Source organism: Physella acuta, unplaced genomic scaffold (assembly GCF_028476545.2).
Source record: "Physella acuta isolate Inbredline_101_S28 unplaced genomic scaffold, ASM2847654v3 ptg000416l, whole genome shotgun sequence".
Taxonomy (NCBI): Eukaryota; Metazoa; Mollusca; class Gastropoda; family Physidae; genus Physella; species Physella acuta.
Window position 1 is genome coordinate 209,265 of NW_026731935.1, and position 66,197 is coordinate 275,461.

Sequence of the window (66,197 nt, forward strand, 5' to 3'; positions counted from 1 at the left end):
CGAGCTATGTTTCCGCATGACTTACATACATGCGCACTGGCCTGCTATGGTGTTACTAGGTTATACAGACGATGACGTAATATAACTGTAACAATCCATTACTTTCACGTACTGTCTGCTGAAGTCACTTGCTTAACACTAATCTACCATTTATTACATGTGTGCTTAAATTCTTTCTTTTAAAACTTGTTAGAATTAGTTGACTGACTTTGTAAGAGTACTGTGATAAAGAAGCGTTTTATTTTTTCAAAACTTGTTTCATGCAAGCCAAACTCCATACAGACTAGCGACTCAGAGCCAGGTATCCCTAGATGGATTCAACGACCATCTCATAAACCTGCAGGGTAAATCTGGATCTAGATCAAACTGTCAGTTGAGAACAAAACACTTCTGTACGTCCGCTCAACGAGCTAGACCAAAATTCAAAAAATTCTCTCCGTTTAAACGCTTGCCTTACATTCCAAATAATTTTATTTGATTTAATTAAATACAAAAAAAGAATTGTAAGATATCTGTATCAGAAATATCGGAGTTTAAATTTAAAACGTGTGCTTTGTGATACAATACTTTCCAAAAACACTTGAAACATGCCATAGATAAACTATTAAACACAAAATACTTAACCTGCAAAACCGAAATAAAACTAACAGCAGGCCATAAAAATAGCATAATAAAAAAACATAATAAAATTATCACTTATGGACGTAAACATAAATAAACCGGGAGTGATCTCCCCTAAACTTTCTCGAATATTCTTATATAAAACAACAGGGTATGGGTACTCGGGATATAGTTATGATTTTTAATCCATTTTAAATACTTAAACTTTTAAAAATAGAATAGAATCTCATAGAAAAAAGAATTGCACACCAAGCGAACGCCAAATAAAGATGTTCATAATAGTGCGCAATATTATTGGTACTTTATAAATTTACATGCGTTTTTTGAGCAATCGGAAATAGCGTAAATTAGTACTTCCGGTCAACGGAAATTACTCAAACTTTGACAGAAGGTAGAGAACTAGATTTTTTACTTACATGTGAAATTTCATTTATCTATCTGAAATAGTACTCAAGTTATAGGCTTTTGAAAAATTCAAAGTAGAAAAAGTACCACTTCCGGTTATCGGAAATCGCTCAAAAGTTGAAACGGATCTACGATTTTGATAAAATACTTATATATGAAATTTCATCAACCTAGCTGTAACGGTACTCAAGTTATCGTGTTTACACACAGAAAAACAGACAGACAGACAGACACACGGACACACAGACATGCGGACAAGATTGAAAAATTATGTTTTTCCGTATCAGTGAGGTGTAAAACGTCGAGATTTGTAAAAATCTCGATTTTTTTTTTTGCACGATTACAAGACTTTCTCTATACTTCGTATATACGAGAAAGTAAAAAGAAATTCACGAACATATTTCCACAAGTATTAAATCTATAGAAATATGTAAATTGGTTAAGTTTTTAACATTTGATATTATATTAACTGGATTAGCTAAATGTGAAATTAATGAGCATTTAAAAATAAAATTTACAATAAACATATTTCTTTAATAGTTCTTAAAAACTATGTACTAGTTGAACATGTATACATTTATAATATTGTGAGACACGCTTTTAGCTCCTCTGGGATTATGGGTTACAATTAGCTATAAGTCTTCAATGCAACACTTGATTTTTCTGTCGCGGGGTAAGTGTGTGTTGACATAAGCTGAGAACTCAGTAACCCTAAAGTATAAATTCTAGCATACGTCATAACATAAACAAATCATTTGGGATTGACGTCACTTTTGTATTTTATCAAACGCAGTAGTACGACTAGTTAATTTCGAGACCAAATTTACGCGAGTAAGTTGAAAGTCGTAGACCAAGCGAGCGATTGCTAGAATTTATGTGATGTCTCCCTTTTGATCATTTTTTATTAATTTAGTAATCTTTGGAATAGAGTTTAACAACCGAAGCTAATTTTTAATCAGATTTAATTCTTGAATCGTCATCATAGAGGAAGGTATCTGGAAAATTAGAACGAAATCGTTGCATTAGAAATGGGATAAAATTGAGTTACACAATTTGCCACATCCCACAAACAAACAAACATACTTTGTAAACTAAATAAAAGCTTTTAAGAAAAAAAAAGTTAAAAATGTAAATCTTTTATATATGAACTGAAAAGAATAAAATAAAATGTTTAAACATAAAAATATACCATTACTTGTCTAACTCTAAATGTAGACGAGAGTTCCTCATAAAATGTTTAAAAAGCTACACCTATTTAGTTGCAAATAAATATTAGTACTCTTCACTTTGAGCAGTATTAGGGGATTATATGTATTTTATTATATTAAAAGATGAGCCAACACAATTAGCGATATATATTTTTATAGGTATGTAAAAAGTGTTGCAGTATTATGTTTAAAGATAATCATTTCATTTTCTTCTTGTTAATACATAGATCTATATGAAAACTTGTTTATATACAAGTTTTTAAATATTTTTATTTATTTATGGACCACACCTTAATTATGTGCATATTAATAGACTACATATTTCTCGATAGTATTTTTTTTTCTCAAAGTTGAATAAAAATAATCAACGGGATTTCCCAATATGACCTGATAAAAATGTCCTACTTAAGCCTTTCACGACATGACGTGTATAGTTAGGGATAAAATAAGATTCTTACATAAGCCTTCAAAAAACGTTTTAAGTAGAGAGTGTTTACGTTCTTAACAGATACAGAACTACCTGTACAGTGTAAATTTCAAAAAGTTCGTTTTTAACAAGTGGTAAGAAAATATTATTATTACTTACCTTTTTGTTCTACTTGGTTTCAATCAATACAAATAGGCAAGATAATTACATGTCTTTTATTCACTTCCATTAGAAACTTCAGTTTGTCAACTTTACATTCCAATGGACACACACGAGTTGGACGAGATAGGTTCGATCGTTATTGTTGACATTTGGCCGTCATAATGGCAGGACATTTTTTTTTAAATTTTTGTTAAGTTACCTAAAATAAATAAAACATCAAATACATCCAGTATTTAGTAAAGTTAAACAAAAAAAAAATATCTAGTTGTTGTAATAACCACGTTTAATTTAATAACATCGCACCCGATTTAAAAAATGTCAAGAACCTTTAGAGACTATTCAGTATGTGTCCATTCTGTCCATAAAAAAGATATTTTGTTTACTCTTTATTAATTATAATCTATAATGAGGTTTTCTGTCACACATTTAATGATCCTTTAATAAAGTGTTAATAACATTTAAAGCGTATATTTAAAAACGTGTAGGCCCAAAAACTAGAAGTAGAACACCGAAAAACATACAAATATTGAAATATTTCTTAATTAAAAAGAGTTACCGTTATATATAACTCTAAACAATGTGTAAACCTTTGTATCGGTCGTTCTAGTTTAGTTTTCCTATGACGTCATCACGTCTTGGATGAAAAAAGTTATTTTGTGTAAATGTCAGCCGGGCGCAAAGTTCTATACAAACAACTGTTCTAAATACAATGATGCCTGTGGTATCAGAACATATTAAAAAAAATTAGCCTAACATCGTTTGTATTTTTACCTTAACGGGCGAAATATTAGTATTTAATCATATATTATAACGGAATTTCCCGATCTTTAAAAAGTTCTATTTTTAGTAAAATTCAAAGACATAAACGATGTTACCCGTTATTGATGATGTAAGATTGTACACATTCGATTTACTGTAAAATCTTAAACTGTAAATTTTTATGGGATTAAAGGTCGACACGAATCGTAGAAACGATACAAATAATAATATTTTTGCTGTGTAAAAAGTAAAATACACAATCCGCGAGCATAGTTTATCTAACTTGTTGTAATCTTCAGTGAGTATCGACATGAGAGAAACATGTTTTATATTTGGGTCTACGCCTTCCTGATGTTATGCACAGAGAAATGTACGTCCTTCACATTATCAGGTGAGTTTGTTAACGTCTGATGTACGTTCCTCACATTATCAGGTGAGTTTGTTAACGTCTGATGTACGTCCCTCACATTATCAGGTGAGTTTGTTAACGACTGATGTACGTCCTTCACATTATCAGGTGAGTTTGTTAACGTCTGATGTACGTCCCTCACATTATCAGGTGAGTTTGTTAACGTCTGATGTACGTCCCACACATTATCAGGCGAGTTTATTAACGTCTGATGTACGTCCCTCACATTATCAGGCGAGTTTGTTAACGTCTGATGTACGTCCCTCACATTATCAGGTGAGTTTTTTAACGTCTGATGTACGTCCTTCACATTATCAGGTGAGTTTGTTAACGTCTGATGTATGTCCCTCACATTATCAGGTGAGTTTGTTAACGTCTGATGTACGTCTCTCACATTATCAGGTGAGTTTGTTAACGTCTGATGTATGTCCCTCACATTATCAGGTGAGTTTGTTAACGTCTGATGTACGTCCCTAACATTATCAGGTGAGTTTGTTAACGTCTGATGTACGTCCCTCACATTATCAGGTGAGTTTGTTAACGTCTGATGTACGTCCCTCACATTATCAGGTGAGTTTGTTAACGTCTGATGTACGTCCCTCACATTATCAGGTGAGTTTGTTAACGTCTGATGTACGTCTCTCACATTATCAGGTGAGTTTGTTAACGTCTGATGTACGTCCCTCACATTATCAGGTGAGTTTGTTAACGTCTGATGTACGTCTCTCACATTATCAGGTGAGTTTGTTAACATCTGATGTACGTCCCTCACATTATCAGGTGAGTTTGTTAACGTCTGATGTACGTCTCTCACATTATCAGGTGAGTTTGTTAACGTCTGATGTACGTCCCTCACATTATCAGGTGAGTTTGTTAACGTCTGATGTACGTCTCTCACATTATCAGGTGAGTTTGTTAACGTCTGATGTACGTCCCTCACATTATCAGGTGAGTTTGTTAACGTCTGATGTACGTCCCTCACATTATCAGGTGAGTTTGTTAACGTCTGATGTACGTCTCTCACATTATCAGGTGAGTTTGTTAACGTCTGATGTACGTCCCTCACATTATCAGGTGAGTTTGTTAACGTCTGATGTACGTCTCTCACATTATCAGGTGAGTTTGTTAACATCTGATGTACGTCCCTCACATTATCAGGTGAGTTTGTTAACGTCTGATGTACGTCTCTCACATTATCAGGTGAGTTTGTTAACGTCTGATGTACGTCCCTCACATTATCAGGTGAGTTTGTTAACGTCTGATGTACGGGGTTTCTAGAGACTGGTTGTTACAAAAATGTATGAACATACCTGACGTTGTCCATCTCAGCCTGTATTTTAGAGAGCAATTCATGAGGCAAATTTCAAAACTAACATTGGGGAGGGGGTGGCGGGTGGAGAGGTGAATGTAATGGAGATGGATGTGGAGGGGGGGGGTCATTGATGGGGTGTTAGGTCATTGATGGAAGACCCCTTATTTTTAAAAATGTATTGAACACTGATGTGATGAACACTGATGTGATGAACACTGATTTAAATCGTTAATTCAAAATTTTTGAAATTCTAAGAGAAGGTTTTTGTTAATAAATATGACGTGTTTTAGCCTGACCGTCGTTAGCTGACCTGACTAAATCAGCAGGACCGTCATTAGATGACCTGACTAAATCAGCAGGACCATCATTAGCTGACCTGACTAAATCAGCAGGACCGTCATTAGATGACCTGACTAAATCAGCAGGACCGTCGTTAGCTGACCTGACTAAAATCAAAAGTCATGTTGTGTCTCAGCAGGACCGTCGTTAGCTGACCTGACTAAATCAGCAGGACCGTCGTTAGCTGACCTGACTAAAATCAAATGTCATGTTGTGTCTCAGCAGGACCGTCGTTAGCTGACCTGACTAAATCAGCAGGGCCGTCATTAGCTGACCTGACTAAATCAGCAGGACCGTCATTAGCTGACCTGACTAAATCAGCAGGGCCGTCATTAGCTGACCTGACTAAATCAGCAGGACCGTCGTTAGCTGACCTGACTAAATCAGCAGGGCCGTCATTAGCTGACCTGACTAAATCAGCAGGGCCGTCATTAGCTGACCTGACTAAATCAGCAGGACCGTCGTTAGCTGACCTGACTAAAATCAAATGTCATGTTATGTCTCAGCAGGACCGTCGTTAGATGACTGACCTGACCAAAATCAAATGTCCAGGTGACCGGCCTGTCTTGTGTCTGCCCTATGGGCGATGCTGCAGCGGCTCTGAGTTCTGCCACCAAGGCAGCTGCGAGCCCTGAAGATGTTCTGCTGGACGGGTGCCGGAACTTGCTGGAGAACGGAACAAATCCGGTGTTCCACATGAGAGCTGAGCAGTGCGGGGTTGTAGCGTGCTTGACCCACTTCTCCCCGTGCCGTCTGTGTACTCACGGTTCCAGTAAGTCCATGGGCTTGTCGTCTCTCTATGAACTTGTTTAACACATCAGCCAGCCATAACTTAATTCTGAAAAATAAGTTTCTTTTTGGCATAGCAGTAAGGGTGTGTGTGTGGGGGGGGGGGGGGGGGGGTGGGGGGGTGGAGGGGGCAATTTATCAAAACGTCGCCATAATGAATAAGCGAATAAGCACTTGATGTGTTCTTGTAAAATTTAAACTAAATTATATTTTAATTATTACATCGCTTAATGAATAGAAACATTTTAATATATTCGATTTCTGCAGATTGTCGAGCTAACAAAAGTCTAGAATGGCCCTCTAATGCTGAACAAAACAATCACACAATGAACGTGGTGACTACCACTGATGGTAAGTGACGTTTAATTTCCTTTATCAACTCAATGTTGCTTCCTAAACCCCTGATCATCCATTTCAATACTTGGGTTGTTTTCTTTACATGAGCTTTAAATAACTAGATAGCCGAGGTTAACATGGGATTTAAATAACTAGAGGACCGATGTTAACATGAGATTTATATTGTAATTTTTGGGGTCTAAAAATTTCATAGAACTGCGATTTTCTCGGCAATATGTTTTTAACTGCAATTTAAAACTCGAAACGTGATTAGACTAAACAACGACACGACAACACTGCCAGTGAAGTCAGCTGATAGCTGTCTATTTTACAGGTTCCCTCCGTGAGAACACAGGGTGCGCAAGATTTGATGCATCCATCGAGTGTCCTAGCAACAACCGTGAGTCATTTTAACTATAATATCGATAGCAGATGATTACACCTACCTACAACCTACTAGTTTATGATATTAAACATACATATTTATTAACTGAATGAACATTTTAAAATAAAATATGTAAGCCTTTACGTTTGATCTCAACATTAAATTCTTATTTCGCCAAGTCTTAGTGAGAAAATAATTGATTTAATTTGAATATTTAAATGAAATATTAATTGTTTACAGATGGCACATTGTTGATAGTCATCGTCACTCTGATAATCCTTTTGATTGTTGGAATTACATGCATCCATCCTGGGCTTCGAAAATATTGGAATGTGACTAAAACTAAAATACAACAAAGATTTGGCCGAGCGAACAATGGTAAAAATACGACTTTATATTTTCATGCATTCGATTTTGTGATTCGTTAGATGCGACGCAACGTCTTTCGAGACATTTTAAAAGAAATTTTAGAAAATTTTATGTATCAGCAGGAGAGAATGCAAATGGCGCAGCCAACCATCCAGAAGAACAACCTTTTATTGAAGGTCAGCATGCCAACCATGGAGTTCAAGATAATGAAATAAATCAAGGTAAAATTACCAGGGGTGTAGCATCAGGTTATTATCAGGGGTGTATATATGAGATCATAAATGGATTGTAATTTCATACTGTGTTGATCAAACGTAAAGATTTAAAATTAAGATGACGTAACCGGGGACATTTATAGAAGACCAGAATTCTGTTGCATCATGCACTTTGTACTATATAGCGTCCAGGGGTGGGTAAGATGACACCCAACGCTATAACTCACTACTGAATTACACACACACACACACACACATATATATATATATATATATATATATATATATATATATATATATATATATATATATATATATATATATATATCATCTTAAATTGTATCATGTCTGTCCCACCCCCACCCCTTCCCTCTTGATTTTAGTAATCCAACTAAAAAATAACATTACTTATCATAGATTTGCTGAATGACATTGTTTATCACAGATTTGCTAAATGCCTTACAAACTGAAAGGGATGGCTTAAAACGTGAAGTGGATGACAGTCGTCAACAGATAATCGATTATCGTGAACAAATAAACCGTTTGCAACAAGAAAAAGATGACGGTAATAAACAAATTGAGGATTTACAACACGAAGCGGAAAATCGTCATCGAGAAATACTAGCATTAAAGTTAGAAGTGCGAAATCTAAATGTAGAAAACGACAGACTGAAACGTCAACTGACCAAAAGTAGGCAAGAAGACGACCAGCAGGTTGACCAGACACAAGAACATCGTCACAGTTGGCGCTATGGTAGGTCACCAATTAGGAAGTCTTGTTACAGTGTGTTCGGTTAATTTTTCTTATTATTTTAATGGGAAATTATGGTTGTCATAACACATTTCTTTCAGGCATCTCCCCCCCCCACCCCACCCCAGGAATATTTTTGTGAGAATAATGACAAACGCTGAACGTTAATGGTCTAGACATCAAATGATAAGTTTTAAAATTTCATCTCCAGAACCACTGGCTATGGAGCCCAAACAACCGACCAGCCACGTAAACAGATCTGATGTAAAGCACGACCTCTCTCTCACAAGTAAGTTGCTGAGGATCTTGACGGATAGTCTCTGCCTCATTCACTAATATTGTTTCCTGTACAATATTTGGATTAATAGTTATCGTTTATCTGTGATAGAATTTTTTTGAATACGTTGAGACAATATCCGACTTGACTTCAATCCTTGAGGAAGCTAACAGTCGAAAGTTGCCCTTTACGTTCAACTTGTATTTACACTTCATATTTGTGTCTGACATGATTTCCGTTAGAGAAGAACAAGCACGTATTTTATACTTGACGCTGCAACAACAGGTTTATTTTAAATTGAATATCTTTGACTATCTACAGTTTCACCAGAAATAGAAAGGTATAACGGTTCTACGACTTTAAAGCATCAGAAAACCCGATCTGAACCGACTGAAGAGAATGATCTGTCTGATGGTAAGCACAAATACTTAACTGTGGCATGTGATCTAACAAACTTTTACTGTGTGATATGTGATCTAACAAACTTTTACTGTGGCATGTGATCTAACAAACTTTTACTGTGTGATATGTGATCTAACAAACTTTTACTGTGGCATGTGATCTAACAAACTTTTACTGTGTGATATGTGATCTAACAAACTTTTACTGTGGCATGTGATCTAACAAACTTTTACTGTGTGATATGTGATCTAACAAACTTTTACTGTGGCATGTGATCTAACAAACTTTTACTGTGTGATATGTGATCTAACAAACTTTTACTGTGTGATATGTGATCTAACAAACTTTTACTGTGGCATGTGATCTAACAAACTTTTACTGTGGCATGTGATCTAACAAACTTTTACTGTGTGATATGTGATCTAACAAACTTTTACTGTGGCATGTGATCTAACAAACTTTTACTGTGTGATATGTGATCTAACAAACTTTTACTGTGTGATATGTGATCTAACAAACTTTTACTGTGGCATGTGATCTAACAAACTTTTACTGTGTGATATGTGATCTAACAAACTTTTACTGTGGCATGTGATCTAACAAACTTTTACTGTGGCATGTGATCTAACAAACTTTTACTGTGGCATGTGATCTAACAAACTTTTACTGTGGCATGTGATCTAACAAACTTTTACTGTGTGATATGTGATCTAACAAACTTTTACTGTGTGATATGTGATCTAACAAACTTTTACTGTGGCATGTGATCTAACAAACTTTTACTGTGGCATGTGATCTAACAAACTTTTACTGTGGCATGTGATCTAACAAACTTTTACTGTGTGATATGTGATCTAACAAACTTTTACTGTGGCATGTGATCTAACAAACTTTTACTGTGGCATGTGATCTAACAAACTTTTACTGTGTGATATGTGATCTAACAAACTTTTACTGTGGCATGTGATCTAACAAACTTTTACTGTGTGATATGTGATCTAACAAACTTTTACTGTGTGATATGTGATCTAACAAACTTTTACTGTGGCATGTGATCTAACAAACTTTTACTGTGTGATATGTGATCTAACAAACTTTTACTGTGGCATGTGATCTAACAAACTTTTACTGTGGCATGTGATCTAACAAACTTTTACTGTGGCATGTGATCTAACAAACTTTTACTGTGGCATGTGATCTAACAAACTTTTACTGTGTGATATGTGATCTAACAAACTTTTACTGTGTGATATGTGATCTAACAAACTTTTACTGTGGCATGTGATCTAACAAACTTTTACTGTGGCATGTGATCTAACAAACTTTTACTGTGGCATGTGATCTAACAAACTTTTACTGTGTGATATGTGATCTAACAAACTTTTACTGTGGCATGTGATCTAACAAACTTTTACTGTGGCATGTGATCTAACAAACTTTTACTGTGTGATATGTGATCTAACAAACTTTTACTGTGGCATGTGATCTAACAAACTTTTACTGTGTGATATGTGATCTAACAAACTTTTACTGTGGCATGTGATCTAACAAACTTTTACTGTGTGATATGTGATCTAACAAACTTTTACTGTGTGATATGTGATCTAACAAACTTTTACTGTGGCATGTGATCTAACAAACTTTTACTGTGTGATATGTGATCTAACAAACTTTTACTGTGTGGCATGTGATCTAACAAACTTTTACTGTGTTTTATTCAAAACTTTTTTTATACAAAGCTGTTTACCATTGAAAGCGAGTTCTGTTTGCAGATCACCACTCATTATTTAAAATGTCAATTTTTACAAAGCGCTAAATGTTCAATCTTTTCCAGACAACATCGGTGTCATCCTGATACAGTTAACCCGGGAGTCAATGGACATAAGTAATCTTTACGCTGGTCTACAATCTAAATGGGGAACAACTGCAGGTAATTATAGCAGCATATCTCTCTACTACAACAAAAGGCTTATTTCGGCTTACGGTTAGGAAACAAGCAACGTGATGATTTCCTATAGTACAAGTGATGACATAAGCATATTTCCTCGACAACCCGTAGAGGAAATAAGCTCATTTCCTATTTTTAACAAAATGAGCACATAGTTCCAACAAAAGATGGCAAGGAAAGATAACCACACAGATCTCTCTCCAACAAAATGATGGGTATAATCAAACTTAGTATGTCCGTGGGGCACCGTAACTATATATGTACAATTTATTATACAGTTTCAAGCCAAATTTCTTCAAAGTACTAAATAAAAGTTGTTAGTACGAAGTTGTTCTTTAAGTTATTTATTTATCCATGTTTTGACAACAGATCGAGATTTAGAACTAGCCATGGAAAGCTTGCAAGACCGTATTTACAACTGGGAGAAAAAAGAAACGGATATTTTTGAGAAACTTAAACACAATGGCAGCCAGGGTAATTGTATATAATTATTTGAAACATTTTATAGTTACCTGCTTAAAATTCCCAATTTAAAACACTTTTATTTAAATCACTTTAATGTAACGATTTTTAAACACGTTAATTGTAATCAGTTGAGTACAACTAATTAGAACACCTGTAGTAATATCGCTTGAATATAACTTTTGTTAAATACTTTTAGCTTAGTGGGTAACTCACGGATTCTATTTACATTAAAGCATAAATCCCCACCTAGAGTGTTTCTCTATATCGATATGCCTAAATCATTTTCTTTTCTTTCAGGGAAACGCAACAGTGAATTCGATAAACTTTGGAATGGGTTTAATCAAACTGTTGGGAAGTTTAAGCAGTTGAAAAAAGAAATCAAGGAAACAAGACCGGACCTAGGTAGGAACTCTATAACCATCACTTCCAACATCTGTTGGCACAGCAGTGCTAACCTCTAGTAGAATAATATTGAAGAGTTACACATTTATTCTGTTGTCTCTAGCTGGACTCAAGTCGTCCAACAACTCCATACCCAGACTGGGTCAGAAGACCAGCCAAACGACCAAACCAGACCAGCAGACAGCAGAAGACTCCGGTCTGCTGCTACACGAGCTGCGAGCAGACGATGTTGCTATTGGGGAAACAAACGAACAAACCTAAAGTGTTGTTTGAAGACACCACTGTGATCGTTCATTTTATCAAGTTCAAGTTTGTTTTTTTACAGCAGACACTCGGGACTGTTAGTTGATACACGATTTGTATATACTGATAACGAAAAATTGTACATTTATTACATATTGATTTCTCATTGATTACTTCAGTTGTTATATGTAAATACGTAATTAAATTGTCATTTAGTAAAATTAGTGTTTATATCTCATGCAGAAGCGTAGCCTGGGTCGTCTTTGAGGGGGGGGGGTTCACATTTTTTCCTTTTTACCCACAGCTTATCGCACCTTTCAAAAACGAAATTATGCACCATAGCGCTCACAGGATAGCCCAGAGCATCAAATCGAACCCTGCCAGGGGGCCGGCGGTCGCGCCTGATTCAATTTAGTGAACGACTATATAATACCCCAAGCTTACCCGCAAACGGAAAGATACAAATAAACGTAGTGGATATTTAAGAGTGAATCCAAACAGTTATTGATTACACATAATATTTAGTAAACAGTACGTTCAGTGTATAAAATAAAAAAGCAGCATTTAAAATATCCCTGTTTTACATACCACATTACACTTTTATCAATCCATGCTAATTATGTAATTATTTTTTCCCAACAAAACCAAAACAAAATAACAAAAGGAATTATTTCCCGCGATGTAATGTTTTTAAAGGGAATTGATTGTTTTTGTAATTTATCAAGGGAAGTAATTATTGCTAAACGGCTAAAGAATGTAATTTTCAGACAGAATTATAATTTTTGCGAAGGTTGATACATTTACTTTATTTTTTTAATCCACGTGCCGTCAATTAACACTTTAAGTTTGGAAAATGAAATTTGTTTTATAAAACCTACGACGTTAACTTTTTAAATAATTAATTAAGATAATGAGCCCTTTAGATTTATTACATTATAGCGATCAAGTCGAGTTTTTTTGCTACATTCCTTTGTTACCACATGTCCGTCCGCCCCTCCGTCCATCTGCCAAATACAGCATTGAACTTTATATATTAGATCTAGCTGAAAATGGTTGTACTCAGAACAATATTCTAATCACTTAACATGGTTACAACGTATCTGCTTACTGTACGATTAACCGGGTCACTAAGACAAGCTATACCTCCAGGAGAGCTTGAATTGTACAGCTGTTGATGTAGAGTACAAAGTACAAAGGAAAGTACACATTCAAACACGATGGTGGCAGGTGAAGTAGAGTTCACCTATTTCAGTGACCGCGGCAAAAGGGTAAAGCAGAGACCATTATTTTAAATGTACCAAACAGAGCGAGGTTGTGACACACTTTCAGTTCGACTGTTTATCTTGTTCCAGGTAAAGACAAATATTTATTTTTTTAAAACATATTATTTCAATATTTTTTACGTATAACATGTTATTTATATACAATCGTGGAAAAATGTATGCACAATAAATATTTGATAAATAACTTCGTTTGTAATCATGCTTACAAAAAAAAAATTCTTATTTTCAATCAAAGCATTGCAGAGAGTAATAAATGTCCTAGAATCATAGGCTGTCGAAAACACAATTTTACTTTAGACTATGTGTATGTGACAAGGAGCAATGAAGCGACTACAACCACAAAGGACCAGATTGTCAATTAGCCCTTCAAGAGCAGGACATTAGCACCTTCCAATTAGCCCTTTACACTTAGTTTAGGCCCTTAATCTCCCATTTGTCACACTTAGTTTAGGCCCTTAATCTCCCATTTGTCACACTTAGTGCAGGCCCTTAATCTCCCATTTGTCACACTTAGTTTAGGCCCTTAATCTCCCATTTGTCACACTTAGTGCAGGCCCTTAATCTCCCATTTGTCACACTTAGTTTAGGCCCTTAATCTCCCATTTGTCACACTTAGTGCAGGCCCTTAATCTCCCATTTGTCACACTTAGTGCAGGCCCTTAATCTCCCATTTGTCACACTTAGTGCAGGCCCTTGATCTCACATTTGTCACACTTAGTTTAGGCCCTTAATCTCCCATTTGTCACACTTAGTGCAGGCCCTTAATCTCCCATTTGTCACACTTAGTTTAGGCCCTTAATCTCCCATTTGTCACACTTATTTTAGGCCTTTGATCTCCCATTTGTCACACTTAGTTTAGGCCCTTAATCTCCCATTTGTCACACTTAGTGCAGGCCCTTGATCTCACATTTGTCACACTTAGTTTAGGCCCTTGATCTCCCATTTGTCACACTTAGTTTAGGCCCTTAATCTCCCATTTGTCACACTTAGTTTAGGCCCTTAATCTCCCATTTGTCACACTTAGTGCAGGCCCTTAATCTCCCATTTGTCACACTTAGTGTTATCCAATCAGCTAACCAGTTGATGTAAAACTTGAGAGAGATGTCCACGGGATACGTTGCTCTTCAAATGGTTTCTAGACACGGAACCAGAATACGACACCGGTGCCACCAGACAGTTCCTTCTAATGTTCCTACAGGCCCACACCAGACAGTTCCTTCTAATGTTCCTACAGGCCCACATCAGACAGTTCCTTCTAATGTTCCTACAGGCCCACGTCAGACAGTTCCTTCTAATGTTCCTACAGGCCCACATCAGACAGTTCCTTCTAATGTTCCTACAGGCCCACGTCAGACAGTTCCTTCTAATGTTCCTACAGGCCCACATCAGACAGTTCCTTCTAATGTTCCTACAGGCCCACATCAGACAGTTCCTTCTAATGTTCCTACAGGCCCACGTCAGACAGTTCCTTCTAATGTTCCTACAGGCCCACATCAGACAGTTCCTTCTAATGTTCCTACAGGCCCACGTCAGACAGTTCCTTCTAATGTTCCTACAGGCCCACATCAGACAGTTCCTTCTAATGTTCCTACAGGCCCACATCAGACAGTTCCTTCTAATGTTCCTACAGGCCCACATCAGACAGTTCCTTCTAATGTTCCTACAGGCCCACATCAGACAGTTCCTTCTAATGTTCCTACAGGCCCACATCAGACAGTTCCTTCTAATGTTCCTACAGGCCCACATCAGACAGTTCCTTCTAATGTTCCTACAGGCCCACACCAGACAGTTCCTTCTAATGTTCCTACAGGCCCACTTCAGACAGTTCCTTCTAATGTTCCTACAGGCCCACATCAGACAGTTCCTTCTAATGTTCCTACACGCCCACACCAGACAGTTCCTTCTAATGTTCCTACAGGCCCACTTCAGACAGTTCCTTCTAATGTTCCTACAGGCCCACATCAGACAGTTCCAATGTTCCTACAGGCCCACACCAGACAGTTCCTTCTAATGTTCCTACAGGCCCACATCAGACAGTTCCAATGTTCCTACAGGCCCACATCAGACAGTTCCTTCTAATGTTCCTACAGGCCCACTTCAGACAGTTCCTTCTAATGTTCCTACAGGCCCACATCAGACAGTTCCTTCTAATGTTCCTACAGGCCCACATCAGACAGTTCCTTCTAATGTTCCTACAGGCCCACATCAGACAGTTCCTTCTAATGTTCCTACAGGCCCACATCAGACAGTTCCTTCTAATGTTCCTACAGGCCCACACCAGACAGTTCCTTCTAATGTTCCTACAGGCCCACATCAGACAGTTCCAATGTTCCTACAGGCCCACACCAGACAGTTCCTTCTAATGTTCCTACAGGCCCACATCAGACAGTTCCTTCTAATGTTCCTACAGGCCCACTTCAGACAGTTCCTTCTAATGTTCCTACAGGCCCACATCAGACAGTTCCTTCTAATGTTCCTACAGGCCCACATCAGACAGTTCCTTCTAATGTTCCTACAGGCCCACATCAGACAGTTCCTTCTAATGTTCCTACAGGCCCACTTCAGACAGTTCCAATGTTCCTACAGGCCCACACCAGACAGTTCCTTCTAATGTTCCTACAGGCCCACATCAGACAGTTCCTTCTAATGTTCCTACAGGCCCACATCAGACAGTTCCTTCTAATGTTCCTACAGGCCCACATCAGACAGTTCCTTCTAATGTTCCTACAGGCCCACATCAGACAGTTCCTTCTAATGTTCCTACAGGCCCACATCAGACAGTTCCTTCTAATGTTCCTACAGGCCAACATCAGACAGTTCCTTCTAATGTTCCTACAGGCCCACATCAGACAGTTCCTTCTAATGTTCCTACAGGCCCACATCAGACAGTTCCTTCTAATGTTCCTACAGGCCCACATCAGACAGTTCCTTCTAATGTTCCTACAGGCCCACATCAGACAGTTCCTTCTAATGTTCCTACAGGCCCACTTCAGACAGTTCCTTCTAATGTTCCTACAGGCCCACATCAGACAGTTCCTTCTAATGTTCCTACAGGCCCACATCAGACAGTTCCTTCTAATGTTCCTACAGGCCCACATCAGACAGTTCCTTCTAATGTTCCTACAGGCCCACATCAGACAGTTCCTTCTAATGTTCCTACAGGCCCACATCAGACAGTTCCTTCTAATGTTCCTACAGGCCCACATCAGACAGTTCCTTCTAATGTTCCTACAGGCCCACATCAGACAGTTCCTTCTAATGTTCCTACAGGCCCACATCAGACAGTTCCTTCTAATGTTCCTACAGGCCCACATCAGACAGTTCCTTCTAATGTTCCTACAGGCCCACTTCAGACAGTTCCAATGTTCCTACAGGCCCACACCAGACAGTTCCTTCTAATGTTCCTACAGGCCCACATCAGACAGTTCCTTCTAATGTTCCTACAGGCCCACATCAGACAGTTCCTTCTAATGTTCCTACAGGCCCACATCAGACAGTTCCTTCTAATGTTCCTACAGGCCCACTTCAGACAGTTCCAATGTTCCTACAGGCCCACACCAGACAGTTCCTTCTAATGTTCCTACAGGCCCACATCAGACAGTTCCTTCTAATGTTCCTACAGGCCCACGTCAGACAGTTCCTTCTAATGTTCCTACAGGCCCACATCAGACAGTTCCTTCTAATGTTCCTACACGCCCACACCAGACAGTTCCTTCTAATGTTCCTACAGGCCCACACCAGACAGTTCCAATGTTCATACAGGCCCACATCAGACAGTTCCTTCTAATGTTCCTACAGGCCCACATCAGACAGTTCCTTCTAATGTTCCTACAGGCCCACATCAGACAGTTCCTTCCAATGTTCATACAGGCCCACACCAGACAGTTCCTTCTAATGTTCCTACAGGCCCACATCAGACAGTTCCTTCTAATGTTCCTACAGGCCCACATCAGACAGTTCCTTCTAATGTTCCTACAGGCCCACATCAGACAGTTCCTTCCAATGTTCATACAGGCCCACACCAGACAGTTCCTTCTAATGTTCCTACAGGCCCACATCAGACAGTTCCTTCTAATGTTCCTACAGGCCCACATCAGACAGTTCCTTCTAATGTTCCTACAGGCCCACGTCAGACAGTTCCTTCTAATGTTCCTACAGGCCCACATCAGACAGTTCCTTCTAATGTTCCTACAGGCCCACATCAGACAGTTCCTTCTAATGTTCCTACAGGCCCACATCAGACAGTTCCTTCTAATGTTCCTACAGGCCCACATCAGACAGTTCCTTCTAATGTTCCTACAGGCCCACATCAGACAGTTCCTTCTAATGTTCCTACAGGCCCACATCAGACAGTTCCTTCTAATGTTCCTACAGGCCCACACCAGACAGTTCCTTCTAATGTTCCTACAGGCCCACTTCAGACAGTTCCTTCTAATGTTCCTACAGGCCCACATCAGACAGTTCCTTCTAATGTTCCTACACGCCCACACCAGACAGTTCCTTCTAATGTTCCTACAGGCCCACTTCAGACAGTTCCTTCTAATGTTCCTACAGGCCCACATCAGACAGTTCCAATGTTCCTACAGGCCCACACCAGACAGTTCCTTCTAATGTTCCTACAGGCCCACATCAGACAGTTCCAATGTTCCTACAGGCCCACTTCAGACAGTTCCTTCTAATGTTCCTACAGGCCCACATCAGACAGTTCCTTCTAATGTTCCTACAGGCCCACATCAGACAGTTCCTTCTAATGTTCCTACAGGCCCACATCAGACAGTTCCTTCTAATGTTCCTACAGGCCCACATCAGACAGTTCCTTCTAATGTTCCTACAGGCCCACACCAGACAGTTCCTTCTAATGTTCCTACAGGCCCACATCAGACAGTTCCAATGTTCCTACAGGCCCACACCAGACAGTTCCTTCTAATGTTCCTACAGGCCCACATCAGACAGTTCCTTCTAATGTTCCTACAGGCCCACTTCAGACAGTTCCTTCTAATGTTCCTACAGGCCCACATCAGACAGTTCCTTCTAATGTTCCTACAGGCCCACATCAGACAGTTCCTTCTAATGTTCCTACAGGCCCACATCAGACAGTTCCTTCTAATGTTCCTACAGGCCCACTTCAGACAGTTCCAATGTTCCTACAGGCCCACACCAGACAGTTCCTTCTAATGTTCCTACAGGCCCACATCAGACAGTTCCTTCTAATGTTCCTACAGGCCCACATCAGACAGTTCCTTCTAATGTTCCTACAGGCCCACATCAGACAGTTCCTTCTAATGTTCCTACAGGCCCACATCAGACAGTTCCTTCTAATGTTCCTACAGGCCCACATCAGACAGTTCCTTCTAATGTTCCTACAGGCCAACATCAGACAGTTCCTTCTAATGTTCCTACAGGCCCACATCAGACAGTTCCTTCTAATGTTCCTACAGGCCCACATCAGACAGTTCCTTCTAATGTTCCTACAGGCCCACATCAGACAGTTCCTTCTAATGTTCCTACAGGCCCACATCAGACAGTTCCTTCTAATGTTCCTACAGGCCCACTTCAGACAGTTCCTTCTAATGTTCCTACAGGCCCACATCAGACAGTTCCTTCTAATGTTCCTACAGGCCCACATCAGACAGTTCCTTCTAATGTTCCTACAGGCCCACATCAGACAGTTCCTTCTAATGTTCCTACAGGCCCACATCAGACAGTTCCTTCTAATGTTCCTACAGGCCCACATCAGACAGTTCCTTCTAATGTTCCTACAGGCCCACATCAGACAGTTCCTTCTAATGTTCCTACAGGCCCACATCAGACAGTTCCTTCTAATGTTCCTACAGGCCCACATCAGACAGTTCCTTCTAATGTTCCTACAGGCCCACATCAGACAGTTCCTTCTAATGTTCCTACAGGCCCACTTCAGACAGTTCCAATGTTCCTACAGGCCCACACCAGACAGTTCCTTCTAATGTTCCTACAGGCCCACATCAGACAGTTCCTTCTAATGTTCCTACAGGCCCACATCAGACAGTTCCTTCTAATGTTCCTACAGGCCCACATCAGACAGTTCCTTCTAATGTTCCTACAGGCCCACTTCAGACAGTTCCAATGTTCCTACAGGCCCACACCAGACAGTTCCTTCTAATGTTCCTACAGGCCCACATCAGACAGTTCCTTCTAATGTTCCTACAGGCCCACGTCAGACAGTTCCTTCTAATGTTCCTACAGGCCCACATCAGACAGTTCCTTCTAATGTTCCTACACGCCCACACCAGACAGTTCCTTCTAATGTTCATACAGGCCCACACCAGACAGTTCCAATGTTCATACAGGCCCACATCAGACAGTTCCTTCTAATGTTCCTACAGGCCCACATCAGACAGTTCCTTCCAATGTTCATACAGGCCCACACCAGACAGTTCCTTCTAATGTTCCTACAGGCCCACATCAGACAGTTCCTTCTAATGTTCCTACAGGCCCACATCAGACAGTTCCTTCTAATGTTCCTACAGGCCCACATCAGACAGTTCCTTCCAATGTTCATACAGGCCCACACCAGACAGTTCCTTCTAATGTTCCTACAGGCCCACATCAGACAGTTCCTTCTAATGTTCCTACAGGCCCACATCAGACAATTCCTTCTAATGTTCCTACAGGCCCACTTCAGACAGTTCCTTCTAATGTTCCTACAGGCCCACATCAGACAGTTCCTTCTAATGTTCCTACAGGCCCACATCAGACAGTTCCTTCTAATGTTCCTACAGGCCCACTTCAGACAGTTCCTTCTAATGTTCCTACAGGCCCACTTCAGACAGTTCCTTCTAATGTTCCTACAGGCCCACATCAGACAGTTCCTTCTAATGTTCCTACAGGCCCACATCAGACAGTTCCAATGTTCCTACAGGCCCACACCAGACAGTTCCTTCTAATGTTCCTACAGGCCCACATCAGACAGTTCCTTCTAATGTTCCTACAGGCCCACATCAGACAGTTCCTTCTAATGTTCCTACAGGCCCACATCAGACAGTTCCTTCTAATGTTCCTACAGGCCCACTTCAGACAGTTCCTTCTAATGTTCCTACAGGCCCACTTCAGACAGTTCCTTCTAATGTTCCTACAGGCCCACTTCAGACAGTTCCTTCTAATGTTCCTACAGGCCCACATCAGACAGTTCCTTCTAATGTTCCTACAGGCCCACATCAGACAGTTCCTTCTAATGTTCCTACAGGCCCACATCAGACAGTTCCTTCTAATGTTCCTACAGGCCCACATCAGACAGTTCCTTCTAATGTTCCTACAGGCCCACGTCAGACAGTTCCTTCTAATGTTCCTACAGGACCACATCAGACAGTTCCTTCTAATGTTCCTACAGGCCCACACCAGACAGTTCCAATGTTCATACAGGCCCACACCAGACAGTTCCAATGTTCCTACAGGCCCACACCAGACAGTTCCAATGTTCATACAGGCCCACACCAGACAGTTCCAATGTTCCTACAGGCCCACACCAGACAGTTCCAATGTTCATACAGGCCCACACCAGACAGTTCCAATGTTCCTACAGGCCCACATCAGACAGTTCCTTCTAATGTTCCTACAGGCCCACACCAGACAGTTCCAATGTTCCTACAGGCCCACACCAGACAGTTCCTTCTAATGTTCCTACAGGCCCACACCAGACAGTTCCAATGTTCCTACAGGCCCACATCAGACAGTTCCTTCTAATGTTCCTACAGGCCCACATCAGACAGTTCCTTCTAATGTTCCTACAGGCCCACACCAGACAGTTCCTTCTAATGTTCCTACAGGCCCACGTCAGACAGTTCCTTCTAATGTTCCTACAGGCCCACTTCAGACAGTTCCTTCTAATGTTCCTACAGGCCCACACCAGACAGTTCCTTCTAATGTTCCTACAGGCCCACACCAGACAGTTCCTTCTAATGTTCCTACAGGCCCACATCAGACAGTTCCTTCTAATGTTCCTACAGGCCCACATCAGACAGTTCCTTCTAATGTTCCTACAGGCCCACATCAGACAGTTCCTTCTAATGTTCCTACAGGCCCACACCAGACAGTTCCTTCTAATGTTCCTACAGGCCCACGTCAGACAGTTCCTTCCAATGTTCCTACAGGCCCACATCAGACAGTTCCTTCTAATGTTCCTACAGGCCCACTTCAGACAACACTATGAGAACCGCTAGTCGCCCCAGACAATTGGAGTAGAGGCTGGCGTTCGGTCTCGTCTCTTGTCTCACTTCTCGCTAGTGTCTCGCTAAAGCTATTTATAGAACTAAGCCCAGTGGATGAAAAACTAGAATTAGCAAGATCGCCGGGTCCAAATGATAGACTGGAATCTGAAAATTAAAAAAAAAAGCTTTTTTTTATTCTAAGCGTTGGCTTTGCTATAAAATACAAACATTGCAAAATATATCAGTATTTACTAGTTTAACAAGCTTTGTAATGGAAAAAATTGGAACAAGTAACATAGCTAGACTCACCAAAGAACATATTCACTAGATTTACCAAAAAACATATTCACTAGATTCACTAAAGAACACATTCAATAGATTCACAAAAGAACGCATTAAAACATTCAGTAGACTCACAAAAGAACACATTCACTAGACTCACTAAAAAACATAGTCACTAGACTCACTAAACACATTCACTAGACTCACTAAAAAACACATTCACTAGACTCACTAAAGAACTCATTCACTAGACTCACTAAAGAACACATTCACTAGACACACTAAAGAACACATTCACTAGACTCACTAAAGAACACATTCACTAGACTCACTTAAGAACATAGTCACTAGACTCACTAAAGAACACATTCACTAGACTCACTAAAAAACACATTCACTAGACTCACTAAAAAACACATTCACTAGACTCACTAAAAATACATTCACTAGACTCACTAAAGAATACTCTCACTAGACTCACTAAAGAACACATTCACTAGACTCACTAAAGAACACATTCACTAGACTCACCAAAAAACACATTCACTAGACTCACTAAAAACACATTCACTAGACTCACTAAAGAACACATTCACTAGACTCACTAAACACATTCACTAGACTCACTAAATACATTCACTAGACTCACTAAAGAACACATTCACTAGACTCACTAAACACATTCACTAGACTCACTAAAGAACACATTCACTAGACTCACTAAAGAACACATTCACTAGACTCACTAAACACAATCACTAGACTCACTAAAGAACACATTCACTAGACTCACTAAAGAACAAATTCACTAGACTCACTAAAGAACACATTCACTAGACTCACTTAAGAACATAGTCACTAGACTCACTAAAGAACACATTCACTAGACTCACTAAAGAACATAGTCACTAGACTCACTAAAGAACACATTCACTAGACTCACTAAAGAACACATTCACTAGACTCACTAAAGAACACATTCACTAGATTCACTAAAGAACACATTCACTAGACTCACTAAAGAACACATTCACTAGACTCACTAAAGAACACATTCACTAGACTCACTAAAAAACACATTCACTAGACTCACTAAAGAACACATTCACTAGACTCACTAAACACATTCACTAGACTCACTAAATACATTCACTAGACTCACTAAAGAACACATTCACTAGACTCATTAAACACATTCACTAGACTCACTAAAGAACACATTCACTAGACTCACTAAAGAACACATTCACTAGACTCACTAAACACAATCACTAGACTCACTAAAGAACACATTCACTAGACTCACTAAAGAACATAGTCACTAGACTCACTAAAGAACACATTCACTAGACTCACTAAAGAACATAGTCACTAGACTCACTAAAGAACACATTCACTAGACTCACTAAAGAACACATTCACTAGACTCACTAAAGAACACATTCACTAGATTCACTAAAGAACACATTCACTAGACTCACTAAAGAACACATTCACTAGACTCACTAAATACATTCACTAGACTCACTAAAAAACACATTCACTAGACTCACTAAAGAACACATTCACTAGACTCACTAAAGAACACATTCACTAGACTCACTAAAGAACACATTCACTAGACTCACTAAAGAACACATTCACTAGACTCACTAAAGAACACATTCAATAGACTCACCAAAAACACATTCACTAGACTCACCAAAAACACATTCACTAGACTCACTAAAGAACACAGTCACTAGACTCACCAAAAACTGAGTTTTGAGACGTTTGTTCTCTGCTCTCTGTGACGGGAATTTCTTCATGAACTGCTACACCATTGTCTTCTCTCAACATTTGATGAAGCTGTTGCTCTAATTTCTCAACCTTTGACCTCAATTCTGGCAGTTGCAAATGTATTGTACAGTGTTACTAATTCCTTCAGATTAACATATATTTTGCTTTTTTTAACTATCCGTTGAGCAGATATAAAAATAATACAGTATAAAAGTGCAGGCCTACAATCTGAAAAGAGTAATCTTTTAAAATACCTTTTTCATTTTTCTCTAACGTGACGATCCTTGATCTATAATTTCTAATTTCTTCAAGAAACTTAGCGTTGGCCAAAGGGTTGGGTTTAGCAGCACTCGATGTGGCTGGTGAGTTGCCTGTACACAAAACATGCGAGATCTTACACACTTACACACAATCAATTATACCAAGAATGTACACACAAAACATGAGATGTCTTACTGTAACTAGCCTGTCTTATAAATGAGATGTCTTACTGTAACTGGCCTGTCTTATAAATGAGATGTCTTACTGTAACTGGCCTGTCTTATAAATGAGATGTCTTACTGTGACTGGCCTGTCTTTTCTCTTTAGCAAGTCTCTCCTCTACAGCACTGAGCTGGGCCCTCAGGTTGACAACGTCTTGTGTACAGCCAACGCTGGCTGCCCTCGTCTCACTTAGTCTCGTCCCCATGTCGTCAAGCTGGATCTGAAGCTCAGCCGTCTTTCTCTGTAGGACTGGTGACACATGGTAGGAGTGGTGAGACATTGTAGGAGTGGTTACACACTGTAAGAGTGGTGAGATATGGTGAGTTTGGTGAGACATGATTAGATTGGTGACACATGGTAGGAGTGGTAAGACATGGTGAGACATTGTAGGCGTGGTTACACACTTGAAGAGTGGTGAGATATGGTGAGATTGGTGAGACATGGTAAGATTGGTGACACATGGTAGGAGTGGTGAGACATGGTGAGACATTGTAGGAGTGGTTACACACTTGAAGAGTGGTGAGATATGGTGAGATTGGTGAGACATGGTAAGATTGGTGACACATGGTAGGATCTGTAAGATGTAACAGGTGATATACAGGTGCTCTAATACAGCTCTCACCTGTTATAAGTTTCCCTTTGTCCAGACAGCAAGTTTTGTTCTCGTTGATTTGAGCCATCAACTCTTGTAGGTCAACCTCAGGCCTAGCTGCTTCTTCTGTAAGATGTTTCAACGTTAGACATTTGATGTTAGATGTTTCAATGATAGAGATTTTGATGTTAGATGTTTCAATGTTAGAGATTTTGATGTTAGATGTTTCAATGTTAGAGATTTGATGTTGGAAGTTTCAATATTAGACAGTTGCTGTTAGATGTTTAAATTTTAGAGATTTGATGTTAGATATTTCAATGTTAGAGATTTGATGTTAGATGTTTCAATGTTAGAGATTTGATGTTAGATGTTTCAATGATAGAGATTTGATGTTAGATATTTCAATGTTAGAGATTTGATGTTAGATGTTTAAATTTTAGAGATTTGATGTTAGATGTTTCAATGTTAGAGATTTGATGTTAGATGTTTCAATGATAGAGATTTGATGTTAGATGTTTAAATTTTAGAAATTTGATGTTAGATGTTTCAATGTTAGATATTTGATGTTAGATGTTTTGTTTGGAATTTTTACTTTATTTTCTATAGAATTAAAATGATGGGATCTATTTTTAAAACATTTTCTCTGTTATAAGATGAAGATTTACCGATGAGTATTTAGTTAGAGATGTTATGTAGATTAATGATATAGCCAAGTACAAGAATTTCTCTACAGATTGTTTTCGTATAAGCCTGCAGGTTTCCACAAAAGTAGAATTTAAAAACAGTGGCGGGGGCACTACCATTGTGAAGACCCATTCAGAAAAATCAATGCTTACTTTTAGTTTTAGCATCACCATAGTGATCTGTTTGGTCACGTGGCTCTAGGTGTGATTTCACCTGTCGTCTGTGGTGCCAGAACAGGTAGATTAGAACAGCCAGGGTCAGGAGACAGCAGACGGACAGGGCGAGGGCGGCAGGTGCTGGAATATGGTACATACGTCATGGCTGACTGGTCAATGGGTCATGGCTGACTGGTCAATGGGTCATGGGTGACTGGTTAACACGTCATGGGTGACTGGTCAATGGGTCATGGGTGACTGGTTAATGGGTCATGGGTGACTGGTCAATACGTCATGGGTGACTGGTCAATGGGTCATGGGTGACTGGTTAACACGTCATGGGTGACTGGTCAACATTGCCTATTATATCTAATGAAGACGCATTGACTGTTTTTCTCTGAACAATTTAAAACAATCTTAACAATCCTTAAATGTGTGTGGTATAACAATAAATAACGAACTAAATCCATGGCATCATGACATTTGCATAACGAACTTTTAGTTACGTCACAATATATATATATATATATATATATATATATATATATATATATATATATATATATAAAAGTTTTCGCTTTGTAATCTACATCTGATAGGATCAGACCCCAGTGACTCACCAATAGGATCAGACCCCAGTGACTCACCAATAGGATCAGACCCCAGTGACACCAATAGGATCAGACCCCAGTGACTCACCAATAGGATCAGACCCCAGTGACTCACCAATAGGATCAGACCCCAGTGACTCACCAATAGGATCAGACCCCAGTGACTCACCAATAGGATCAGACCCCAGTGACTCACCAATAGGATCAGACCCAGTGACTCACCAATAGGATCAGCTTGACTGTGTGAAGCCTTGAGTGTTGCGTTGAGTAATTTCTCTAGCTGGTAGAGGCGCTCAGTCAACACCAACATTTCCGCTGAGTCATTCATTTTTGTGGGCACACAAGACTTAGTTGTGACACGTTTTGTAGCTCTCTATCTTGGTTGATAGGTTTTGTAGCTCTCTATCTTTGTTGATATGTTTTGTAGCTCTCTATCTTGGTTGATAGGTTTTGTAGGTGTCTATCTTGGTTGACAAGTTTTGTAGGTTTCTATCTTGGTTAATGTTTTGTAGGTTTCTATCTTGGTTGATAGGTTTTGTAGGTTTCTATCTTGGTTGATAGGTTTTGTAGCTCTCTATCTTAGTTGATAGGTTTTGTAGGTTTCTATCTTGGTTGATAGGTTTTGTAGATTTCTATTTTGGCTGATAGGTTCTTGGTTGATAGGTTTTTTAGGTTTCTATCTTCCTTACATTTCCCTCACGATATTTCGTTTAGCTAGTTGTGTAAGTTAAACTCAATGTTTCAGATCAATGATAACGTATATAGAAAACAGAACCTGCACATTTGTACAATGGATCTTGTTGGCGTTTGGTCAGCATTTCTGAAATAATAACATTGTATTCAATCATTTACTGAAAAATTATTTGTGGTTGTGTGGCACCATGTGGTTATGTGGCACCATGTGGCTGTGTGGCACTATGTGGTTGTGTGGCACCATGTGGTTGTGTGGCACCATGTGGTTGTCTGGCACTATGTTGTTGTGTGGCACCATGTGGTTATGTGGCACCATGTGGTTGTGTGGCACTATGTGGTTGTGTGGCACCATGTGGTTGTGTGGCACCATGTGGTTATGTGGCACCATGTGGTTGTGTGGCACTATGTGGTTGTGTGGCACCATGTGGTTATGTGGCACCATGTGGTTGTGTGGCACTATGTGGTTGTGTGGCACCATGTGGTTGTGTGGCACCATGTAGTTGTGTGGCATCATGTGGTTGTGTGGCACCATGTGGTTGTGTGGCTATCTTCAATAGGTACAACATGTACATAGATATAGAATGGAGTGAGTACAGAACCTGTACAACACGTTTGTGTAACGATCTTTGGAAAAGTAAAAAAAAATGTTAAGAACGTCGACCATAGGCTTTTTGTTGAGTTGGGGGGGGGGGGGGGGGGGGGTCGGGGGTCATTGTGTTCAACCAGGGATCGTTGCAAAACTCGACCAAATTTTTGGACAGTCCAAATTTTTGGACAGTCCAAATTTGATCATGCTTAAATTTACACCCAGTTCTTTTTATGATGTTGCATTCTTTATTACTTGATCTTACAATAACGAATATTATTTATTATAACATGTATTTTCACAGACCTAAACAAATGAAAATGGCCTACTAACTTTTAATTATTTCATCACTGGAACAAATACAAATCCAAGTATTGAAAAAACAACGAACACACACAATAGAAACATAACAAACACAAGACATGGTGTAACAAGCTAGACGGCGGTGTGTTACACAACTGTAACAACCTATCCAGGCCCCACCCATCTGTCGGCGCCACGCGTTTGTTGACAGTGTAACCACTTCTGTGGCTGATCCACTTGTAGATAAAGAACAGGATGTGTAACTCTGCCGAGTTTAACGGGGACAAAGAACTGAGTTGTCTCGCTTGGTCTGGTGTAAACAATTTGGGGGAAAGCTTCGTGTGTTGAAAGTCAAAAAGTTAACAATATAGTAAGAAGTAACAAACTGTAAGTCATGCTACTGTACACTAGAGATACGTTGTAATGCTTGTCGGCAAAAATCTAGGTTTAAGCAGGAAATGTAACAAAAGCTGAACCGTAAGAAAGAAGAAAACATTATACTATAGGGCTATAGGGCCTACACCGGACTTAAAAAATGATACCATTGGCCAACACTAGTTTGAGCATTTAGTGTAACAGAATAATAAAATGCATGTTAAATAATAACAAAAATAAATTACTGTAGAGATAACGGTAAAATACGTGTGTGCAAAGAAGTCATAGTGGCTCCAAGTATTTCATCGTTCTACCCTTAGACCCTAGTCCCTAACTAGCTCTAGCCTATAAATAAAAATGTATGTGTGTTTGTTGCTCACGTGAACAGATCCATGTATAAATAAACCAAGCGTGTGACAACATATCCAGTCGTAGAGAACACAGGCAACTGTCGTGTTGGAGCAATCAATGAGCCCAAGGACCCAGCGATAACACGTCTACCTGGGCAGGTGCACACTGCACTTTATGGACCAGTTATGTGGGCGGACCCGTTCAATGATGGAGGGGGGGATATATCACAAGCTACTTGTTATACGACACGTACCAGTCGTGGTCTACCCATGCTGTGCCACTATGGACATGGCTCAACATCTAGCCACCAGCTAGCGTTGTTTGGCGTTGATAAAATAACACCCTCTATAAAATAACACCCTCTATAAAATAACAGCCTCTATAAAATAATAGCCTCTATAAAAAAAACACCCTCTATAAAATAACACCCTCTATAAAATAACACCCTCTATAAAATAACACCCTCTATAAAATAACACCCTCTATAAAATAACACCCTCTCTTGCGTTGAACTGATTATTTGATCATCAAGGCGGTCAACCCATAGAATGTCGCAGGTGCCGCCAACACCATTTTTACGGTTGACTGCATTCACCTCAGCGACACAGGCTTTGGCGTGTAAACGCTGACAAAAACTGGTGGCTGGTTTGGTCGTCTGCTGTAGTTGTGAGTCACGGGGAATACATTTGTGACAGGTCGGCAAAGGAGAATTCATTGACAGACTTTATAACATAGATTTATGACGAGTCTAGAAAAATACATTGTTTGACGCGCCAGCAAAATATGTTGCATGATAAAATAATGATTTTTTTTAAAATAATAACACTGGGAAATCCATTATAGCTTATTAGAAATATTGCATTTTTAATTAACAGTTTAACTTGTACAGTAACATTTTTTTAAATCTTTCAAAATTACTACGCTACTGTTACAATACATATCAGAACAATATAAAATAAATAAATTAGTAAAGTTATATACACATATACAACAGGCACGTTTGAGATTTATTTTTTATTGTAGGTTTTTGACACGAATATGTATAAAAGAAGCTCGATTATGTCAAACTATTTGCAATTTATTGTGTATTTATTGTTCATATATTAAGTTTACACACTTGAATAAATAAAGTGCATTGATCACAATTATAACAATTACACTACTTTGAATGGATTGCTTTATGATCCACCTAGATAACTCGTTCATATGTTGACTATAATCACACACATATGTTACTATATATATATGTGTGTGTGTAGGCCCTATCTGGTTCGGATTTTCCCTAAAAAGTTAGGGAATTTTCTAAGACACAATGGAATGCACTTGTGTGTGATCAGCTTCAATCTTCGTTCTTGACGTTTTGATGATACATAGAATTATATTTCAGTCTCCATTATTTGAGATCCGTTGTTGACATCAATGTCATTGTCAGTGGTTTGATCTTTTTGAGGGTTGGTGGTAAAAAGTCTAAGAGTTGTGGATCCGATGCTGTCGTCTGCAGCTAGATGTGTATCATCTAGGAATGAGAGAGTTTGGGATACAATTCATTTATTGCTATTGGCTTGTCTTACATCCATTGCCCTGCATGTAACATGCAATGGCTTACTTCTTACATTCCTTGACATACGTTTTATATAATCTGACCTATTTCTTACACCCACTGACCTATTTCTTACATCACACTGACCTACTTCCTACGCCTTCTATTTACATGCACTACCTTCCAGTCAGCTTTAAACTAGACGACTTACCCTGTAAATGGACATCAACTATCGAGTCCTTTTTGTTCTTTTTGCTGGCATTCTTATCCTGTTCACCCCACCCCTGGTCAACTGGCGCGTAGATTTTGTTCCTCTCTCTCCTGTACATTTTGAGACCCAGGACAGACACGCCCAGAGAATACAGGACAAAAAAGATGGCAACTGCTATCATACAATACAGCGCTACGTCGGATTTCTTTGAATCTATGGGGGAAATTAATTTACCAATTTGTAAAATTAATTTACCTATTTAAACAAATCATTAACTTATTTTTTTAATTCATTGACGTATGTTACAAAACAATGAAACCATTATAATAATTAATTTATTTATTTTTATTATTATTATAAATTATCTACTCATTTTCAAAATCAATTCACATATTTTTTTAAATCAATTAACCAAATTTTAAAAAAAATTATCTTTAAGCTATTTAAATCCCTAACTTCTAGTTAATTTTCAATCAGGCTAATTGATTTCGTGCAATGGTCACGCTAGTTGATTTCATGTAGTGGTCACGCTAATTGATTTCATACAGTGGTCACGCTAGTTGATTTCATACAGTGGTCACGCTAATTGATTTCATGCATTGGTCACGCTAATTGATTTCACGGAGTGGTCACGCTAATTGATTTCACGGAGTGGTCACGCTAATTGATTTCATGCAGTGGTCACGCTAATTGATTTCATGCAGTGGTCACGCTAATTGATTTCATGCATTGGTCACGCTAATTGATTTCATGCATTGGTCACGCTAATTGATTTCATGCAGTGGTCACGCTAATTGATTTCATGCATTGGTCACGCTAATTGATTTCACGGAGTGGTCACGCTAATTGATTTCATGCAGTGGTCACGCTAATTGATTTCATGTAGTGGTCACGCTAATTGATTTCACGGAGTGGTCACGCTAATTGATTTCATGCAGTGGTCACGCTAATTGATTTCATGTAGTGGTCACGCTAATTGATTTCACGGAGTGGTCACGCTAATTGATTTCATGCAGTGGTCACGCTAATTGATTTCATGCAGTGGTCACGCTAATTGATTTCATGTAGTGGTCACGCTAATTGATTTCACGGAGTGGTCACGCTAATTGATTTCACGGAGTGGTCACGCTAATTGATTTCATGCAGTGGTCACGCTAATTGATTTCATGCATTGGTCACGCTAATTGATTTCATGCAGTAGTCACGCTAATTGATTTCACGGAGTGGTCACGCTAATTGATTTCATGCAGTGGTCACGCTAATTGATTTCATGCATTGGTCACGCTAATTGATTTCATGCAGTAGTCACGCTAATTGATTTCATGCAGTGGTCACGCTAATTGATTTCACGGAGTGGTCACGCTAATTGATTTCACGGAGTGGTCACGCTAATTGATTTCATGCAGTGGTCACGCTAATTGATTTCATGCAGTGGTCACGCTAATTGATTTTATGGAGTGGTCACGCTAATTGATTTCATGCAGTGGTCACGCTAATTGATTTCATGCAGTGGTCACGCTAATTGATTTTATGGAGTGGTCACGCTAATTGATTTCATGCAGTGGTCACGCTAGAATTGGTCTGAAGAAATAATGCCACTACACACAATTTTCACCAAACGCGTGACGTCAATAAAACCGTGACGTCAATAGAACATACCTGGACTAGCGACCAGCTCTGTGACGTCATAGCGAGCCTGACACGCCAGACGACACAATGGACTCCGCATGACGGACACGTTGTGGATGCCGTGTGTCCTGCACCAGGTCAAGAGGTCATTAACCCCAGCAGGGAAACAATCTTCACACTGGCCGGCATGACAGAAAGCATCGTCCTTACAGCACAGGCCATAGGGGAGGCAGATGTTGGGCCGCTCTGATGGACACTCAATAGCTGCTATATCTTCAAGGGTGGGGCTGGCAGCTGGAATTAATTCATGAATTATTAGAGTCTCTTTTGTCATCACAAATCTCGTGAAAATGTGCATCACATATCTGCTCTGTTTATTGACTTCATGCAGTTTTATTTCATCATATTGGCGATACACATTCTTACCTAACTTTTACACAGACCCCTCCCCCCACAAATTCCATCGCATTCTATCTAGCCCCCCCCCCCGCTACACACACCATCACATTCTATCTAAACCCACCTACACACACACCATCACATTGTATCAAGACCCATCCCCCTCACACACTATCACATTTTACCTAGCCCCCCCCCACACACACACCATCAGATCATTCCCCCCCCCCCCAGACACACACTCTCACATTTTACCAAGCCCCCCCCCCCCACACACACCATCAGATCATTCCCCCCCCCCCCCCCCAGACACACACTCTCACATTTTACCAAGCCCCCCCACACACACACACCATCACATCCTATCCCTCCCCCCCCCCAGACACACACTCTCACATTTTACCTACCCCCCCCCCCCCCACACACACACCATCACATCCTATTTCCCCCCACCCAGACACACACTCTCACATTTTACCTAGCCCCCCCCCCTCACTCACACACCATCACATCCCATCCCTCGCCCCCCAGACACACACTCTCACATATTACCTAACCGCCTCCCACACACACCCCATCACATCCTATCCCCCCCCCCCCCCACCCAGACACACGCTATCACATTTTACCTAGCCCCACCCACTTCCCAACGCTGCACTTTCCTCCCTCACTAGAACCTCTAACAAATGAGTATTACACCATTTGTACGACTTGAATACAGTATATGCTTATTCTAACTTTCTAGTAATTCCAAAAAAAATCATGTATACCCACCAGACAAAAACACGGACACATAAAGACTTACGAACACATTCACACTAACAAACACACACACACACAGCTTCTCATTATTGTTGAGAGCTGACAGACCTTCAGAGGATTTAAGCGCCCACCCGACCAACAGCAGAGCAATCCACGTCATCATCTCGATGTTCAGGGCGGCTAGATGTGTTTTATTATCTGTTTAGCTGACGTGTTGCTAACACATTAGAACTATTGAAAGGAAAAAAGTTTGTTATAATTTACATAGATGGCAAAGAACACACGTATAATTAATTTGATAATAATTAAAATAACTTCGTAAAATACCATCTCTAGATAACTCTCACCTGTTACATGTTCAACCTGTCATTTAACAAAAGTTATCAATGGGAAATAGACGCAGCAATCGGTAAACCCCGATTATTACAAGTTAAATCGTTTTATATATAGGACCTATCAATTACCTATTTTTAAAAATGCTTTTTAAATCGGACATTTTAAAAATTTTCTATAGGTATTTATAGTGTGTGGTAAATGCCGATTCGTATTTGAAAACAGAACTGAAGGACACTAAAACAACGCATTTCACGTTAGATACCGTCAGTAACGTAGCAACCATGTAACCAACGGGGACAAAATCCCCGGGCCATGAGGTCCAGGGGTTCCAAGCTTTTTTAGTAAATAAATAGATTATTTGGTTTACATCATTTTTTTAGTAAATAAATAGATTATTTGTTTTACTTCATCATTTTTTTTAGTAAATAAATAGATTATTTGTTTTACTTCATCATTTTTTTAGGAAATAAATAGATTATTTGTTTTACTTCATCATTTTTTTAGTAAATAAATAGATTATTTGTTTTACTAAGACTTCATCATTTTTTTAGGAAATAAATAGATTATTTGTTTTACTTCATCATTTTTTTAGTAAATAAATAGATTATTTGTTTTACTTCATCATTTTTTTAGGAAATAAATAGATTATTTGTTTTACTTCATCATTTTTTTAGGAAAAAAAAGTACTGTGAATTTTCATCGATTTCAAAACCATAATTAAAAACAAGTAATTAAAAAAGTCTAGTGACAATTTTAGCGCAATTTCCTTATGTTATCTAAAAATAGCTCTGTCGTAGCGTAAATCAAGAGCAGGGTTAGTAAAACCATTGGTTAGTTATTAAAACGTTTTTTATTAATTTTTTTCGGTATTTTAAATGTTTTATTTACAATAGAGTAACATGACTAAAAACCATTGCGCGCCTAGCTACCAAACGTGATGTCGCAGCCATTGAACGTGATGGCGCAGCTATTGAACGTGATGACGCGTGTGGTGTGGTTGAATAAAATGCCTACTAATTCGAAGAAAACTTTCTTCGGCAATATTGTTCTAAATTATGGCAGGAATCGATTGGTACATGTTTCAATTCGCTAAGTGGTCTGGTTGCCGAGATATGGGCAAAAAACGGCATTTTTTCGAGGTTTTTTGGCTTTTCCGGGAAATCCATGAAAGAAACCCGGAATTTTTATGGCCTATGTTCATCCTCGTAACTTGCTTAACAAAATTGCTTTTGGAACTAGTCCTCGATATTGCTTCGTTGATGAGGAGATACGACTTAAAGCTGCGGACACACATTCATCCATACATTCATTCATTCATCCATCCATTCCCAGAAATGACGAGTTAATAAACGCAATTCTCCAGAATGGAAATTGCGCTAAAAAAAGATTTTGATCTGTTTTATTTCTACATTAGCCTGTTATTTATTTAGATTGTTTTTCTACTGCACATCAGTATGCCATTATCACATCTGCTTCCTTAAGGAGCATATGATGTTATCTCATGGCCCATGTCATCCTAGTGACCCATGTCATCCTAGTGGCCCATGTCATCCTAGTGGCCCATGTCATCCTAGTGGCCCATGTCATCCTAGTGGCCGATGTCATCCTAGTGGCCCATGTCATCCTAGTGGCCCATGTCATCCTAGTGGCCCATGTCATCCTAGTGGCCCATGTCATCCTAGTGGCCCATGTCATCCTAGTGGCCCATGTCATCCTAGTGGCCCATGTCATCCTAGTGGCCCATGTCATCCTAGTGGCCCATGTCATCCTAGTGGCCCATGTCATCCTAGTGGCCCATGTCATCCTAGTGGCCCATGTCATCCTAGTGGCCCATGTCATCCTAGTGGCCCATGTCATCCCAGTGGCCCATGTCATCCTAGTGGCCCATATCATCCAGATATAGTGGCCCATGTCATCCTAGTGGCCGATGTCACCCTAGTGACCCATGTCATCCTAGTGACCCATGTCATCCTAATGGCCCATGTCATCCTAGTGGCCCATATCATCCTAGTGGCCGATGTCATCCTAGTGGCCGATGTCATCCTAGTGGCCGATGTTATCCTAGTGGCCGATGTCATCCTAGTGGCCCATTTGAATATAGAACGGCCGGACTGTTTACAAGAACAAAAACAGCAGCCACTTGTGTATGAAAACCTGAGAGTCACTAGAAAGTGGTAGTGCCCCTCACCACATCTATAGAGACCATATTGCTACACCAGCTGGTTGTTGGACTGGTGCCTCTCACCACATTTATAGAGACCATATTGCTACATCAGCTGGTTGTTGGTTGGCAGGTTGAGGGAGGGGGGGGGGGGTCATCCAGAAATGACGTCACTCTATTTTGGGAGATTTTTATCTCCCTCCTTCCTTCCGTCACACTGTCACAAAAAAGCCAGGCACCCTCCTTAAAATGACTTCAGACCTCAACCGACAACAGCCCCCCCCCCCCTCCTCAAAATTACTGTTTAATTGTTTTTTAATCGATTTCAAAGATATTTTGAGTTCGCTTAATACAGAGTAGATGAATCTATTTCTATTATGGTTTACAAAAACAGTTTTTAAAAAAAAAGCGAAGCGAAACAACGGCTAAAATTCAGTTTGTAGCAGAAGTTTACAAAAATCTATAGTGTTACGTCACACTATTTAAATCCCCTCTTCTCCCCCCCCCCCCCAACTCATCACCGTGTAATTTGTAAAGCCGATTGAAAGAGTTTCAGTGTTTCCGATTTATCGAAAAATACGATCAAAATACATGAGAAATCTAGCTTTCTAATCAAGCCAAATACAATATGATGACGGACATTGAATTTTCCTAGACAGCGTGTAAGATTAAGAAAAATGATTATTTTTTTTAATTAATAAGGTCATACAATTTTTTTAACACATTGGAAAAAAAATTCTCATTAAAGTTCTTATTTTCTCAAGACGGAGAATCCAAAAGTGCAAGAAACCCATTGTGACGAAAGATCAGGATTTTGATGATTTTCTGCTGAGTTAACTTTTCATTAAACTGGGGGAAAAAACGACTTGCCACATAACTATCACAAAACTTAAATAATTGTTGCAAAGATTCGTAAACTCTTTCAGCTTTATAAAATAAAGACACCGAAGATTCTTTTCGTAGGTTTCCTGACATATCTGGCTATATCCTGGAAAAGATGCACTTGAGATATGTAATCTGACAACAGAAAAACGAGCGGAGTGCTGAGGTCATATTTGACTCGACAAGGATATATAGAAGTAAAAGTTTTGCGACTACCAAGATTATACAGTGACCAACAGCTAAATAGAAAATAACAAATAAGTGCTAAAAATTTGATATTTACTCCCGTTGGTACTTTAATGCTTCAACGATTTTACCATATGATATATGGACTATGTGCAGAAAATTTTGTTTTGTAAAAAAATTCCTGATTACTTCTTTTTAAATAATTACACATTAAAACCATATTTTAGTCCAGTTTATAATAAAGATTTCTTCAATATAAAAATAAACTGTTTCAGACTTGAATTTTTTGCATTAGGGGGTCGTCCATAAATGACGTCACATTCATAAAGAGGGGGGGGGGCGTAATTTTGTGACGGTGTGTGATGAGAGGATGGGGGTGCAGATGGTGTGATGTCACACTTTTGGATTATAAAAAAACAATGTTAGAAAACGAATTTTTGCCGTTATTTCGCGTTTTAGAAAATTGTTTCAATAAATTTTAATAGAAATTGATTAAACGACTCTATGTTGACTGAGTTCAGACAAGATTTTGTTAAAATATCGTATTTTAAGAAAAATTCAACTGCAATTTTGAGGATGGATTGGGTGGTAGGCTGAGGTGTGACGTAATTAAAGGGTATGGGGGGTCTGGCTTTTTGTGACGATGTGTGGCGGATGGGGAGGGGGAGGTAAAAATCGTCAAAAAAGCGTGACGTCATTTATCGATGACCCCCCTGAATTAATTGTTGTCCTTAGGGTAAACAAATTACCCGCTATCCCCGTATATACTTGTATATATATATTGAAGCTATTTACCTCTAGTATGTCTGAAACTCACTTGGCAGTAGGTGTTAATTTTGAAGACATAAACTGTCACACTTTTTTAAACGTTTATTACATTCAATCACATGTAAATGATTACCATCATTTTTACAAAATATGTTCGATTTTTTTTCTAATTCAGACTTTTTTCAAATAAAAAATAAAATAATAAAAACGAAACATTTTTTAAAAAAAGATTACAACCATTACACGTCATTTCTTATAATGTCATTTTTTAAATTATAAAACCAAACGACTATATGTCTGTTCAGCAAGCTTGTTGTGCCAGCCGTGCATGATGTCACACAATGACGTCATTAACCCTCCTATCGTCTGGTGTGTTGCCCTCCCGTGCTTGATCCACCAGCAACATTCTGTGTTCTCTTAAAGATATGGAATCCATTCTCTCCAGTCCTACACGAACATGACCTAACATAAAAACAACTTGCTAGTTGCAACAGGTTAGGTTTGATTACGTCAAAAAAAAAAAAAAACGTCGCACACAAAACTTCAGAAAATGATACACTAATCACATGAGAAAGTAAATTAAGTTTTGACAAAAAGTAATTGGTAAATTGGGTTTGATCTCAAGTACTAAAAAAATGTGATCTGACCTCAGACAAAAACATCGGATCTGATCTCAGGTATTAAAAAAATTAGACATGAGATCACGTATAAAAATTAGACCTGATCTCAGACATAAAAAATTAGACATGAGATCACGTATAAAAATTAGACCTGATCTCAGACATAAAAAATTAGACATGAGATCACGTATAAAAATTAGACCTGATCTCAGACATAAAAAATTAGACATGAGATCACGTATAAAAATTAGACCTGATCTCAGACATAAAAAATTAGACATGAGATCACGTATAAAAATTAGACCTGATCTCAGACATAAAAAATTAGACATGAGATCACGTATAAAAATTAGACCTGATCTCAGACATAAAAAATTAGACATGAGATCACGTATAAAAATTAGACCTGATCTCAGACATAAAAAAATTGGACATGAGATCACGTATAAAAATTAGACCTGATCTCAGACATAAAAAAATTAGACCTGATCTTAGAAAGAAAAAAAAATTAAACCTGATCTAAGGAATTAAAAAAAATAGACCTGGTCTCAGACATAAAAAATTAGACCTGATCTCAGACATAAAAAATTAGACCTGATCTCAGACATAAAAAATTAGTCCTGATCTCAGACATAAAAAATTAGACCTGATCTCAGATTCAAGCAGCCAAAGCAAATGTCACCCTACTCTCACCGGGTCGGTTTATTGACAGTTGAATGTTGACCTCAAGTTTGACATCCCACCCCCTCTCCCCAATTTCCCATCTACCTGTGTAGATATCATACGTTTAGGCACTCAAAAAGGACGTGTTGGTTGGAAGGGATGTTTTTTTTATATGTATATATTAGAAGGTTGCACTCTCCTTGTGAAGTCAATATCGACTTCATTAGGTCTTAATAGCCCAAATATTAATACTAATTGGTTCAGCGTTTACCATCAACACTAAAAAAAGTTTCAGAAATAAAATAAAAATAAACTACCTTGAAGAGTTGGCCCTTTCTTTGAAGCTGGAATGTCAAGTGTGGAATGTAATTAAAAGTAGGATATAATTAAAATGTGTATTATGTAATTTAAATGTGTCATATAGTTTAAATGTGGCATGTAATTAAGATGTGGCTTGTAATTGCAGTAAAACCATCAAATTGTAATTATATCATGATAACATTTAGCTGTTATAAATGAATGAAAACTACCTGACATAGTTTTGTTGTTATGGTGACGCCAGTAGAAGATAATGATCCATATGGCCATAGAGACAACACATAATAGGGAGATGGCCAACGACAGGATGGCTGGAAATATAAGGCATGTATTAGATGAATGAGGTGGCCAAAAACTGGCTGGTAATATAAGGCATGTATTAGATTAATGAGGTGCCCAAAAACTGGCTGGTAATATAAGGCATGTATTAGATGAATGAGGTGGCCAAAAACTGGCTGGTAATATAAGGCATGTATTAGATGAATGAGGTGGCCAAAAACTGGCTGGTAATATAAGGCATGTATTAGATTAATGAGGTGCCCAAAAACTGGCTGGTAATATAAGGCATGTATTAGATGAATGTGATGGTGAACACATATGACAAGTTAAATATGGCATGTATTACACGTCTTGTTTTTCCGATAGCCTAGTGAAGTCGTTGCCAATAAATCAAACATATTTTTAAAATGTATATTAAGTATAACTCACCAATATAAATATAACAATTTGTATAACACACCAATAAACCAAACAATATAAAATGTTTAATATAACTCAACAATAACAAAAAAAAAACGAAAAAAAAAACAAAAATATTAAGTAAACTCACCAATAATCAAACAAGCAAAAAGAAAAATATTAAGTATAACTCACCAATAATCTCAAAACGAGAAAGAGACGATACATCGGTGTCTTTAATTAAAACGGCAGCCGAGCTTATATTGTGTTGGTTGTTTATCGCTATGAAAAACAAAAATAAAATCTAAAACATCAATGAAGGCAAATAACTTAATGTTAGTAATACCCTCTTCCCCCAGTAAATGTATTTACCAAATTTCTAATTGACCCCAGCCCCTTTCACCTCCGCAGAGAAAAATGTCTGAAAGAAACCCCATATGCTTACATCTCTTCTCGCTAAGCATGTCAGACGTGTAGATGTCCTGACAGGCCAGACGACAGTGCGCATGTCTCATGTGTGACACGTTGTGCTGACCCACGGTCCTACACCACCCCAGAAGATCTGCCTTCGCCTCCAGCGGGAAGCAGCTCTCACACACGTCTGCTGAGCAGAACTCAGAGAGCCTACAGAAGACGCCATACCGCAGGCAAATGTTGGGCTTCTCGCTGGGACACCGGATATTCACCAGTTCCTGGACAGACAGGCCTGGTGGTGGAACAGAATGAATGGTTCAGTGGATCATGTCACAGTGGATCATGTCACAGTGGATCATGTCACAGTGGATCATGTCACAGTGGATCATGTCACAGTGGATCATGTCAGTGGATCATGTCACAGTGGATCATGTCACAGTGGATCATGTCACAGTGGATCATGTCACAGTGGTAAGCATCTAGATGACAGACATGTTCCCAATGTGTTATGGGTGGCTACAACGTTTTAGTAAAGCCAAGTGTAAGTATCTAGATCACAGTCATGTTCTCAATGTGTTATGGGCGGCTACAACGTTTTAGTAAAGCCAAGTGTAAGTATCTAGATCACAGTCATGTTCCCAATGTGTTATGGGTGGCTACAACGTTTTAGTAAAGCCAAGTGTAAGTAGATCACAGACATGTTCCCAATGTGTTATGGGCGGCTACAACGTTTTAGTAAAGCGAAGTGTAAGTATCTAGATCACAGTCATGTTCTCAATGTGTTATGGGCGGCTACAACGTTTTAGTAAAGCCAAGTGTAAGTATCTAGATCACAGTCATGTTCTCAATGTGTTATGGGCGGCTACAACGTTTTAGTAAAGCCAAATGTAAGTAGATCACAGTCATGTTCCCAATGTGTTATGGGCGGCTACAACGTTTTAGTAAAGCCAAATGTAAGTAGATCACAGTCATGTTCCCAATGTGTTATGGGCGGCTACAACGTTTTAGTAAAGCCAAGTTGGCGCGTCCCAGATAACTTTTTAAAATAAAATAATAAATAGCTTTAACATTAGCGAGTGAGTTTTTGTTAAACGCCGACCTCACATCATTCTTAACATTTGATTTGTCAACTTTTGTTTTGAAACGAAGAAGAGTGAAAGTCCACTCTTGCCAAGATTTTAAGTCACAAACGGAACTAAAACTTAAAATGGAAACATATTTGAGAATGATCATCACCAGAGTACCTTCCAGGCATCTCTTCGGGGTGAGGGTGGGCTCACCCGATGAAAGTCTCGTTAGCTGGGGACAGCCACTCTTCTATTACAGACAACTCCAAAATCAAACAAATGCTGCCTTGTAATTTTGTTCTTGGTTGGACAAAGGCTATGGAAGCAAATCCAAAAAGAAAAGCAGGCTGAAATCAGAGTCAATGGCCTCTATGGCGCATAACCAGTTGACACGTTTCCTTGTGATGGAGGCGTGGTCGAGTCGGCAAAAGCTCATGGTTGATAAATTCGAAAAAAGTCTCGAGTTCAAACCCTCTGGCAGATAAGGCTCGATCCCTTCCAACACTAAAAATTAAGAACGAAGAAGAAGAAAAGAAGAAGAAAGACTACCTCGGCAGTTACCTAATGATTTTTATAGACCTACATCATAGACAACCTCGGCAATGACCTAATGATGTTTATAGACCTACAGCAAAGACTAACTCGACAGAGACCTAATAAATATATTATATACCAAAGACATGTCGACAATGACCTAACAAGGTCCTATCTTTACAGAAAGTACCTGTTGGTGAACACGAGACACCTGTCATCAACACTGCGGTTGCTATGGAAATAAGTTTGTATATTGTCAATATCATTATTCTTTCTTCAATATGTTTAACATTGAATGAATGTCCTCAATAGTCCAATCGTAAAACAAGATGTGATTCAATTATCCTTAACCACATTAAATATCATAGAACCAGAAATTTAAATATACGTCTGATGTAGAAAAACATTAATTGCACATTAATGACAGTAAGTAAAACATGTAGACTGTGTGGTGAAATATATATATATATATATATATATATATATATATATATATATATATATATATATATATATATATATATATATATATATAAGTGATATATAGGTGATTTTATAAACGGGAAAAAAATATTACCTGTAAGAAAAAAAAAATCCCTTCAGAGTGAGGTGGCCATTCGTGTGAAATGTTTACCTCATCGCGGTTTCTGAGGCAAGGTGCCAATGTGGTCTAACAGGCTTCTACTGAGAGCGATTTCCCCGAACTTACCTTAGAATACTCTCAACTCGGCACCATTTAAGTAATGCACGAACTTGTGTTTTCGGGAAAACCAACTTAACACTCCTTTTTAGAACAAAAAATTATCTAAGAAACTCCATATATATATGTATATATATATATATATATGGAGTTTCTTAGATAATTTTTTTAATATATATAATATTTATTATATATCAAGAGAGAGATTACTTTTACCATCAATGTACGTTGAAACATCTTGTGTGTATACAGAGACGTTACACCAAGGGCCGTGTTCTAAACCAAATGACACAGAAAGTTGTGAGAGATCTGACGTGCCATCACCTAAAGTTTTTTCAACATCGCCACCCCCCCCCCCTTTCTGTCGAACCCCCCCCCCCCCCCCCCGTCCCGAGAAAAAAGTCTGGAAGAAACACTGGTTAGGCTCAGGACGTATGCAAGTTTTCGGGTTTGGGGAGCGGCGATTCGAGAAAAAGCGCCACGTAATATATATATATATACTAGCTAGATATTGATTGAGTATTGCCAACCTTGCTATATGTGATTACAAGGTCAGTAGCGTAGCGAGGGGGGGGGGGGGGGGCGGGGGGGACATATGTCCCCGGGCGCCGACCTTAGGGGGGGGCGCCAAATTGAAAGTTTGAGGGAGGGGTGCAAATGAAAAGTTTGAGGGGGGGGGGGGGGTGCAAATCGAAAATTTGCTCTCGAGGGGGCGCCAAATTGGAAGTATGTCCCCGGGCGCCGGGAAGGGTCGCTACGCCTCTGTACAAGGTCTATAGAATATGTAGGTGTTAAATCAGCTACGTGGCTAGTAACCTATGAGAAACAACGAACATTCTTTTTTTAAAAACATTATTGCAATTGATTTACTAAATCAAACACTAAAATTCATAATACATTAAATAAAGAATTTATATTTTAAAATACCCAAGTACGCTTGAAAAGAAAATATCGTGTATGCTTTGAAGTGTATGATGATATCACAAGATTACACAGCTTCGTTTTGACATTGCACAATACGATGTTTGAAGGTTATGTGTGTAAATTAACATAGGCCGTGAATGCGACTTTTAGTGCTAATGTCATGTCCAATTATAAATTTGCCTGTATGGTGATAGAAACAGCTAGGCAGTTTCCTTCAGGCATCTAAGGTATGTACTGCCCCTTCCTTAGAAGCGCGTCACTGCCCCCCCCCCCCCCCCCCAAAAAAAAAACACCAAACAAACAACAAACAGCAACCATGGATTACATCCAATAACTTTTTTTTAGAGTTAGAAAATAATTACCCATAATAGAAAATAAAAATGCATTAAAATTATTACTCCCCCCCCCCCCCCACAGGGCTGGTAAGTAGGTCACCAACCAGTTCTACGGCTCAATAAAACCTGCATGGTTGGTGACCTACTTACCAGCCCTATTATTATTATTATTATTATTATTATTATTATTATTATTATTATTATTATTATTATTATTATTATTATTATTATTATTATTATTATTATTATTATTATTATTATTATTATTATTATTATTATTATTATCATCATCATCATTATTATTATTATTATTAGCCTATTATTATTATTATTATTAGGCCTATCATTATTATTATTATTATTAGCCTATTATTATTATTAGCCTATTATTATTATTATTATTATTATATTAAGCCCGAAAATTTTCTCTTTTATTCGTTGAGGGTAGACAATAGGCTAGACATGGACCAAGAAATCAGAAAATAAGTCTATGCCTAACTGTGCATAGGCCTATCTGGCATAACGTTAGCTCATATACCAGCAATGATCTTTTTTTAAAGAAGAGGAAACAAGAGCGCGGAAATCAGCCTCAATTCAAACCGTCACAATAAAGATAAACAAAAAAGTAAAGGACGGTTACAACTGTAGAGGCCTAATATTAATAATAATACTTTTTAGTATTAGTAGATATCTAGATCTAATTATACTAAGCATCGATAAATAGACTATAGGCCTAAATAATAGTAAATATTCATAAATAGTAAATAGGGTGTTCATAATAAATTAGACTATTTTATGATTATTTAATTATTTAATAAATACTATACGCTCAGCTGGTGGTGACGGAACGTGAAGCAACTGAATAAAAGGTAATCTATCGTTTTGGGTACGTAAAATCGCCCGCGGCTATTAATGTACGAAAACGTTACCTCATTGTCAAGGCTGTAATAGAAGTATATTGTGATATGTTTGTGTCAAATATTATAGATAAATGAATAATAAACCTAAGGCCAAGGCTATTCCCAGCCGGTTGGGAATAGCCGTATTGGGGCTATTCCCAGCCGACTGTGAATAGCCCCAATACGTAGGCCGTTCGATTCACAGCTTCCGGGTTTGTTGTTTTGAAGCCATCTCACGGCTCATGCGCTTACCAAAAATGGCGACCAGTTTCGCTTTCACTAATGGGTAGAGGGATAAAACTAATGATTACGAAGCCATCGTTAATTTTAGAAATCGGAACTATCCGTTTCTATTTAAGTCTATTAATTAAGAATTGTCGGATCTACTTTTGGCCTAATTTCTTTGTTTGTCTCGCAAGCGGCGCCTTAGTGAAAGTAGCTCTATATAATTCTCATCTTTCGAATCAAATAACTCTAAAATACCCAGTGTATAATAAACCAAACTATGTGTATATGAAACTTGAAAGTATCAATTTTACACACATTACAATTAACTGGTAATAACTTATGGTCGGAATGAGATGTGGTCCGTGCAAGTAATAATGCCATTTTATTATAATCTTTTTTGGTGAACACGAGGCGCGGGAAAATGTGTGCCGCGCAAGAATCCAATCATTTGGCTAGGTTTATGACTGTTTTTTTATGTCACACCTAAAAATAGAATGTTTACGCTTTCTTCATTGATGATCGTTTTTATTATTTTTTAAACTGAAAGTATGAATTATTAGTTAGATTTTAGGTTTTGTAGCTTGGTATACTTACCCTTTATCAATTTTAAAAGCATAGCATGCTGATTGTGAACAAATAGTCATAAGACACAGAAATAAAAAGTTACATGCGATGTTCCACACCCGGGTCACACCCCCTCAAGAAAACACGTGTTTATTAAGCTGTTTATCTCACTTTACAACAGTAATTAAAATTAATTGTCAAATTTTTATTACTTATTGGGTAATATTAAGCACATGTTTACTAATAGTTAAAAAGAAACATAAGTAAATTCTGTTTTAATGAAGGTCACGGGTCAAGTTTTTTTTCCTTCTTTCAAGTTCAGTGGAGGGTGCCACAGGCTGACCTGACTTTGGAATTTTTTTCAGTAATAATGACTTTGCACAGAAAGTTAAAATATGCTAAATTAGCTTAGTTTACTAGTATTCTAGCTATTATTAATACATTTTTAATAAAAAAAATCATTCTGTAATTCTCATCAAAAAGCCTACATACGGCTATTCACAGTCGGCTGTCATTTCATGCTAAATACGACTGTGAATAATATCTTAAAATAATAAAAGCATTTATTGTGACTGGGGAATGAGGTATAGATTAAGAGAGCAGTGCGTTTTTTATTTTGTTATAAAAAAGTTATTACAATTAAAGTTTAGTTTAGCTTTTAGGCTCATATCAGACATATCTGCTACAGGCTACGTAGGTCATAGATGATCAATTATGCACTCTAAATCTATACACTAGAATATAATCAGCTATAATTCACAGTTTCCATCACACTTTTGTGTTTTTTTCCTCTCTTTTTATTTAATTTTTTTTTTTTTTGCTGATATGCCAACTATAACGTCACAAAAAAAATTAACATAAGTAACTGAAAAAAATATTTTAGATATTAAGAATGAAAGGCATAGATTAAGAGCTATAAAAACAGGGCATCTGATGGATTTGAACCCACACCTTCTGGCACGGCAGCCACTCCCAATGACAGCTCGACCACACATCTTCATGCCTAGTTGGGTATTTTTAACATTAAATCTATCAAAAACGGTCACGTGAATACGACTGTGAATAGCCCCAATACGGCTATTCACAGTCGACTGTGAATAGACACTTCGTAAACCTAAATCAATGGCTAAATATATCAATATAGGCCAGAAATTAACTTTAAACAGCAGTGTCTGCAAGCAAGATTTGCTATATATTACTATATAAACAGCAGCCATTTGTAAAATAGAGTGACTTCCGCCTGAATCTGGCGCTATAAGTCTATAAAAATAAAACTTTAACAAGATGGCTGCTATAGTAAATGAGCATGGTTGCATCTGTTGGAAACATCGCTGGTGTTCATTTATTACTGAAAAGTTTTAATTCAATTGTTTAAAAACAGGTACATAAATGAAACAAGGAAACATTTTTGTATTTTTCAAAACATAAATCCTCCTCAAAATGTGAAATAATTATTAAAATGTAAGGAGTCACCTGTTTTTCACATTACTAGTCGCGGGCGATTTTACGTACCCAAAACGATAGATTACCGAATAAAATTAAAATAGAGATTCTAGATCTAGAATCTAGATTAATCTAGAATAGATCTAGAAAATCTAGAATCTATTAATGTTTAGTGTATAGGACTGTGACTTGTGTGTTTGTTTATTAAGCTGGAATTAAGCAGCAAATGCCCGGGTTTGGGGCCTACTTTCTTGTTCAATTTTTAAGTCAATTACTGGATTAGGCCTATATTAATATTAGGCCTAATTACTAATGAGTTGAGCCCTAATATCTAGATCTAGATGCAAATCTGGACATCAAAGAAAATTACACATAATCCTAAACTAACTCCCCAGGCTCTAAGGGGTGTGGGGAAATTGCGAGACGCGAAAAGCGAAATGGCGAGGCGGGAAAATGCGAGACATAGCTGCGGAATTAAGGGTAAATTGCGAGACACTTTTTGCGAAAAAAGTTTTTTCCTTTTTTTTTCCATCTTTATTTATTTCAATTATTTTTTTAAATATTTTTAAAATAAACAAGCATTTAACCATACCCTTTAACACGAGTGTTGTATGTTGTTATTTTTTATCTAGATACTAAGAAGATAGATAGATCTATATCTAGATCTATCTATTTAAAAATCCTAACATCGTTGCTGTGCTACGGTCATCGCCCGCTCTTGATAGCGAGAGGAAAATCCCGTCTCAGTCGGCATTAATTTAAAAATCTAGCCCGCTCATGTTTATACAAACACAAACGTGAGCTGTGTCATTATGAATTGGTATAATCTTGTCAGCAGGAGAGATATTTTGCAACATCTATTTATGGATTTTTGTACTTGCAAAAAGTGTAAAAGTATAAACAATTCTAAAAAGTGCAATTTATTTTTTTATTAAGTAATTTTAATTACAAACAAAATTTACAAACAAAATCTTCTGAAACAGTCCTCAAACACACCTCGTGACACAATCTTTCACACATAGTACACCCAACCCAGTTCATTAGACTCCCATTTATACATTTTTCTTTTGCTACTTCTTCCAATCGACATTCACAACATTTCACATTCTCATCACAGTTGACCTCCTCGTTCATCCCACAAACAACACTGGCACCCATGTTCTCATCATCATCATCCGCACGCTCAACATCTGTTTTCTGTTTTTTATAATTTGTATTTTTTATCATTTCTGTAATTTTGGCAATATCTTGCTCATTGTTGTCACCAGCAGTTGAGTTTTTTTAAAACATCGATATTTTCCCAAAATCTTGTCTAACTTCGGTCAAAATAGAGTATTTTAATCAATTCCTTTTGTAATGTATTAAAACAGTTTTCTAAAACGCGAAAAACGTCTAAAATTCTTTTTCTAACATTGCTTTTTTATAGTGTGACTTCACATCTAACCCCCCCCCCCCCCCCCTCCTCCCCCTCATCACACATCGTCATAAAATTACAGACCACCCCCCCCCCCCCCTACGAGTGTGACGTCATTTATGGAAGACCCCAAATAATACCACCACCAAAACCAAAAAATTCAGATAAGTTCAACTTGGTTTTAAAAATATTTGAAGTAGGCCCATAGCTTACGATATAGCACGAGCAACTGATAATATCGGTGACGTCACTTTATTTTGTTGTATCCAAATGATGTAGGCATTTCCTTGTGCTTAGATTTATATGGTTAAAAAAAGCTAGAAAAAAATCATAGGCGGCTATAATACAAAATTTCTATGCAACAATAGAAAATATGTTTGCGGCGGCAGCGGATCCGGGAACGGCGATCTTCAAAGACGGTAAATCAGGCTTGCCTCGGCGTTCCATACAAAAGACAGAAGTTGACCTATCGTCGGCAGTATTTCCGTCGGTTTCGAACAAGGTGGTATTCTAAGTCGACACAAAAGATGGGGGGAGTTGACAAATCATCAGTATGTCTAGCGACGGAAAAATCGGAAGTTTTAACAATGTAAACGAAACGTCTTTGAAGTCTGGACCAAATACCACTGAAAATCGGGTGCGGTAAATTTTTCGCAGAAATCTTCGCATTTCAACACCACCCAGCGTAAGTATTGTCTTGTGGTAAAATGCGAGACAAAAAAGTCACGTGACTGACCGTTTTCGCGCCCTTCTCGCATTTTCCCGCCTCGCCATTTCGCTTTTCGCGTCTCGCAATTTCCCCACACCCGGCTCTAAGGTTAGGTTAGGTTTGCCTGTCGTCCCTACTGGGACATAGGCTGCTGACAAGAGCTTTCCAGACGTCTCTGGGTGTTGGGAGATTGCGAGACGCGAAAAGCGAAATGGCGAGGCGGGAAAATGCGAGAAGATAATGCGAGACAAAGCTGCGGAATTAAGGGTAAATAGCTAGACACTTTTTGCGAAAAAAGTTTTTTCATCTTTATTTATTTAAATTATTTTTTTTTGTTTTAAAATAAACAAGCGAGTGTTGTATGTTGTTATTTTTTATCTAGATTTTATTATATAGATAGATAGATACTAAGAAGATATATAGATCTAGATCTATCTATTTAAAAATCCTAACATTGTTAGCGAGAGGAAAATCCCGTCTCAGTCGGCATTAATTTTAAAAATCTAGCCCGCTTATGTTTATACAAACGTGAGCTGTGTCATTGTGAATTGGTATAATCTTGTCAGCAGGAGAGATATTCTGCAACATTTTTGTACTTGCAAAAAGTGTAAAACAATTCCCCCCCCCCCCCCCCCCTCACCTCCGTCACCTCTCAAAATTGCAGTTGAATTTTTTAAAAACATCAATATTTTCCCAAAATCTTGTCTAATTTTGGTCAAAATAGAGTATTTTAATTAATTCCTATTACAATTTATTAAAACAGTTTTCTAAAACGCGAAAAGTCTAAAATTCTTTTTCTAACATTGCTTTTTTATAGTGTGACTTCACAACATCTAACCCCCCTCCTCCCCCTCATCACACATCGTCATAAAATTAAAATTACAGACCCCCCCCCCCCTCCCCCCCTACGAGTGTGACGTCATTTATGGAAGACCCCAAATAACACCACCACCAAAACCAAAAAATTCAGATAAGTTCAAACTGGTTTAAAAAATATTTGAAGTAGGCCCATAGCTTACGACATAACACGAGCAACTGATAATATCGGTGACATCACTTTTATTTTTTCCCCAAACAGCAAGTAAGAGAAAAAAAACTGGGGGCATTGAGAGTTAATAAAAGCTTAGGAATAAGCAACACATAGGGGAGGGTTAATCTAGTCCTCGCCTTCACATAGGGCACTAATCGTTACTTAATTTGAGGTTATTTTTTCTGACTTATTTATGGAAATAATAAATAATAGGCGGCGGCTATAATGCAAAATTTCTTTGCAACAATAGAAAATATGTTTGCAGCGGATCCGGGCACGGTGATCTTCAAAGACGGTAAATCAGGTGGCCTCGGCGTTCCACACAAAAGAGAAGTTGATCTATCGTCGGCGGTATTTCCGTCGGTTTCGAACAAGGTGGTATTCCAAGTCGACACAAAAGATGGGGGGAGTTGACAAATCATCAGTATGTCTAGCGACGGAAAAATCTGTAGTTTTAACAATTTAAACGAAACGTCTTTGAAGTCTGGACCAAATACCACTGAAAATCAGGTGTGGTAAATTTTTCACAGAAATCTTCGCATTTCAACACCACCCAGCGTAAGTATCGGGTTGTGGTAAAATGCGAGACAAAAAGTCACGTGACCGACCGTTTTCGCGCCCTTCTCGCATTTTCCCGCCTCGCCATTTCGCTTTTCGCGTCTTGCAATTTCCCCACACCCGACGTCTCTGTCCAGGTCCAGGGCTAGTCTCTCTAACTGTCCCCAGGTGTATCCAATCTTCTTGGTGTCTTCTTCCAGGTCACGTCTCCAGGTCTTTCTTGGTCTGCCTCTCCTCCTCCTGCCTTGAGGATTCCAGGTGAGGGCCTGTCTTGTTATGCTGGATACAGGCTTCCTGAGTGTGTGGCCAATCCATTTCCATTTTCTCTGGAGGATCTCTACTTCAACTGGCAGTTGATTTGTCCATTGCCATAGAACATCATTTCTGATGGTTTTAGGCCAGCGAATTCGCAGGATCTTTCTGAGGCATACGTTTATAAATGATTGTATTTTCTTCTTATTTATAGCAGTTATTCTCCATGTCTCAGCTCCATAGAGTAAAACAGGTTTTACTAGTGTGTTGAAGATCAGGTTTTTATTCCAAGGGTTAAATCTCCAGAACCCCAAACATTTTTTAGTTGGTTGAAGACTGCCCGTCCTTATTTTTATGTCTGCTTCTGTCCCACCCTGCTTATCAATATCAACAATACTTCCAAGGTAGGTGAATCTATCCACTTCTTCTAGGGCTTCTTCTGCCAATGTTATGGGGCTGCTGTTTGATGCATAGACTTTGAGAACTTTACTTTTACCTCTGTGGATGTTCAGGCCCAGGCATGTAGAAAAATTAGCAACCCTAATCTAACTCTAAACTTAACCCTAACCAAAAGCAATCACGCAAACATAATACAGCACCACTGTACACTTTTTTGGGGGGAATTTTTATACCATTGTCCTATAATAGAATCTTCTTTTAAAAAAAGGGTGTTAGGTTACTGGTAGTCTAAATAGTAAAATACTACTAAAATACACACCTGGCTGGCTAATGTCAATAGTCAATGCTAACCCTGTACCTAGTCCTACCATACGCCTAACCCTAATTTCTAACCATAAAATTAGTTGAGATTACAATACTACTAACAACCCAACACACCTTTTTTATGGAAGATTCTGTTATGGGTATCTAAACTAAAATCGACATTTTCTGAACTGAAATTTCGGTAAACGGAAAAAAAGTCACAGGAAAAAAAACACAGAAAAAAAGTCACAGTTTTTGCTAGGAAAAAAAGTCACAGAAAAAAAGTCACAGTGGAAAAAAATTTTTGGAAAAAAGTCACAGAAATAAAGTCACAAAAAAAAAGTCACAAAAATATTTTTAGAAATATTTTTATTTATTTGTTTAGAATTGTAACATTTTGCATGTTTATTGTTGTGGGTTGTATTTTTTTATAGCATAAATTATTTATAGACGTTAAGAGCATTATGGTTTATAACAATTGTAAGTAAAAACAAACACTCTCAACTTTTGTTACGTATTTAGTTAAAAACGCGGTAGAAAAGTTAATTATAAAAGAAATTTAGGAAAATTTTGCCGTAGGCTATTCTCTGGTCGGCCTCTCCTCAGTAGGCATTGTCCGAACATATCTTGTGTTGTTGACGTCATGCGTCAATGACAGCCTTTCAACCTTGTCGGCTTTCTGTTTTGATCCTAAGTTTTGTTATGTAATGAGCGTGATAAATGTGGGCAGTAAAGGTGGTTGAACTAAACATCTAAACATAACTATTGTGGCCATGAGTTGAGGGCAGCAAGTCAGATGAACTTACCATTTCACGGTAATTTAATGTTGGTATTTTAAAAAAAAAAACAGGATTAAAACCGTGGACTTTGGAGCATTCTATTAAACGCTACTAACCTTAAGTTTTACATAATTACAATCTACATACTTCATACTAAATATTTTTAGATGAATTATAAAAATTACTATGCGTATACAGCCTACACACATTACATTTAATTAATCCTAAGTTAATTTGCACTCTCTAAATATTTAATACATAAAAGTATTAACAAGTATCATGCAAATATATATTTGTGACTTTTTTTCCTGTGACTTTTTTTCCTGTGACTTTTTTTTCTGTTTTTTTTTCCTGTGACTTTTTTTCCTACAATCGAAATTTCAACCCCTATATAGATCTATACTTTATAGAAGACTTCATGCTAGACTGGTGCCTATTACTTACACTTAGTAGCTTCACCTAGACTTAGAACTAAATGAGCAGCTGTTTACTTTTTTGATATTTGGTTTAAATCTATTTATGACATTTGTCTTGATTAGGCCTAGATCTATAGGCCTACCTGCTTAGTTTCATATTTTTAATTGTTACGTTATTTATTCTGCTTTTGTGTCATATTCTTATTCGTATTTGCTGTTTGTTTCTTGTACATACACTTTTAATATTTTAGACTAATAAATTGGCGGTAATGTAAGCGTCTTTATTATCCATTATTAGTGATGTCATTATTATTGTTTATCCTTGACTATTCTATTTTATCCACAAATAATGACATCATTCTTTTTGTGTACTTTTCGTGAGTTTCAACTTTATAAGTTTTGTTTTTTTCTGACTTGATAAAAAATTTTTTTCATTTGACGTCATTCTTTTTGCCTGTAAAAGTTTTTGATTTAGAGTTTTTTTTCCATTGCATGTCTTCCACAAACATGCATACACAGACACAGAGTCCATTTCATCTTTATAGTATTGATTTACTTACCTTTAGATTAGTTAACTTTAAAGCTGCACTTTAGCAGTTCAAATTTTCAGTGTCAGCCCTAGATACTGTAGTTAGTCCTATAAAATGTAGGCAATATTGAACTTGCCTAGATTCCTTGATCAAGTAAATTTTGTTTAAGTTATTAATATTTACGCTTCCAGGGTCAATGCCATAGCAATGTTCTCTGTTTTCATTGCGTTTTATTTAATCTTTGAAAAAATGCTCGCAATCATGCCTCAAGCAAGAAGAAATTACAATTAGGCCTACACAATTCAGATTTTTAAAAATAGTCAAATTATCCTTTCTTCAATTACGGCAAAAATAAAATTGAAATTTTCAAATAAATCCCAAATGGAAGCGAGCATCCTACAGATTAATACCTGGTTTTTATGGCATGAGAGATGTACATTAACTTGACTACTCTGCACCATACCAAATTAAAATCTATATATATATAATTCTCTTCTGGGATCAGTTAGAAAACAAGCTGCAAGCGCGCCTTTGCAGTCCCCTCTCTTCCTCTCTATCACTATCACTACCACCCTCACCCCACCCCCACATGATCTGGTGAGCGGTGTTCACTCTGTTTACATTTTACAATCATAGAGACGGGTTTGGTGACGGCTATTAGGGGCAGATAATTTAGTTTGAAACGATTTTAAACTTAGAGGAGGTAACTAAGGAGGCTGCTTTCACGTGGGGGGGGGGGGGGGTTTAGTGTTTTTAAGCAAATATTTTCAATGGCAGCATTGGTACTGTCGAATTCACAAATTATAAATTACTGAAAAGTAGAAAAAAAACACTAAATAGCGGCGTATGATACGCAGCGGGTCGGCTCGTTTTAAATATATCATGAACAGTTCAGGTTGGGAAAAGCCCTAATACGGCTAACCCCAGTCGACCTGGAATAGCCACTTCATACTTTGAATCCAATCCTTTATAATAATTCACCCTAGTTTCAGAAATAGTTTTTTGTATTTTTGGTTTATTTTTTATGTAGCAGTAGTCTTTTCCCTGCTTATCATTTTGTATATAGCCTATATGTTCTAATGTGTTTTTTTTCATCTTTAATATGATACATTTTTCTTTATTTTCTCGAAGCAGTATCATGGACAAATTGGACATGAGGATCTGGCAGATGTCTGAAGTTTAACTACAATATTCGTGTCAAGCTGCTCATTTTTTATCAAGTCAGTCTTAAACATTAAGATTGTGATCCTTATTACATGACTTATAGTTTAATTTGACAATTTGTATATCATTTCTGTATTAATTTTTCATTTGGCAATTATAGCCTATATCCCAAAAGAACAAATTTTAATTTTTTGTTTCAGTAATGAGGGCACAGTGCTGTATTTGCTCCGACCTATTTGAGGATGCCTTGACTGTAAATATTGCAGCATTGCACTGCGGACACACATTTCATGAAACATGTCTCATGAGATGGATGGATACCTCTTCCACATGTCCCAGCTGTCGAACTACTGTAAAACCAAATCAGGTATGGCTAAAAACTTATTTATTTTCTACTGGTCAGTCAAATTGTCATGCATAAATTTTATTTAGAATCCATTATTTAACAATTTTAAAATTGTTTTTCAATATTTTACAGATAATTAAGCGTCTCTATTTCGACATAGCTGAAGATTTGAATGGAAATGAAGACATTAGTAAATTTATCAATCAAATAGGAAATCTTAAGGTAAGCTAGTATTTATTGTCACTTTATACAAACATACACCTAGCTCAGGTGTCTAACAAGGTTGACTTGTTTAATATTTCCTGCCGACTAAAGCTTTTAATCCATTGTCTGGCAATAAATAAATACAATGACAAGAATCACTTACCATTTATCAAATACACAGCAGTGTTAACGCAGTGCTCAATAATCAGTACTAATTTCTCATTTTTTATCAGCCGCTACAGGTCTATCAGAAAACTCTATTATTATGTCTTAAGTCACAAGAATATGTATATGCACATCCATTTTTGAGCACTTTACCCTCCAGCATACCAAATTAAAATTAACATCAGGTTAAAGTTGGGGACGATGTGGTGTAACATTAGACCATGTCATTGCTAAATCAAAAGTCATCTCCTGACTGAACTGCCCACATGTCCAAACCAGTTGGTGCGATATGCTGGGGGGATGAAGCAAAAGCCTGGCAGAAAGCCACATGTCTAGTGACTTGTAACATGGGTGACAGCAATCTTAACTCTGTTCTAAGTATGCTTAGCCAATGAGCAATAGCTGGAGCTGGTAATTACCATATTTGAGAGTCAGAGAATAGAGCTAATGATAACTTCAACTCTATAATGGCACTTATTTTACAATTGAAAGTCTTAACCTGATATTCACTCACTAAGTTGTGATTAATTTCATAAATGGTTTAGAAGGGGCTGTCTGGTTACTTGTACTGTCAATATACACCTTCTTTGTGTGGTCTAACTATCCCTACAGGAAATCTTATTTTCTTGAATAGGTTCAGTTAAGTGAGAAAGATAGACAAAAGCAAGACCTTGCAGATGCCAGGGATAAGCTTGCTATAAGGCTAGCACAATCTGAGTCATTGTGTGAAAGTTTAACCATTAAATTAAATAAAGAACTCAGCATAAAAGAGGTCATGCAAAGGAACATTCAGCTGTTACAGAATGAAAATGCTGTCTTTGTAGATGACATGAAAGAATTTAGGAAAACTCAGAAAAAACTTGAAGCACTTCAAAATCTTGAGATAGTTTTGAATGGTAGGCCACTATTTTTTAAATTGTTGATTAAAAGTAATTGTTTAGTAAATTTCCTGAAGTTTGTCCTAAAAATGAAACAACATTAAGCAGGCATTGTTTCATGTGGATTTGAAGGCAATAAATGTAACTACAGGTTGTGAAGATGATGTGAAGCAAGTTATGGCTCAGTACACAGAAGGTGGGGAGTCTTCACTCAAACAGCTGGCCAGTATGATCACAGTTATGAAAAGGGAGTACAGCAAAGTAAGACTTTGATTTACACATTGACAGTATTCAATCTGTAATTCAATAGCGTGGTAAAGTGCTCATTGGTAACTTGAAAGTCACAAGCTTGTATCAATGTCTGTAGAACATCTCTGAGACCACCCAGCTGTGATGGGTATCTGACTCACATTAGGGAAAGTAAAGGCAGTTGGGCACACCATCCCTTTATATACCATGCTCAAGAAACAGACTCTACTTCATGTGCCTTATACATTGTTAGGTCTGAAAATTTTACTTTACAATCAGTCAAATAGACACAATTTTGAAATTCTTTTTTTTTATCCTGGCTAAAGTTAACATACGACTAATTGTCAATGTATTAACAGACATGCCTACTGTCCCGCCAAAAGATTCGTTCTGCTTTTTTTTTCCATTTTTGTCAAAGTTTGTTTAGCTAAATCGAAAAACAAGCAAAGATGTCTTAATTTAAAGCATAAAAAGCTCTCAATTTTAAAAAAAAAGTTTTAAAGCCACTGCAAATATTACTTAATGCTTTGAATGGCAGGATTTTTATACTACAGTCATTACTCTCCTAGTTAAAGCAGTTCACTACAGCCAGTGTTTCTTCCAGACTTTTTCTCCGGGGGGGGGGGGGGGGGGGGCACTTGAAATTTTCGGGGGGGGGGGGGGTGGACACACTGTTAAAATTATATATTTTCTATATAAATTATATAAATTTCATTTCGTTGGGGGGGGGAGGGGTAAAAAATTTCGGGGGGCAAAGCCCCTCAGAAGAGATGCCTGAAAGAAACTCTGACTACAGCTTAGCTGTAATCAAAGAATTTGATAAGTGAATCCCCTTAATAACAAATAAAGTAGTGGCTCATCTGCTCATGTAATGTTTTACCATTGTTCCAGGTATTAAATGACAAGAAAGGTTTACTGGAGAAAGTGACCAAATTGAAGCAGTCAGTTGGCAACTATCACACTGAGGCTCGAAAGTTAAAGCATAAAGTTAAAGAACTTGCTGCTGAGCTGGAAAGGGCAAATGAAGGTCTGACCAAGGTGGGCTTTTCTTTTTAAAAGATTAATAGTAATCAAATATCTATTTAAAGTTTTTTAGAACTTTCATAGCACATAATAAAATTATGGAGTTTTCTAAAAAGAATTTCTCCATCTTTCTTTTTCATTGTATGTTTAACAGTTTCTCATATGTATGTCATGAGTACATATAAAATTGATACTACATTGTGTACATATGAGTTTTTAAAGCTATATCCATTTTACATATTAGTAGGTGTCATTTATTTTTATTGAGTATGCTTTGAATTAACAGGTGGAGAAAGAAAACAATGAAAAAAGAAGAAAGCTGGTGCACCTTAGAAATGCATTGCGTCATAATATAACTGAAGGTAGTCAGAGCTTCAACCAAGCTTTAAATGAGGACAGCCCCAATGTGGCCTACACTCCACCTCATCAACATGACCCTCTGACTGATGTCAATGAGAGTTCTACTCCAGATCTCTTTGAAGATTCTGTTGTTGACAACAAAAGGAAACACAATTATGATCATTCTACACCAAAATTAAAGTTCATTCAAATTCCTACAGCAACAGAAAAATTGCATGCAGCAAAGCGAGCAAAATTAGAATTGGAGTCACAGAATGATCCCCCCATTCCCAAAACAATGCTGAGCATCATGCAAAAAAAGATGACAGGTATCTCCAATTCCAGGGCTCACCTGCCATCTGTCATCACACGGGGTTACGATGGCTTTGGTGGCTCAACCACCTTTGTTCAGCCCTTAGGGCCACCCAAGGCTTCACACACCAAGATAGTGCCTAAAAATAAGACTATAAAGAAAAGCAAATTTTGTGATCCTAAAACTTTTAAAAACATGCCGCTGTTTAAAATAGTTTCCAAATCAACACCGTGTAGTTCTCCTGCATCAGATGGTGGAGTCAGCCAGCAACCTGAGGCAACTCGAGTGATTCAGCAAACACAGCCAACCAGCAAGAGTAAAAGCAAGAGTTGTGCCTCAACAGACAATCATTCGTCCACCTTGTTTCCTAAGTTGAGCATGGGTGACAGGGATTATATTGATTTGACGTGACTATATTTTTTAGTTGTTCTATCATGAGTGCTTTATTTAGTTTCCTAGTGAGTTATAGAATACACATTTGGCTAATGTTGTCTTCTTTCAATCATTTTTGGCACTCCTACAATATTTTATAAATGTTTTGATTTACTCTATATACTGTAGGTTTTATAATTACTTTAAAAGAATACAATTAAACATGTATTTATTTTTGAAGTTATTCTTCTTACTTGCATCTGTCTGTCAAACCCAGTATGTTTAAGCACAAAGTAAACAAATCAAATATAGAGTTGTATAAAAACCTGCTGCAACCATGGGCTGGGCATATTTACAACCTGATCTTGTTGAAACACATCAACTGAAGGTTGTGTTATTCAGTTATTGTTATTTAGTGCAGTCATTCATCTTCATTTATTTCTTTGTGGTTTATCATAATATAAATAGTTCATTTTATACACATGGAAGAAAAAGTCAACAGATGATTGTCTAGCCAACAAGTTGTTAACATCGACATTAAACAAGGTAATTAAAAAGTCTAGTGACAATTTTAGCGCAATTTCCTTATGTTATCTAAAAATAGCTCTGTCGTAGCGTAAATCAAGAGCAGGGTTAGTAAAACCATTGGTTAATTATTAAAACGTTTTTTATTAATTTTTTTTCAGTATTTTACATGTTTTATTTACAATAGAGTAACATGACTAAAAACCATTGCGCGCCTAGCTACCGACGACCGAACGTGATGTCGCAGCCATTGAACATGATGACGCGTGTGGTGTGGTTGGATAAAATGCCTACTAATTCAGTCCAAATTTTAATTAATTCAAAAATTTTTTTGTGACCGAACGAAAGGATATTTTTGAAAACTTTCTTCGGCAATATTGTTCTAAATTATGGCAGGAATCGATTGGTACATGTTTCAAGTCGCTAAGTGGTCTGGTTGCCGAGGTATAGGCCAAAAACTGTATTTGTTCGAGGTTTTTTGGCTTTTCCGGGAAATCCATGAAAGAAACCCGGAATTTTTTTGGCCTATGTTCATCCTGATAACTTGCTTAACATATTTGCTTTTGGAACTAGTCCTCGATATTGCTTCGTTGAGGAGGAGATACGACTTAAAGCTGCGGACACACATCCATCCATCCATTCATCCATTCCCAGAAAAGACGAGTTAATAAACGCAATTCTCCAGAATGGAAATTGCGCTAAAAATTACACAGTACAGCATCGATTTAGGACATTCCGAACACTCGAGAAAAGGCGTTTCCCGCAAATAGAGTAAAAAGACTTCCTGCGAGCCTATATCTTATGCTTGAAACTGGTCGAAAGAGAACAAAGATCACATTACGTACTATCCATAGGCAATCTATTAATTGCCAAACAGGTGGCACAGCTAAGTAGAGTAAGCTTCTGTCTTTTTAGAACTATCCTTACATTATGGCTAGGATTTCATGTTAGGTTGAGGGGCAATTTGTAATTGACAGGTAGGACATGATTCTTGCTAGCCATCACTACACTCCAATGAACGATGAGGGTAGGACACAGAGGCGTATCCAGGTTTTCGTCGTAGAGGGAGCAAAAAGCAAAAAAAAAGGCGCCGAACTTTTAACACGTTCTATATACGTGTATTATATATATATATATATATATATATATATATATATAACTGTATGTCATTACTTCGCTATGATGTAAAATAAATTGAAAGTAGCACTCTGAAGAAATAAGAAAAAACACACAATGTAGGCCGACAAAACAAAAATTGTATCAATCTAAACAAAAAAAAAATATACACACACTACAACCAAAAACAATGAACGTAACACAATCTGTTTTGTAATTCTTGTAAAAAAAAATCTTCCATAATAATTCCTGGGAAATTATTTATGACAAGTGAGATAGGGGAAATAACCACTCTCTTAATATAAATATGTATACATCTACACATTTAATTATAAATGTACATCATTACGCGTTTTTCTACATGTACTTAACAGATCAGTTCGGGGTGGGATGGGGGGGGGGGATTTAACTTCATTCACCACTGTCCCGTCACCTTGGGTCAATTATCCAACCCAGTGTATACCTAGGTGTGACATTAATGTCACTCTACACAATTGTGGTGGTGAGGTGTGTGGGGGGGGGGGGATAACCAACTCAGAGTGAACATAGCGTCAGTTTTTAGATGACTGTTCTAAACATAGATATAGATTACACAAATATATATTACAAAAATATTTATTACAGAAATATATTTAAATAAGTAGCAGTGGTATTATCACAATTTTTTTTACAGAGGGGTCCATGGGGAGGGGGGTTGTAACTATTTCATATAATTTGTAATCGTAATCACTATCGCCCAAACTGTAAGAATACTACTACTTCATCGTGATGACGTTGTTGACCTTGTCAAAATTTCCACACCACTACGCAGTTTGCTCATAAGTAAATTTAAATAGAGGTGCCACATCAGTTGTATTTGTTTCTGTATTGTAATTTTTTAAAATTATTCACACGATTCAAACTGTATATATAAAGTAATTATGTGTGAAGTTTTATGTATAACATTTTCTATTTCAATTATTCGTAAGCAAATACATTATACAGTTGCCTTAATCTTAACTACCCTATTGCCAAGTGTTACTACCCGTAGAGGTTTTTAAACACTGCAATGCATCGTAATGGTTATTTCTAGAATGGCAAACTGATGCAGCTGTTAATACGTGTCTACGTTTACAAACGTAGACACTACTAATTAATTGCTTAATTGCTGCATGAAAAGAAATCTTGAGATTTATAATAGATGTGCCGACCAAAAATATTTTTTTAACAAATATCATTGTTTAAAACTTTGAGTTTAAAAAGCTTCCAAAAAGGCGCCACTTTGCTGAAAATGGCCAGAGGGGGAGCGGCCGCTCCCCCTGCTCCCCCCTGCGTACGCTACTGGTAGGACATTATTCTTGCTAGCCATCACTACACTCCAATGAACGATGTGGGTAAGACATGATTCTTGCCAACTATCTCTACACTCCAATGAAAGATGAGGGTAGGACATGATTCTTGCTAGTGTTGCTAGCCATATGTGGCTATCGAATTAATTTTTTTACTGACTTTGCTGTACTGCTCAAGTTGCCTGCAACCTGGACATAGGCATTTGTCTCTGGCCACACGGTCAACATAATCATACACAACTGACGTCATGGCCCAATCCACATAGACATTGGTCACACGGACAACATAATCATACACAACTGACGTCATGGCCCCATCCACATAGACATTGGTCACACGGACAACATAATCATACACAACTGACGTCATGGCCCCATCCACATAGACATTGGTCACACGGACAACATAAACATACACAACTGACGTCATGGCCCCATCCACATAGACATTGGTCACACGGACAACATAATCATACACAACTGACGTCATGGCCCCATCCACATAGACATTGGTCACACGGACAATATAATCATACACAACTGACGTCATGGCCCCATCCACATAGACATTGGTCACACGGACAACATAATCATACACAACTGACGTCATGGCCCCCATCCACATAGACATTGGCCACATGGTCAACATAATCATACACAACTGACGTCATGGCCCCATCCACATAGACATTGGTCACACGGACAACATAATCATACACAACTGACGTCATGGCCCCATCCACATAGACATTGATCACACGAACAACATAATCATACACAACTGACGTCATGGCCCCATCCACATAGACATTGGTCACACGGACAACATAATCATACACAACTGACGTCATGGCCCCATCCACATAGACATTGGTCACACGGACAACATAATCATACACAACTGACGTCATGGCCCCATCCACATAGACATTGGTCACACGGACAACATAATCATACACAACTGACGTCATGGCCCCATCCACATAGACATTGGTCACACGGACAACATAATCATACACAACTGACGTCATGGCCCCATCCACATAGACATTGGTCACACGGACAACATAATCATACACAACTGACGTCATGGCCCCATCCACATAGACATTGGTCTCTGGTCACACGGTCAACATAATCATACACAACTGACGTCATGGCCACATCCACATAAACATTGGTCACACGGACAACATAATCATACACAACTGACGTCATGGTTCATCCACATAGACATTTGTCACACGGTCAACATAATCATACACAACTGTCGTCATGGCCCCATCCACATAGACATTGGTCACACGGACAACATAATCATACACAACTGACGTCATGGCCCCATCCACATAGACATTGGTCACACGGACAACATAATCATACACAACTGACGTCATGGCCCCATCCACATAGACATTGGTCTCTGGTCACACGGTCAACATAATCATACACAACTGACGTCATGGCCACATCAACATAAACATTGGTCACACGGACAACATAATCATACACAACTAACGTCATGGCCCCATCCACATAGACATTTGTCACACGGTCAACATAATCATACACAACTGACGTCATGGCCCCATCCACATAGACATTGGTCACACGGTCAACATAATCATACACAACTGACGTCATGGCCACATCCACATAAACATTGGTCACACGGACAACATAATCATACACAACTGACGTCATGGCCCCATCCACATAGACATTTGTCACACGGACAACATAATCATACACAACTGACGTCATGGCCCCATCCACATAGACATTGGTCACACGGACAACATAATCATACACAACTGACGTCATGGCCCCATCCACATAGACATTTGTCACACGGTCAACATAATCATACACAACTGACGTCATGGCCCCATCCACATAGACATTGGTCACACGGACAACATAATCATACACAACTGACGTCATGGCCCCATCCACATAGACATTGGTCACACGGTCAACATAATCATACACAACTGACGTCATGGCCACATCCACATAAACATTGGTCACACGGACAACATAATCATACACAACTGACGTCATGGCCCCATCCACATAGACATTTGTCACACGGACAACATAATCATACACAACTGACGTCATGGCCCCATCCACATAGACATTGGTCACACGGACAACATAATCATACACAACTGACGTCATGGCCCCATCCACATAGACATTTGTCACACGGTCAACATAATCATACACAACTGACGTCATGGCCCCATCCACATAGACATTGGTCACACGGACAACATAATCATACACAACTGACGTCATGGCCCCATCCACATAGACATTGGTCACACGGACAACATAATCATACACAACTGACGTCATGGCCCCATCCACACAGACATTGGTCACACGGACAACATAATCATACACAACTGGCGTCATGGCCCCCATCCACATAGACATTGGCCACACGGTCAACATAATCATACACAACTGACGTCATGGCCCCATCCGCATAGACATTGGTCACACGGACAACATAATCATACACAACTGACGTCATGGCCCCATCCACATAGACATTGGTCACACGGACAACATAATCATACACAACTGACGTCATGGCCCCATCCACATAGACATTGGTCACACGGACAACATACTCATACACAACTGACGTCATGGCCCCATCCACATAGACATTGGTCACACGGACAACATAATCATACACAACTGACGTCATGGCCCCATCCACATAGACATTGGTCACACGGACAACATAATCATACACAACTGACGTCATGGCCCCATCCACATAGACATTGGTCACACGGACAACATAATCATACACAACTGACGTCATGGCCCCATCCACATAGACATTGGTCTCTGGTCACACGGTCAACATAATCATACACAACTGACGTCATGGCCACATCCACATAAACATTGGTCACACGGACAACATAATCATACACAACTGACGTCATGGTTCATCCACATAGACATTTGTCACACGGTCAACATAATCATACACAACTGACGTCATGGCCCCATCCACATAGACATTGGTCACACGGACAACATAATCATACACAACTGACGTCATGGCCCCATCCACATAGACATTTGTCACACGGACAACATAATCATACACAACTGACGTCATGGCCCCATCCACATAGACATTGGTCACACGGACAACATAATCATACACAACTGACGTCATGGCCCCATCCACATAGACATTGGTCACACGGACAACATAATCATACACAACTGACGTCATGGCCCCCATCCACATAGACATTGGCCACACGGTCAACATAATCATACACAACTGACGTCATGGCCCCATCCACATAGACATTGGTCACACGGACAACATAATCATACACAACTGACGTCATGGCCCCATCCACATAGACATTGGTCACACGGACAACATAATCATACACAACTGACGTCATGGCCCCATCCACATAGACATTTGTCACACGGGCAACATAATCATACACAACTGACGTCATGGCCCCATCCACATAGACATTGGTCACACGGACAACATAATCATACACAACTGACGTCATGGCCCCATCCACATAGACATTTGTCACACGGTCAACATAATCATACACAACTGACGTCATGGCCCCATCCACATAGACATTGGTCACACGGACAACATAATCATACACAACTGACGTCATGGCCCCATCCACATAGACATTGGTCACACGGACAACATAATCATACACAACTGACGTCATGGCCCCATCCACATAGACATTGGTCACACGGACAACATAATCATACACAACTGACGTCATGGCCCCATCCACATAGACATTGGTCACACGGACAACATAATCATACACAACTGACGTCATGGCCCCCATCCACATAGACATTGGCCACGCGGTCAACATAATCATACACAACTGACGTCATGGCCCCATCCACATAGACATTTGTCACACGGTCAACATAATCATACACAACTGACGTCATGGCCCCATCCACATAGACATTGGTCACACGGACAACATAATCATACACAACTGACGTCATGGCCCCATCCACATAGACATTGGTCACACGGACAACATAATCATACACAACTGACGTCATGGCCCCATCCACATAGACATTGGTCACACGGACAACATAATCATACACAACTGACGTCATGGCCCCATCCACATAGACATTGGTCACACGGACAACATAATCATACACAACTGACGTCATGGCCCCATCCACATAGACATTGGTCACACGGACAATATAATCATACACAACTGACGTCATGGCCCCATCCACATAGACATTGGTCACACGGACAACATAATCATACACAACTGACGTCATGGCCCCATCCACATAGACATTGGTCACACGGACAACATAATCATACACAACTGACGTCATGGCCCCATCCACATAGACATTGGTCACACGGACAACATAATCATACACAACTGACGTCATGGCCCCCATCCACATAGACATTGGCCACACGGTCAACATAATCATACACAACTGACGTCATGGCCCCATCCACATAGACATTGGTCACACGGACAACATAATCATACACAACTGACGTCATGGCCCCATCCACATAGACATTTGTCACACGGTCAACATAATCATACACAACTGACGTCATGGCCCCATCCACATAGACATTGGTCACACGGACAACATAATCATACACAACTGACGTCATGGCCCCATCCACATAGACATTGGTCACACGAACAACATAATCATACACAACTGACGTCATGGTTCATCCACATAGACATTGGCCACACGGTCAACATAATCATACACATCTGACGTCATGGCCCCATCCACATAGACATTGGTCACACGGACAACATAATCATACACAACTGACGTCATGGCCCCATTTACATAGACATTTGTCACACGGTCAACATAATCATACA

General features: G+C 38.5%; 6 protein-coding genes and 1 long non-coding RNA gene across 9 annotated transcripts; 4 read left to right on the top strand and 3 right to left on the bottom strand.

Annotated features, from left to right (window-relative positions):
- Window positions 1–2,647: 2,647 nt before the first annotated feature.
- Window positions 2,648–5,750, top strand: LOC131942624 (uncharacterized). The gene is made up of 3 exons (XR_009386792.1): window positions 2,648–2,795; window positions 3,882–3,973; window positions 5,726–5,750. It is a non-coding gene; the product is annotated as an uncharacterized LOC131942624 (long non-coding RNA).
- Window positions 5,751–6,221: 471 nt separating this feature from the next.
- LOC131942628 (uncharacterized) lies at window positions 6,222–7,223 on the top strand. The gene is made up of 3 exons (XM_059302511.1): window positions 6,222–6,414; window positions 6,699–6,782; window positions 7,102–7,223. Exons 1-3 carry the CDS (start codon window positions 6,222–6,224, stop codon window positions 7,179–7,181), a joined length of 357 nt encoding a protein of 118 aa, XP_059158494.1. The 3' UTR covers window positions 7,182–7,223.
- Window positions 7,224–7,409: 186 nt separating this feature from the next.
- Window positions 7,410–12,431, top strand: LOC131942643 (uncharacterized). The gene is made up of 9 exons (XM_059302541.1): window positions 7,410–7,530; window positions 7,644–7,742; window positions 8,182–8,490; window positions 8,699–8,776; window positions 9,086–9,178; window positions 11,001–11,096; window positions 11,484–11,588; window positions 11,877–11,981; window positions 12,085–12,431. The coding sequence occupies exons 4-9, from the start codon at window positions 8,710–8,712 to the stop codon at window positions 12,240–12,242; spliced, it is 624 nt and encodes a 207-aa protein (XP_059158524.1). The 5' UTR covers window positions 7,410–7,530; window positions 7,644–7,742; window positions 8,182–8,490; window positions 8,699–8,709; the 3' UTR covers window positions 12,243–12,431.
- An 8,997-nt stretch (window positions 12,432–21,428) lies between these two features.
- On the bottom strand, window positions 21,429–27,997 carry LOC131942629 (uncharacterized). Its single transcript, XM_059302512.1, has 8 exons — window positions 27,889–27,997; window positions 26,499–27,096; window positions 25,663–25,806; window positions 24,857–24,952; window positions 24,313–24,483; window positions 24,006–24,122; window positions 23,724–23,855; window positions 21,429–21,855 (listed from the first exon to the last, which is right to left on the bottom strand). Exons 2-8 carry the CDS (start codon window positions 26,602–26,604, stop codon window positions 21,677–21,679), a joined length of 945 nt encoding a protein of 314 aa, XP_059158495.1. The 5' UTR covers window positions 26,605–27,096; window positions 27,889–27,997; the 3' UTR covers window positions 21,429–21,676.
- Window positions 27,998–29,444: 1,447 nt separating this feature from the next.
- Window positions 29,445–33,544, bottom strand: LOC131942642 (uncharacterized). Its single transcript, XM_059302540.1, has 5 exons — window positions 33,473–33,544; window positions 33,234–33,356; window positions 31,995–32,258; window positions 30,336–30,548; window positions 29,445–30,100 (listed from the first exon to the last, which is right to left on the bottom strand). Exons 2-5 carry the CDS (start codon window positions 33,286–33,288, stop codon window positions 29,961–29,963), a joined length of 672 nt encoding a protein of 223 aa, XP_059158523.1. The 5' UTR covers window positions 33,289–33,356; window positions 33,473–33,544; the 3' UTR covers window positions 29,445–29,960.
- Window positions 33,545–37,022: 3,478 nt separating this feature from the next.
- On the bottom strand, window positions 37,023–41,548 carry LOC131942641 (uncharacterized). Its single transcript, XM_059302538.1, has 7 exons — window positions 41,388–41,548; window positions 40,183–40,443; window positions 39,933–40,019; window positions 39,272–39,370; window positions 39,059–39,085; window positions 37,559–37,920; window positions 37,023–37,088 (listed from the first exon to the last, which is right to left on the bottom strand). The coding sequence occupies exons 1-6, from the start codon at window positions 41,404–41,406 to the stop codon at window positions 37,793–37,795; spliced, it is 621 nt and encodes a 206-aa protein (XP_059158521.1). The 5' UTR covers window positions 41,407–41,548; the 3' UTR covers window positions 37,023–37,088; window positions 37,559–37,792.
- Window positions 41,549–44,248: 2,700 nt separating this feature from the next.
- LOC131942638 (E3 ubiquitin-protein ligase TRAIP) lies at window positions 44,249–58,520 on the top strand. Of its 3 annotated transcripts, none has more exons than XM_059302535.1 (8): window positions 44,249–44,336; window positions 54,370–54,455; window positions 54,600–54,766; window positions 54,878–54,967; window positions 55,749–56,010; window positions 56,144–56,253; window positions 57,133–57,279; window positions 57,551–58,520. In XM_059302535.1, exons 3-8 carry the CDS (start codon window positions 54,602–54,604, stop codon window positions 58,325–58,327), a joined length of 1,551 nt encoding a protein of 516 aa, XP_059158518.1. In that variant the 5' UTR covers window positions 44,249–44,336; window positions 54,370–54,455; window positions 54,600–54,601; the 3' UTR covers window positions 58,328–58,520. The 3 variants fall into 3 exon arrangements, with proteins under 3 accessions (XP_059158518.1, XP_059158517.1, XP_059158519.1); XM_059302534.1 differs by having other exon boundaries at window positions 44,263–44,336; window positions 54,367–54,455; XM_059302536.1 differs by lacking the exon at window positions 44,249–44,336 and adding an exon at window positions 50,831–51,212.
- Window positions 58,521–66,197: the final 7,677 nt, after the last annotated feature.

Excerpts from the sequence above, each read along its gene's own strand:
- LOC131942628 (XM_059302511.1), top strand. The coding sequence starts at position 6,222 with ATGGGCGATGCTGCAGCGGCTCTGAGTTCTGCCACCAAGGCAGCTGCG. Across the intron at positions 6,415-6,698 it reads TCTGTGTACTCACGGTTCCA|ATTGTCGAGCTAACAAAAGT; the intron begins GTAAGTCCATGG and ends CGATTTCTGCAG. Across the intron at positions 6,783-7,101 it reads CGTGGTGACTACCACTGATG|GTTCCCTCCGTGAGAACACA; the intron begins GTAAGTGACGTT and ends TCTATTTTACAG.
- LOC131942643 (XM_059302541.1), top strand. The coding sequence starts at position 8,710 with ATGGAGCCCAAACAACCGACCAGCCACGTAAACAGATCTGATGTAAAG. Across the intron at positions 11,589-11,876 it reads TAAACACAATGGCAGCCAGG|GGAAACGCAACAGTGAATTC; the intron begins GTAATTGTATAT and ends CTTTTCTTTCAG. Across the intron at positions 11,982-12,084 it reads GGAAACAAGACCGGACCTAG|CTGGACTCAAGTCGTCCAAC; the intron begins GTAGGAACTCTA and ends TGTTGTCTCTAG.
- LOC131942629 (XM_059302512.1), bottom strand. The coding sequence starts at position 26,604 with ATGAATGACTCAGCGGAAATGTTGGTGTTGACTGAGCGCCTCTACCAG. Across the intron at positions 24,123-24,312 it reads GAAAAGACAGGCCAGTCACA|GCAACTCACCAGCCACATCG; the intron begins GTAAGACATCTC and ends TTTTGTGTACAG. Across the intron at positions 23,856-24,005 it reads GTTAGAGAAAAATGAAAAAG|AATTGAGGTCAAAGGTTGAG; the intron begins GTATTTTAAAAG and ends TGCAACTGCCAG.
- LOC131942642 (XM_059302540.1), bottom strand. The coding sequence starts at position 33,288 with ATGATGACGTGGATTGCTCTGCTGTTGGTCGGGTGGGCGCTTAAATCC. Across the intron at positions 32,259-33,233 it reads GGCGCTTAAATCCTCTGAAG|CTGCCAGCCCCACCCTTGAA; the intron begins GTCTGTCAGCTC and ends AATTAATTCCAG. Across the intron at positions 30,101-30,335 it reads AGTTGATGTCCATTTACAGG|ATGATACACATCTAGCTGCA; the intron begins GTAAGTCGTCTA and ends TCTCATTCCTAG.
- LOC131942641 (XM_059302538.1), bottom strand. Across the intron at positions 39,371-39,932 it reads TTCTCGTTTTGAGATTATTG|CCATCCTGTCGTTGGCCATC; the intron begins GTGAGTTATACT and ends TTATATTTCCAG. Across the intron at positions 39,086-39,271 it reads TAACAACAAAACTATGTCAG|CTTCAAAGAAAGGGCCAACT; the intron begins GTAGTTTTCATT and ends TTGACATTCCAG.
- LOC131942638 (XM_059302535.1), top strand. The coding sequence starts at position 54,602 with ATGAGGGCACAGTGCTGTATTTGCTCCGACCTATTTGAGGATGCCTTG. Across the intron at positions 54,767-54,877 it reads CTACTGTAAAACCAAATCAG|ATAATTAAGCGTCTCTATTT; the intron begins GTATGGCTAAAA and ends AATATTTTACAG. Across the intron at positions 56,254-57,132 it reads TGAAAAGGGAGTACAGCAAA|GTATTAAATGACAAGAAAGG; the intron begins GTAAGACTTTGA and ends CCATTGTTCCAG.